We start from the raw sequence: 72,089 nt of genomic DNA on the forward strand, positions 1-72,089 counted from the left end.
TGAATATTTCAACTATTATAATATAGATCTCTCTCCCTCATTGATGGCATGTTAAAATCTTTAAAAGCTGTTTGCTCAACAAGATTGGTCAACAAGATTTGTTAGATCATTTAGAAAGGCCATATCGGGATTCTCTTAACAGTCTTATGACATTTCTAAAGTTTAAAAATCCTGCAGAATAAAAAACATCTAAAATTAGAATAGAGAGTAAGTAACTGTGGATTCGAACTAATGTAAGAATGAATGAAAGTAGAATTGGGCTTTACAGGAGGAAATGTGACCCGTCCAGAAACAGGGCAGCAATGAAGTTATGTAAATTGTGAAGAGTTTGATAGCACCATGACTTTGACCATGAGACTGTTCCATGATGCGTGCCCTAGTGAGAAGCCTGAGGTGACCATTTCCATGACTCTGTACACTATGCTTTGCTTTGCTTCACATTCTCTATATTGAAGAACCTGGAGTAGAGCAGCTTTCTATTTCTCAAAAACATTCCATTTAATTTCAACTAGAGGAAGACCTTTCTAATGTGGGACATGAGTAGTCACATTGGGTTGGCCTTCTGATCCTCAGGTGGGGTGTTTGTTGTCAAATATAGCAGTTGTCCTTGGAGAGGATCAGTATTCAGGGTCAGGACCAAGCAGCAGAGAACTCAGCCCATCACAGGTTGAAAGTAGAGCACTGCAGCACCAAGGGAATAAGGACGCTGCTCTTTTACATCCACTCTCCAACAGTTTTCATTTTCAATCAGAGTACTTAAGTAGGATTGATTGTCCTTCCAATGGTAATGTCCAGTTCTTTGTTCTCTCAAGAGCAATGCATACCAATTGTAGCATAAAATATTTTGATTAGAAATATTTTTCTATTACATTGAGCCTTTATAGTGTCATACACTCTGTGCAAAACATCACATCATTTCATGTCAATTTCACAATTCTCTGAACTAGATATTATGAGTTCCAGTTTACAGGTTCATAAAATGAGCTTTAGGGAGGGAAGCTTCGTTACTTTTCTTCCAAAGACAATCAGTGGTAACAAAGAGCAGAGGTGATTTCAAATCTGATTCCAAATCCACAATGATTAACCTGTATACTCGACAAACTTTACAACATGACTTGCTGAAAAGAGGTTTATAAACTGCTTTATGAAGAGTTTGTAATTAGGCATTCAAAATATGCTACCAACATTGGGTATCCATGGGTGCCAACTATCTTGTAGGACTGTGACAATGAAATATCTTGTTGAAATTAATCATGGAATAAATATAGAGCAAAAAATGCAAAGAAGAGATATTTTCACCGACTATTTAAAATTAGTATAAAAAATACATTTTAACAGGAACTAACAAATTGTAATAATATTCAAAATGCAATAATCGAGTCCTATTTGAGCTTAGCAAAAAACTATATCAACACTTTGTTTCCAAATCCTATGACTTCTCTGAGGATACATTTAAATTTGCTATTGTGAATGTTTTCCAAACCATAGCTCCATTAGGCGTCAGATATTTCACAATATCTGATTTCCTCTTAAACACTAACCCTGTGCCTTCCATTTCTGATTTCATCTTCAGCACTCACCCTGTCCCTTCATTTAAACGAAGTTCAGTGAATTTCAATTCCCCCCAAATTACTGAAAAATATCAAATTCAATTTTTTTAAAGGTCTGAAGGAAACAAGAGTTTAATAAGATGCCGACCTTGGTTTCTGTTCCTCTCATCATTTCCTTGAAGTATCTTAACTCAGCTAACCATTTTTAATTAGGCAAAGGTTTCTAGAATTTTGTTGATACTTGCCGTCAACTAGCTTTGAACTATGAATAAATATACCTGAGCAGCTAGCTATGACAGAGGGCAAGATGGAAGCACCTGACAGAGAATAATATGAACCAATGTTCTTTTTCCTGGAAGTGTCTTACTCTGATTTTTCTACTCCTTCTCATTTGCAGGCCCCTCCTCCTTTGCCATAGGAATGAACTCACCACCTGGACTGGCCCATCAGGGAACTCAAACTTCCCAAAGTAACAAATGATTCAAGGTGGAGACTTGTTCCATATGGAGACCACCCAAGCCCTGCAGTGGCTGACTGCTATGAAAGAGAAATTTCTCTCCATCTGACATCAAGAACTAAACAAGCCAGATATATATATATATGCCAAATGTCTTCTTTGATAAAAGGAGGTCATCAAAGAAAACAACAGGAAGGAAGGGCATAAGAAGAAAATCACCATTAAATAGGGATGAGAGGCGGGAGGGAAAGGGAGAGAGAAGGGAAATTGCATGGAAATGGAAGGAGACCCTCATTCTTATACAAAATTACAAAATAGGAGGAAGTGAGGGGAAAGGGAAAAAAAACAAGAGAAATTAATTACATTAGATGGGTTAGAGAAGATGGGAGGGGAGGGAAGGGGGGATAGTAGAGGATAGGAAAGGCAACCCATATAATCCCTTGGTCCATGGATGGCAAGTGCTCATAAACGGAGTGAACATGGTTCAGGAAGATGATACCTTCAGTACAGGCTGTCATCCTGCTTCATGAGCACCAAGTGAAAATGCAGTTGCCTCGTCTCTGCACATTTGGGGAGGAAAGGGAATTTGTCATTCTTTAAATGAATACATTACCTTGCAAAAATTGTCTGACCACCTTGTTTACTTTTGATCAAGGGTCTCAGGAAACTAATGATATAGAAAAGAATTGTTTGGTAGCTGCTACTCTCCCTATATTCCATGTGATGATACACCTCCTATGTTAGTATGTGGTTCACCTGCAGTGTCTTAGGCATATCTGTTCTTCAACAATATATCTAGTGCTGCAGAAAGGGAAACAAGGAGACTGTTAATGCCCTGGGGTGCAACTCAGTGGTAGCAGGCTGGAGATAGAACCCAACTCCTCGTGCAAGATAGGCAAGCACTCTGTCACTGAGCTACATCCCCTGTCCTGTACATACTTTTATTATCAAGCATTATCCACATGTGTGCTACCTAATTCGAGGAAATATTTTTCATTTCTTTGCTTCACATGATCTCGAGAGTCTATCAAGAGTAACCAAAACTTAAGTTTCAGTAGGTGAGGGCTTGGTAGACTTGGGCATATAATTCTTGAAGTCTCCATGGAAACATCACTTCCCAACTCTTTGCAGACATGGGATCATTCTGCAGTCCCACTTCTTGCCTGGGGAGACCATAAACAAGAACATGGTTCCTAAGCTATAGACCTCAATGTGGTTCTGTTAAAAAACACAGAGACTTGATTGGCCTTTGTCTTGGCACAGTAGCTCCAAGCTTGAAAGAAATACACCACAGGGAGACATTAAATCTTGCAGCATTATTTCATCTCATTTGTATGTTTTCTCTGTGATTTTGCAATCTTAGAGCATGTGAATAAGAGGTGGTAACAGTCAGGGTTATAGATTTCCTGCTGGCATTGTTACAAATTATGAAAATGGAAAAACAATAGAGGCTAATACAATATAGCCTGGAATTGTAACATTTTAAAAAATACCGTACTTTAAACATTTCGGTCAGGCCCCAAAGGAAAATTGTTTAATATGGTTTGGGTTTCAATTTCATGTGTCACATTGATGAACTGATATGGGTGGGAGGTTTGGGACTGAGGGTTATTTTGTTATTCACTAATAAATGAGATTACTTCATCACAAAAAAAAATATCACAGCATTTCTTTTTAATATTTTCTTAGAAAAAAATTGGTGCTCCCCAATAGATGACCAAGTCCAATTTCTCATGCTTTTGTAAAGATTGTTTTTATTTTTTTAATTTGTTTTCAGACAGAAAGGAGACTGTTCTGAGCTGCTCCCCACATAGAATCTGAGTTGCTTTTTGTCCCCATAGGGAGTATTGTTTTCCTCTCAGTGACATATGCAATGATCAAGTGAATTGGCTACTGAGACATGAAGGGATTCATGAGGTCTCCTGAACCATTTGCTCTGAGGACACATCATGTTCTCCTGCAGATCCAGAAAGTGCCCAGAATTCCACAAAAAATGTGTTGAAACCAGGCACCTTCATCAAAACGGCACTACCCAGTCACCAAGCTGTGTCACCTCGTGCCATTTAAAATGAACAGATGTTATTTTTGCTCCAAACTGGATTGCAAAACATCTTTTTTTTTAGCTCTTCTTTGCCAGTTAAAATCACACGAACAACAATACCTGAGCTACTTTCCTGAGTGCCAGAAATATTTGTTTTCCAAATCAAGCATGTAAAGATCTCAGAAGGTGAAGGATTTAGTCTGGCAGCATTGAAAGAATGGACTGAAAGGAGGGCCAGAGTTTCTAGGTGTTGGTCACTAAGAACCACCCTGTTGTGGCCACTCTGCTTTCTCAGGGTGGTCCTGCAGTTAGAGAAGGCAGCTATAAAAGGGTAATGGAGGTATCGTAGTTTCTGAGGGACAGATCAGTATATATATATATATATATATATATATATATATATATATATATATATATATATATATATATGTATTTTTTTTTAACCACGTAACTCCCTGCTCCTGAATTCTGCCATGCAACCAGACCTGACAGTGAGCCGAACATACAGTGGTTCCATCTGACTACAGGACCCGCTGGACAAGAAACTCATGACAGAGTACTCCCTCTTCAATCCTTTGTCAGACATCAAAGTCAAAGTGCAGAGCTCATTCATGGTTTCTCTGGGAGTGTCTGAGAGCCGAGTGCCACGGCAAGAATCACTCTGGGACATTTCCCCATGGAAACAATCACAGCATTAGTACAATGCATCCCCTAAATAACACACCATACATTCAAAATCTGGCATCATTCCCCACAAGGACAAAACTGAGGACAACTGGTGTCTTTGGCCATTTAGGAGAGCACTTAGTAATGCCAAAAAAAGGTGAGTGGTAAGTGTGTGCCTATGTAGTTTCCAGAGTTTGTTTAAATACTTCATATAATTATATCATGTCAAAGTCATTTTGTGATGTTTATCATCCCTTTGTCAGAAAGAAATGCCACCACTCTATGGGTCTATTTGATTTGCACAGCACACCAGGACCAAGGCTAAGATTACGCTTTGTGGTTGTTATCTCGGAAAGTTTTAAATGCCTGTTAGAGTTGGTAGCCATATTACCTGAAAGTGTCTAGGTAGTCCCCTGGGTTTAAGCCCTTTTGAAATATGTTACCTAGGGCATGATCTGGTAGCCCCCAAATCATTCTTTGGCATCACCACAACAAGTACCATGTTTATAGCTTTGAATGGCTTATATGCTAGTAGATAATTTAATGCAATGACAGTTTCATTTCATCAGTAAATGACCTAATAAACACACTCAGTGTTCATAGACCTTGCTAAGCATGTTATTTCATGATGACCAATGATGAATAGTCATTGCAAAGCTGCTCCTTTGAATTACCACTTCAGTTACTGGGCTGTGTTGTATGCACAATTAAGTTCCAAGTATTTTCTTTCTTTCTTTGGGTTGGAACAGAGGAAATTTTCTTGATGTTTCACAGGACACATAAGGTGCCCAGCTTGGCTCACTTCTAAAATAATGTCCTAAATGATTAGAGCACCGACATGACCCAACTTCAAGATTTACCGTGAGACTATATTAAAGAAGATATGGCAATAGGAATGAAAAACAATAATAGAATAGAATAGAAACTCCAGAAACAGTGAGGGGGGAGGGAGAATCAAGACATACACCTTAAACATTTTTGAATAACTCAAAGTGGATCATAAACCTAAATACAAAATAAAAAAAATTTTCTAATCTCCTAGATGATGACATAGGGAAAAAATCTCAGTGATCTTGAATTTGGAGATGATTTTTTTATACATCACAGCACTTTACAGGGAAGACAAAATTAACGTTAAACATTATTAAAATTAAAGTCCAAAAATTTATTATAATTAAATTTTTCTCTGAAAAATACAGCTCTTAAGAGGATGCAAAGACAAGCGATAGACTTAAAGATGATTTTACGAAATACCTATCTAAAAGGTACTCATTTCCAAACATACAAAATTTTAAAACTCAACAATAACAAAAAACTAAAAATAGACAAAATATGGAAACAGACACCTCACCAAAGAAGGTATACAGATGGCACATGAACATATGAAAGTACACTGAACATTGCATATCACTAGGGAATTGCAAATTAAAACAGCAATGATACTATTAGGAAGGCTAAAATCCAGAACTTGGACAACACCAGAGAGGGTGTGGAGCAAAGGGAACTCTCATTCATGACTGGTGAAATACAAAATGGTGCAGCCACATTTAAAGATACTGGCAGCTTCTTGCAAAGTTAAAGTCTTACCATATGTCCCAGCAATCACACCCCTTGGTATTTACACAAATGAGTTGAAAACTCACAGTTACACAAAAAACTTGCTTCTGATGTTTAAAGCAGCTATATTCAAAATTGCCCAAACTTGGAAGCCACCAAACACCCTTCAAAAAGTGAATGGATAAACAAATCGTGGCACACACGGGACATAATATATTCAGGAAAGAAAAGAAATAAACCATGCACACCATGAAATGACATGACATGGAGGAACTTCAAATGCGTACTGCTGTGTTAAAGAGTCCAGTATGAAAAGGCTACGTACCACATGATTTCAACTGTATGACATTCTGCAAAAGGCAAAATTAGACAGTAAAAAGGTCAGTGGTTGCCAGGGGCTTTCACAGAAGGAAGAATAAATAGGTGGAGCACAGAGGATTTTGGGGGGCTGTGAAACTATTCTGTTTATTACGCTAATGATAGACATAGGTTGTATACTTTTTCAAATGTGTATAGCTATATAAAACTAGACACAAACTCTAAAATTAACTATAAATTTTAGTTAATAATAGAGTATTGATATTGATTTGTCAGTTACTAATGAATGCACCACACAATTACATGATGTTAATTATCAGAAAAATTCTGTGTGGGTTAGAGTAAAATGTGTGCAAACTCTTTGTACTTTCTTTTCCATTGCTCAGTAATCCTAAGACTGCTCTAAAAATAAAGTCTCTGAATCTGAAGTAGAAAAAAAATGAAATAAAATAAAATGACGTCCAAATGTGGATTAGTTTTTGGAGTGGCAGCCTGGGACTTAGGTGGGTGGCAGAATTTCACTTTGTCCCCTGAGTCCTAAGCAATGAGAATTGGGTAGTGTGCTGAGTCACAGGGTGTCTGGCTGAGAGGGATGGGGCCATTGGATCTGCAAGCATCGTTAGATTAGCACAGATTCAAGGCTGTGGCACGTTTCTCTCTAAAGTAAAGCCAACCAAAATTTTATCTCATCAAATGAAATCTGTGATAGGACTAGTCCAATATTATTGTTCTAGCTAATTGAACTCTCTAACAGTTTACTCACTTGAAACTCAACTTTTCCTTAATTTGATGAATGTTGACTTGTTCATTCTCTTCCAAATTAATTACTTTCTTTAAACGTCATTTCAAAATCTGTTTTACTTCCTTTAAATAACCCTCTAATGCCACCCTAAGGATTATATTTGAAAAAAAAATTCCAATCCTCCATACCTTTCTTGGTTAGCGTTTTGGGACATGAAAGGACCTTGGTTGAAATATGTGTGAGCATCAGTGTATAAATGTTTGCATATGATGTCACTCTTCTTTTGATGACTCAATGTAGAGTGAATCAGTCAACCATATTTACAGTTTCCTTGGCAAAATGTGTAGGCCTCTGAGTACCACCTCATCTTGCTTTCTGATGCACAATTCATACCAGGTTCAAACAAATCTTAGCTCACCCATCATCCCAGGTACATTTCTAGAAGTGAGTGGATACAAACAAGATAAATACATTTTAAAACTTGGGAGCAGATAAACTTATGTATCATTATTCTCAGATATGTTTTATATTATATATAATTCCCAGATGTCTCTGTGTGTGTGTGTGTGTGTGTGTGTGTGTGTGTGTGTGTGTTTGAATGAATACAAGTTACAATAAATGGTGGCGAGGAAATGGGGGAAAGGGTACACTCATACATTGCTGATGGGACTGCAAATTGATGCAACTACACTGGACCAACTGAAGATTTCTTTAAAAACTAGGAATGGAAACACCATTTGACCCAGTTATCCCATTCCTTGGTATATATCCACAGGATAAAATCAGTCTACTACAGTGACATAGCCACATCAATGTTCACAGAAGCCCAATTCACAATAGCTAAGCTATGGAACCAACCTAGGTACCCGTCAACAGATGAATGGATAAAGAAAATGTGTTATATATACAAAATGGAATATTACTCAGCACAAAGAAGAATGACTTTATAACATTTGCTGGTAAATGAATAAATCTGGATACTGTCATACTAACTGAAATACGTCAATCCCAAAAAACCAGAGGTTGAATATTCTAACATGTGGAAGCTAACACACAATGGGTAGGTGGGGGTGGGCCATGAAAGTTCAGTGGATTAGACAAAGGAAAATAAAAGGCAGGGAGAGGGGATAGGAATAGGAAAGACAGTGAAATGAATCTGACATAACTTTCCTGGTACATGTGTGAATATACCACAGTGAATCTCGGCATCATGTACATCCACAAGACTGGGATTAAAATGCAATATAGTCTGTGTTTGTACAAATACATCAAATAGGTTCTACTACCATGTATAGCTAAAAAAAAAACAAATGATTTTTTTAAGAAGAGAGAAAAAAAAGGAAAAAGAAATTCCATTTCCTAGCATGTTAATGGAGTTGTGGTTGGATGTGAAGATTTTCTCAATCTGCCATATTTCACTTTTGGTTCAGCTCCATTGACTATAACTTTATCAGAGACTTCCCCAACAGACTTTCCCTTTCATCTCAACTGTCAGAACTAAGTCACGCTCCCAATCTCAAACTACTCAAACAAAAAGAACAGCACTTTCATGATGATTTGGGGGTGGTGTGAATGTTTGAGACCCACCACAGAAGTCCCATCTGAGGTTTGGATGTGGTTGTCCTCCTAGGTCCATATGTTGGGATCCTCAGGGGGGCAGTATTGAGAAGAGGTGGATCCTAGAAAAGGTGAGGCCAAGAAGGAGGCCTAAGGTCATTGGGAGAGTGACCTCAGAAGGACACTCTGAGCACAGAAAAACCCTGGTTTTTGTCTGGCTTTCTGTCTGATGATGAGATTTCTTCCTCACTATGTCACATCAAGTCACAGGATGTTTAGGTGATAAGGGGAGAATGAGCTCTTCTCCTGGCAAAGGTCAACTTTCCATGTAAGGCTAGAAAACGTGGTTACAAACACAGCACACTCCAAGTCATGGCATCAGATCTCTTGACACAAGGTCATTAAGATTTGAAAAATATAAAGATCCTTCCACTCAGACTCCATCCCCAGGTTCAAAAGCAGCAGTGTCCCCCAGCTGTTATACAGACCTGCTTCTATAGTGTCCTACCTTCAGTGTGACTGTCTAGTGGGTCATCCAATTCACTGCTGAAAACAAAGACGCTCTTCAGGATCCAACCATACAAAACAGAGACTTAAACACAGGGTGGCTACAGAGTGGCTGTGACATTGCTCCTACCTCTGAGTCCATGCTGTGTGGACAGCATCTTCTTGCTCTGACTTGTGTTGCCAGGCTCTGACTGGGTTCTGTGCAATCGGAGGCCTTCCCACAAGACAGTGCAATCAGAACAAAGCCTCTTCCACCTGGAGTTTCAGGAATGTATGCCTCTAATTTGGAAGCTCTTCAGCGGAATCCACAGGATGTTCTAAAAGAACATAGAGTAAATGTCAGTACATGGGTCTGGTTGAAGATTTTCTCAGGCAGCAGTGTATGGACACAGGGCTGGAGTGGTTGGAGGTGGCTGAAAAACAGCCAGAGATAGAGTTGCTGCTAGGACATGATCTATGGTGGACAAAGAAAGGTAAAGGCATGGATCAGTAGTGCACGAGAAGGAGAGCCTTGGCTTCTCTAACTAAAGCCCTGCCACGTGGGATGGTGAATTTACCAATGGGTTAAAACTTAATAAATGCACTGTACAATTTGATGGCAGCATGTTACCACTCCTCCTGCGGGGGCTGGGGTTTTGGCTCAGTAGTAGAGCACTTCCCTAGCAGTGTGAGGCCCTGAGTTCTATCCTCAGCACCCAAAAATAAATAAAAAGAAAAATATTGTATCCAACTCAAAAGTAAATATTAAAAAAAAGAAAAAGCCAACATATAAATGACTTAACATTACATCTCAAAGCCCTAGAAAAGAAAGAAGAAATCTACACCCAAAGCAGTAGAGGACGAGAAATAATTAAAATCAGAGCTGAAATCAATGAAATTGAAAGAAAAGGAACAATTGAAAAAATTGAAGAACAAAAAGTTAATTCTTTGAAAAAATAAATAAAATTGACAGATCCTTAGCCATGCTAACAAAGAGAAGGAAAGAATAAACTTAAATTACCAACAAACAGCATGAAAAAGAAAAATTACAACAGACAATACAGAAATACAAAAAAAAAATTAGAAATTATTTTGAAATCTTGTACTCCAATGAATTAGAAAATATCAAAGGCATCGACAAATTTTTGAGTCCTATGATTTGCCCAAATTGAATCAGGTTGATATAGACAATTGAAACAGATCAATTTCAAGTGACGAGATAGAAGCAAACATCAGAAGTCTACAATCCAAGGAAAACCCCAGACTGCATGGATACACTGCCGAATTCTACAAGACATTTAAAGAAGAACGATCACCAATATTCTTCAATTTATTTCAGAAAATAGAAGAAGAGGCAGCACTTCCAAACTCATTCTATGAGGCCAATATCACTCTGATTCCAAAACCTGGCAAAGACACATCAAAAAAAAAAAAAAAAAAAGACGAAGAAGAAGAAGAAGGAAAAGAAAAGAAAACTTCAGACCAGTATCTCTAATGAACATAGATGCAAAAATTCTCAATAAAATTCTGGCAAATCGATTACAAAAACATAACAAAAAGTCATGCACCACAATCTCATGGGGATTCATCCTAGGGATGCTAGGTTGGTTCACCATACAGAAATCAATAGATGTAATTCATCACATCAATAGACTTAAAGATAAGAATCATGTGACCACCTTGATAGATGCAGAAAAAGCATTTGACAAAATGCATCACCCTTTCATGTTCAAAACACTAGAAAAATTAGGGATAACAGAAATATCTCAACATCATAAAGGCTATTTATGTTAAGCCCCAGGACAACATCATTCTAAATAGAGAAAAATTGAAGGAATTCTCTCTAAAACCTGGAAAACGACAGGGATGCCCTCTTTCACCACTTCCACTTAACATAGTTCTTGAAACACTGGCCAAAGCAATTAGATGAAAGAAATTAAAGGGATAAACATAGGAAAAGAAGAACTAAAATTAGCATTATTTGCTTATGATATGGTTCTATACCTAGAAGACCCAAAAAATTCCACTAGAAAATTCTAGAATCAGTAAATAAATTCAGCAATATAGCAGGATATAAAATCAACACCCATAAAACATATGATTTTCTGTATATCAGTGACAAATCCTCAGAAATGGAAATGGAGAAAACTAACTCATTTACAATAGCCTTAAAAAATATTTCATCTCTTAACAAAAGAGATGAAAGATCTATACAATGAAAACTACAGAACCCTCAAGAAAGAAATCAAAGAAGACTTTAGAAGATGGAAAGCTCTACCTTGCTTTTGGACAGGCAGATTTAATATTATCAAAATGACCATACTACCAAAAGCACTATACAGATTTAATACAATTCCAATCAAAATCCCAATGACGTTCTGCATAGAAATAGAAAAAGCAGTCATGAAATTCATCTGGAAATATAAAAGACTCAGAATAGCTAAAGCAATCCTTAGCAGGAAGAGTGAAGAAGGTGGCATCACTATACTAGACCTTAAAGTATATCACAGAGCAATAGTAACAAAAACAGCATGGTATTGGCACCACAACAGACTGGTAGAACAATGGTACAGGAATAAAAGAACACAGAGACTATCCCATGAATTTCCAATTATCTTATATTAGAAAAAGTTGCCAAAAACATACATTGGAGAAAAGATAGCCCCTTCAACAAATGGTGCTGGGAAATCAGGGAATCCATATGCAACTAAATGAAATTAAACTTCTATCTCTCACCATGCACAAAAGTCAACTTGAAATGGATTAAGGACCTAGGGAAAAAACCAGAGACACTGCATCTCATAGAAGAAAAAGTAAGCCTTAATCTCCATCATGTGAGATGAGGCCCCAACTTCCTTAATTAGACTCCTATAATGTAAGAATTAAAATCAAGAATCAATAAATGGGATGAATTCAAACTAAAAAGTTTCTTCTCAGCAAAAGAAACAATTTGTGAGTTGAACAGAGAGCCTACATCCTGGGAGAAAATTTTTACCCCTCACACATCAGAGTACTAATCTCTAGGGTATGTGAAGAACTCAAGAATCTACACTCCAGGGCTGAGGATGTACCTCAAGTTGTGGCATGCTCACCTAGCATTCTTGAGGCACTGGGTTCGATTGTCAGCACCACGTAAAATACAAAATAAAGATATTGTTTCCACTTAAAAAAAAGCTGAAAAAATATTTTTAAAAAAGGTAAACTCAAAAAAAACCCAAATAAGCCAATCAAAAAATGGGCCAAAGACCTGAACAGACACTTCTCAGAAGAGGATATATAATCAATCAACAAATATATGAAAAAAATATTCATCATCTCTAGCAACTGGAGAAATGCAAATCAAAACTACTCTAAGATTACATCTCACTCCAGTCAGAATGTCAGCTATTATGAATACAAACAACAACAAGTGTGAGTGAGAATGTGGGGGAAAAGGTACACTCATACAGTACTGGTGAGACTGCAAATTGGTGCAGCCAATATGGAAAGCGGTATGGAGATTCCTTGGAAAATTGGGAATGGAACTATCATTTGACCCAGCTATCTCTCTCCTCGGTCTATACCCAAAGGACTTAAAAACAGCACACTACAGGGACACAAGAGCCCAATTCACAATAGCTAAATGCTGAAAACAACGTAGATGCCCTTCAGTAGATGAATGGATAAAAAACTGTGGCATGTATACACAATGGAATATTACTCAGAAATAAAAGAGAATAAAATCATGGTGTTTGCAGGTAAATGGATGGAGTTGGAGAATATAATGCTAAGTGAAGTCAGCCAATCCCAAAAAACAAATGCTGAATTTTTTCTCTGACATAAGGGGGAAAAGTCATAGGGTAGGGAAGGGGAGCATGGGAGGAATAGATGAACTCTAGATAGGGCAGAGGGATTGGAGGGGAAAGGTGGGGGCTTGGGTTTAGAAATGCTTGTGGCATGTGATGGACATCATTATCCAAAGTACGTGTATCAAGACATGAATTGGTGTGAATAAACTTTGTATACAACCAGAGATATGAAAAATTTGTGCTCTATATGTATAATATGAATTATGATGCATGCTGCTTTCATATATAAATAAAAAGTTAATAAAAAGGGAAGATTTCAGTAAGGAAGTAGCACTATGAAGTATATTACATTAATATTTCAAATCAATCCTACCACTTTCCTCATTGAGTTCACTATTGTTTTAATCTATTCTGGTGTTAGCAGTAAAACTATGACTAAATACTCATCTTTGTACTTTGAGGACTAGATCAAGAAGAATAATGTATTAAGTAGACAGACATGTGTAGTGATTATTCATTTGTTGTCATCTGTCTGTTAACGTGATAATTTTTCAGTGGCACTATTTCACTAGCAAATTATTTCTGGCAAGGGTAATTTATGTGCCTCTCACATAGGATCCTCCACTTATAAACCAATAATTTCACCTCCATTAATTCTATTTCTCACATATGCAAAAGTCAACTGTGGATATGGGAAAATCTACAGAAAACTATCTTTAAATATGGTGACCCATTGGTTTACTTTCAAACCAGCTTCTACATTCTTAATTGCTTGTTAACAAAGTCCAAGAAGCAGCACTAGAGAGTAACAATCCAACAATTAAATTCTATCACAGGGAAATTATTGTCCCAGTCAGTCAAATATCCATCAGTAAACTGAGTCAGTGATCAGCTAACTTGAATAATAGAAATTATGCTCTTCTTATTTCCAGAAATAGGGCGTGAATCATGATATATATGTACCAATGTCTACATAGGAAGTATATGGAATTCTTTCCTTTACAAGAATTTACATACTGTATTAGAATTGAATTAGGAATGGATGCTTAATCTAAAAATATGAAACAGAAAGAAAAAGAAAGAAAAAAATTTCAAGAAGTGATAGACTATTTCCATAAGGAGATAGAGATCCTGAAGAAAAACGAGTCAGAATCTTCATAATGAAGGGATCAATCCAACAACTTAAAAACTCAATGGAAAGCATCACCAACATACTAGACCACTTGACAGATGGAGATTCAGGCAATGAAGACCTTGTCCCTCTCTTGAAATGTATTCACTTCTGAGTCTCAGGACTTGGTTTCATGGTAATTGGGTCTCCCTGTGTCTCCAGAGGCTTGGAGGGTAATGCTTCACCCTGGCTAGGGGCAACACTTTACTCTTCACCCAGCCCACCTGTCTCTCTGTGACCCTCCTCCTGCTCCTCACCCACCATGATTCCTCTGGATGCACCTGGACCATCTCCTCTATTGTCTTTAGTCCAGGGCAAGGGAGGTAACTGGGTATCATACATTTGACAGCTTGGAATACCTGTTCAGGACTGGAGCTCCATAAATGGGATCCTTGTGAATCTGGTATTTTTGAAGAAGCAGACTGGATGAGCCAATTTAGGTGCCAGTGCCAAGAGACAGATGGGTCAAAACTCAAAAGGTAAAAAAGTGGGAGAAGAGGTTGAAAATTTACCCTCTCCCTACCAGCATGTGCATATGTCCATGAGAGATGACACTCTGCTTGGTAAAACTGGAGAGTATGTGTAGGAAGAAAGCTAAGGAAATTACAATAGAATGGCTATTTTGGATTTGGGACACTGGTGCTGAAGATACACTCATATTAAAGTTAAATGAGGAAGAGCACATTAGTCACAACCTACTCTACATTACAACAATGTACATATGTAGCTGTAAATGAGGAAAATGAGGACACTGCCATCTCTTTATTGTCCTGGCTGATAGCTTCCTGAAATTATGATTGGCACAACATGTTGAGGTCACCCACGGTACCCTGTGATGGAAGTCCATGGAAGAACTCCAAGACACTCTGAGGAAGTTAGGGTGTAGCAGGCCCTTGATGCAGCAATCTGCACTGGTCCTGATAATGAAGCATTCACAGAAGAACTGAAGGACCATTCTCCTAGCATCTATGAGGCAGTGTCATGGAAGCGTGGGGTCATTCCTGATCTGTTGATTGGCATTTGATTTTTCTCAAGCCACACAGGTTGTGGCTGCAGGGGATAAACTCAAAAGATGAGGAAGTGAGGTTACAGAGAATATATCTTAGAAGCGAGGAGATCTAAAGGGCGAATGAAAATACCAGAGGTCCATTGAGGAAAAGCAAGAATGATATGCCTTCGTGTTGGAGGGCAATGAAGGTCTTTGTTCTTTCAAAGGATATTTGCGTAGTCTACTCTAGGTTATGGGATGATGTTGCCACCTCTGTGCTGGACATAACCTGAATTAGTACCAACGTTTTATTATTATATTGATGATGTGGCTTTAATATCTGTATCTTTACTCCACCTAGAGACTGCAGCTCACAGAGTTTTGGCACACCTCCAAGACAGATGATGGGGTGTAAATTCCTCCAAGTTGCAAAGACCTGGGGATGCTCTCATGTGTTCAGGGGTTATTTGGTTGTATCCTGCTGTTGCAAATAAAAAGCAAATTTTCCCAATTCCCAGACACAGACCTTTCTGGATGTTGAGATGTTTTCATCTCTGTACTCCATAATTTAGGATTAATGTTAAAGACTTCGTATGTTTCAGTAAAAGCTTGGCCTGGTGGGACTGGGAAATGGAACATCTCAAGTACTTTTCTAAACAAAAAAATCTTTGTAGAGGAATTACAAGCCTTGGGTATATTAGCCCAAGCACACCCCTATCAATATATTTTCCTGCCCTGATTGTTTGAATGGGTCATTAGGAAATATCAAGGCAATAAATGAGTTCAACTTTGGCCTTGGTGACATCCTTGGAAGAGGCAAAGATAATGAAAGACATTTGGGATCAACCACTACACACTGTGCTTTCCTGTGGGAAGAGCAACAATAGACTTTGTATTCCACATGGCATTTACATAGCTTGATAATAGGTTATGGGGTGGTTGTGGCAGCTCTGATCTTGTGGACAAAAACACAGGAGCTGCCAGAGGGGACCAATTGAGTCTATTGGCCATGGGAATGGCAAAAGGGCCTCAATGATGTGGGTTGCTAGTCCATGGGCAAAGGGACTAGACCAAGACATACAAATAGGGAAAAAAAAACTACCAGTAGAGAATTTTTCATCTCTGCGTTAGTTTCTCATTTCATTATGGTCTGTAACAACTTCACTGTTGACATACTTTTCTTTGCACAAGGACAACTTGAACAAGAAATATGGTATTGTAAATGTGGTGATGGGACACAGGCTGGTACTATTCTCACATAGATTCATCAGGTTGCTTATGTGTTGCTGAATAATCCAATTTGTATGTATTCACTCCTGTGGCAGTTTCCCCTTAGAGCTAAGGGATTTATGTAACAGACAAATATCATAATAGATGTGCAGAATAAAATGATTCCTGGCTGTACATTGAGGTGCCATTGTCCTCCTCTTCCCTCTCCCGTGGCATCTTCAGTCAGCCACCTTGGTGTAGAGGGAGCAAATGTGAAAACTAGAGCCACAGCTGCAGCTCATGGACACAGCTGGACAACTGCCCTATGGAACTGAACATCAATGTATCTTTCTTTAAGGAAACCAAATAGCATGACTTCCATTATATGTGGAAATAACTAACTATGACAAAGCTTTTTCTGGGGTCCACTGTGTTTGACAGCTTGTGGTGGCTGGGTACAACACGGGTGGAAATGACAAGGAAATTTCCTCCCTATATAGAAAGACACAATGACAATAATACCTCCCTCACCTGGGAAGTTTGGGCTGGCTCCCTATCCATCAATGTAATTTAACTACTGTCCCCACAGACCCTGACTGGTTGGTGACTGACAGTTGAGCATGTGGACCCCTGTAGCTGACATATGAACAGTTGGGAGTATATTGTGACAGAGATCAACAGACCCCTTTCACTTACTTCTGCATATTTCCAGACATACTAGGGCTTATTCCTGTATTGCCAGCACTGTGTCCTCAACTCTCATCCTTACCCTGCTCCCTCCCTTTTAATATGTCAATGCAGTGCAGGGGCCAACCGAGATCATAGCGGGGTGGTGGTGGCAGTGATGCAACAGGCAACAGTGGCACCAGACCAGCATACACCGTGTGGCCAGTAGGAGGTCATGTTCCACAGTGGAAGTAGCCATTTTGAGAGTCAGGATCCGAATGGCTTCTTTTCCAGTTTGTCTTAGTTGGCAACAAATGGAGACTGGACTCTGGGTTTGGACATGGAGTGACCAGGGAATACAGCAAGAAGCAAACACAAAACCGACAGACACAAAATCAAACAGTTTATGCAAACATTTTCCCTTACTCTGAGCACTTATAGTTCCACTCCAGAGACCATTCTCATTGCTCTCTGCTGGGTTCCATGGAGTCTTTGTGTCACAGGACAAATCATATTTGAACAGGACCTCTATAAGGTGTTACAGTTTTCAATATGAGGTGGCCACAGAATCTCATGCATGAGACAATGCAATAAAGTTTTAAGAAGAAATGATTGGGTCATGACACCCTAAATAAAGCAGTTTTTTAATGCATTAAGATGATTAAATGGGAGATAAGTGTAGGCAGGTGGGTGTTGGCTAGAAGTGAGTCCATGGGTGCATACCTTTGGGGTTTCTATTTTGTTCCTGGTGAGTTGCTGTCTCTGTGCTGTTTAGGGGCCATGCCTGAGCTGCTTTCTTCCAAAACACTACACTGACATGATGTTTTGCCTCATCTTGGGCCCAGAATTATGAACACAGCTGACTATGGATTACCTCTGAAGCCATGGGAAATATTTTTTTCCTCCTCTAATCATTCTTATCATCTCTTTCGTCATTAAGGAGACTGAAAAAAAAATTAAAGAACAGAAATAGGTACCAACAAGTGAGTTGCTTGCAGTGACTTGCTGACTATCGGGCTCAGGAACTTGTGGAGACTGGTATTTGGAATAGAAATTTTGAATAGTTTCGAGATGTAAGCTGAAAAGCTTTGAACATTGTAAGTGTAGTATATCGTGTGATTCTGGTGGAAGTTCTGAAGATCAAAATGCTGATAGGACTGTTGATAGGAAAGAGTGTGTTCCTGAGGTTGCAAAAAAGGAATATTCTATTGGAAGAGGAACTAGAAGACAGTTACGTTACATTTAGACAAAGATATTGCCTACGTTGTGAACATTGTGTCAGTCTTTTAGGGGCTGAATTTACAGATGATGAACTACTTAATTTGGTGGAGGAAAGTGCAAACTTGAATTTTAGTAGAAATGTTGAATTAAAACTGGATTTCCAGAAGTTGTGTTTGTTAATACATTACTGTGATGCTAAACAAATTACACAGTGGCAATAGGGAAAAATGCTTAATGGAATTTCAGGAATTGTCAAGATTATATGTCCAATTCATATTCATATGATATAAAATTAAAATTCCCTTGAGAAGAGGAACCACTAGGAATGGGTTTCACCATGCTCAGTCAATCAGACCCTCAAAGGCTGCCACAGCCATGGTTTCAAAAGACTTAGCTACTCCTTCAGATGGAGATATACCCTGGCTTCAACCACTTGGTGCTGGCTCTGCAGGAATGCAGGATGCTGTCCTGAGGTGGTCATGAAGGCTTCCAACAAGATTTCAAAGGAAGGCCTAGCAGGTCAAAGTATAATGAAGCTAGAATCCCTGTAGGAAGTCCCTGAGAAGGTAATTCGTGCAGCTGTGAGAAGAAAGCTGAAGCTTCAGAAGAGAATCCTTGGATTAAAAGATGCTGGTCATGCGCAATATATGTCAGGTAATGTTACTAGCTGAGCACAGAGCTAGCTTATGTGAGAGGCCAAGGGTCAAGGCTGCCCAAGTCCTTTGGAGCCCACTGTGACAACATGTGCCCCAGATGCTGAGCATGGGGATAGAGGACTTGTTGGCCCAGCTGGGTTTTTGTCTTGACTTCTATCCTTTTCTTCTTTCTATGTGCCCATTTCTCCCTTTTGTAATTGAAACATTCATTCTGTGCTACTATACATGGATATACATAAGTTGATTTTGAATCCTACACAAGACACAACTAAGAGTTTGACTTGAGTCCCAAAGGAGACTTTGGACTTGGGCTTCAAGTTTTGGGCAAGGCCAAAACAGTTGAGAATTGGGAAACTCCTGGAGAGTCACTGAATGTATTTTACATGATAAAATGTTTGTAGTGTTTTGGAGACCAGGGGTCCTGTTAGTTGTTGAGATTAGGTGTATTTCAAAAGCTCAAGTGAGGCCTTCAAAATGCTAAGAGGTAAAATTGTTAGATGATGACATAGCTGCCATAATGTATAAGTAAATCCACTGGGTGAATTAATAATTTAAAACAACAACTCTAGTTGGTCATAAATGGGGAAGATGGGGCATGGCTGGAAGAAGTAGGTCACTTGGGGCATGACCTTGGAGATTATATTTTGTTACTTGGTCCTCTATTCTTTCTACTTCATAGTTGTCATAAATTGAGAAACTTCCTGCAAAATGCCCTTCTTCCTGGATGTTCTGCCTAACCACAGACCAAGAGAAATGGTTGCTCATGGCATGAGACCTCTGAAATGTGAGGAGTTCTGCATCACTTTTGGCCCAGAGCAATACACTCAGGCAAATATGAACAGAGTACTTTGAGAAATGTGGTGCTAGGCAACAGCAAGAATATTGGATCCTGGGCTGGGGATACAGCTTACTTGGTAGAGTGCTTGCGTTACATGCACAAGGCCCTGGGTTCAATACCCAGCACCACAAATAAAAAAAAATATATATTGATATGGTTCAGAAAGAAAACTATGTACATACACTGGTTAGAATAAAAGGGAATTCACCCTAATAAAAAAGTACATATTTTGCCTGAAGTTAGTATCAAAGAGTCAGGCACCATTACTGACTCCATAATTCTGCTGGACAGTTCCAGGAATTAAATTTCTAGTATGCTGGGAAATCATGGAAGAAAAACTACCAGAGCTATTCTTGGGCAATTTATGGCCATTTGGAGTAGGTAATTGATGACTCTACATGACTACTTCAAGCACAATCCATACAGATATAGGGAGTCATGTAGTATGAATGTTTAAATAACCAATAGAAAAACAGCCCCAGAATAACCCGGAAGAGGTAAACATAATTTTGTGGTACATGTGGGGGAAAAAAGCACAGCAGTGTCCCACAGAACTCTAAGCTCAGACCAGCAGTGGACATTTGGCCTTGTTTCTTACCCTGGGGACCTTTTTTATTTTTTTTATTTTTTTTATTTTTTTGACAAAACTGGCGTAGCCCCAAACTCTTTCTTCATCATGCATTCCAGTCACACATCATGAGAGATGAACTCAACAGTGGGCCTTTGTCCTCCTCAGGAGCTGGTGACCCATCTCAACTCCTTTGGTCATTTTAGTGGTATCCTGTCAGACTGAACCAGGTGATCTGAATGGATGATTTTCTCGGCATGGTCACCGGTCATGATGCCTGGCCCTTTTGGCCATCAGGCACCCATCCATCTGACCTGCAGTGCTCCCGCTCCTTGGCAGGATCTCCCTGCTGATCCAGCAATACCATCAGCCCTGCCTGCAGGGACACCCAACAAGATACCTATCCTCGAGTGCCAGGCTCTGCAGACTGCCACAGAGGCCCTCTCCTACAGGTGATGCCTTCCCCTCGGAGGATCCTGCCACCAGGATCTTGGAGGTCCCCCCTCTGAAAAAGCTGGTGCTTTCATCCACCAACTCACATGGGATTGTACCATCCCAATTGTAAGTCCTTTCTCCTCTTTAGAGATTAGTCTTCCCGCCTTTAAACCTTGAAGTCCATTGAGTAATGAAGCCCATGATACCCGATCAACTCCCTGTTCCTCAGAGGAAGAAGAGCTGATAGTCCAAGAGCAGCTTGAAAAATCAGTTGTCCTCCAGGAGGCAGAGGAGGGTCCCCAAAGGAGGATACGGAAATGGCTGCCTTGACAAAAGGGTTAGAAACACCAGCAGAGTCTCCCCCTGGAGACTACTCAGGGAGACCTCAGTGTCCTGGGGCCCAGTCTTGAGCTCTGGGAGGGAAACACCTTTCAAAGAGGACACAAGTGCCTCTCAAGAATTTCTCTGTGGTACCTACCATCCACAGCTCCCACAGACTTGCAGCAGGAGTGCTGACCATGGCTCAGGCTGTGGCAGAAGCTGCACTGCTCCAGGAGAAGACCTGGGCAGCTTCTCACATTGAGAGAATAGGCCAATGAAAGGCTGGACAAACACCATCTGCCTGTTTCTCCAGTCTCCCAGGGCTCAACCAAGGAGTTGCAGGGCCAAAAACATTCCTGTGGTCCACCAGAAAGCTGTCCTCTACCCAGAGCTGATGCCTGGAGACTCATGAAGAGAAAGAAGCCCATGCCAATGGCCCTGCTGTTGTTCCTACCCTGGCATGGAGTTTGGCTGCCCTCAGCTGCCTAGAAGACTCTTCTGGGTCTAGAGTAAGACGTAGGCACACTGCTGAGGGAGGTTCCAGAAAGAATAGTGATCACATACGATCACAGATGAAGAAGAAATATTGTACAAAGGAAAAAGGACATAAAGATGGACTGATGAAAACAAACATTATTTATCTTGATTCCTGAGGGTTTTTTAGTGCTTTCTTAAATTTTGTGCCCAAGGCATGTTCACTTTACCATAACTTGAGGAAGTGTCTCACCATTCAATGTGAATAACTGCACATTAACCTATATTCAATAGGGTCGCCCCACCTCCTATCTCCATCCTTAGCTATCCAGAGTTTGGCTCAATATTTTGAGATAATTAACTTCTAAACTTTTTCTTGGAGGAAGACAGGATATCTGAGACTAGCAATTGTTGTTATGCAGACACCCAGAAAATTTTCTGCTTTTATCCTTACTTGGGATGCTTTTTATAAATACTCAAGTATTTTCAATTCCTGCATTTTTCAATCCCCAGTTCCAAAAAAATAAACAAACAAAATAGGATAAAATGAAGACATTTTAATGACAAAACAACTCAGGAGTTAACTAAGAGACCCTCACTATGATAATTAAAAAACAAAAAAACCTCAGAAGAATAGTGATCACATAAGGAAAATCACAGATAAATAAAGAAATATTGTGCAAAGCAAAAAATATTGTACAATGTCAATTGACTTCATTTCGGGCTTTCTCTACTGCTTTTAGATTTCAGTTTTGTGAGGGTTCATGAAGTCAGTTATCAACTATCTCTCCTGGCATCCAAAATTGTGTTCTTCTCTTCTATCATCAAAGCCCTCATGAATTTCTAATTCTTCAAATTTCTTTTCCTAATGCAAATTAAAACTGCACTGAGATTTCACGTCACTCCAGTCAGAATGGCAATTATCAAGAATATAGGGGCTGGGGTTGGGGCTCAGTGGTAGAGTGTTTGCCTAGCATGTCCGATGCCCTGGCTTCAGTCCTCAGCACCACATAAAACAATAAATAAATAAAATAAAGTTTTTTTTCAAAGTCTATGAAAGGACAAATTGCATTAAAAAAAGAATAAAGTGACAATAATTGTTGTTAAGGAAATGGGAAAAAGGGTACACTCATACATTGCTTATGGGACTGCAAATTGGTGCAACTACACTGGACCAATTGAAGATTTTTTTAAAAACTAGGAATGGAAACACCTTTTGACCCAGTTATCCCACTCCTTACTATATATCCACAAGATAAAATCAGTATACTACAGTGACACAGCCACATCACAATAGAAGCCACAGAAGCTCAATTCACAATAGCTAAGCTGTGGAACCAACCTAGGTACCCATTAACAGATGAATGGATAAAGAAAATGTGGTTTCTATACATAATGGAATATTACTCAGCCACAAAGAAGAATGACTTTATGACATATGCTGCTAAATGAGTGGATCTGGAGACTATCATTCTAAGTGAAATAAGCCAATCCCCAAAAAACAGAGGTTGAAGGTTCTCCCTAATATGTGGATGCTAACACAATGGGTGGGTGGAGCTGGTTGGTAAAAGTCCAATGGATTAGACAAATGAGAATGAAAGGCGGGGAGAGGGGATAGGAATTGGAAAGACAGTGGAATGAATCTGACGTAACTTTCCTTTGTACATGTGTGAATACATCACAGTGAGACTCAACATCATGTACATCCACAAGAATGGGATTAAAATATGATATATTCTGTGTTTATATAAATATATCAAAATAGATTCTAATGCCATGTATGGCTAAAAAGAACAAATTTAAAAAATTTTAAACAGAGAAAGAAAGAAAATTTCTTTTCCTAGCATGTTAAAGGAGTTTTGGTTGCATGTGGAGATATTTCCAGTCTGCCATATTTCACTTTTAGTCCATCTCCTGTGAATGTATCTTTACCAGAGATTTCCCCAGCAGACCTTCCCTTTCATCTCAACCCTCAGAGCTAAGTCACACTCCCAATCTCAAACTGACTCAAACAAAAAGAACAGATGGTCGTGCTGCTTTGGGGTGGTGTGAATGTTTGAGACCCAACACAGCGGTCCCTTCTGAGGTTTGGATGTGGTTGTCCTCCTGGGTCCATGTGTTGGGATCCTCAAGGGGGGAGGATTGAGAAGGGGTGGATCCTGTAAGAGGTGAGGCCAAGTGGGAGGCCTAAGGTCATTGGGAGAGTGACCACAGAAGGACACTCTGAGCACAGAAAAACCCTGGTTTCTGTCTGATGATGTGATTTTTTTCTTCACCATCTCACATCAAATCACAGGATGTGGCAGAGCCAAGAGGGCCCTGACAAAAGCCATGCCTTTGAACTTCCAAAACTATGAACTAAATAAAACTCTTTTTTTAAAAGAAGTTAGACTGCCTCAGGTATTCCATTATAGCCATGCAAAAGTGACTATGTAGTCACCTTCAAAAACCTTAATCAGGGCTTAGAGAGTCAAACTCCAAACCACTACTCAAATGAGGAAGTCACCCCTTAAAGATAATGGTCATGTCTCTTAATGGTTTCTATCTTTAGCAATGGCTGTGGTTGTTTGACTGAGGGATAATCTATTTCATTAATACAAGATATGGAGAACATACTTATGCATAAATGGTGAAGTGATAAAGGCAAAATGAAACTGAGATAAGAACAGGAATAGTGGGGAAACGAAAGTTAAAGTCTGTGTTTATACTGTCTGATTTGCAATGGGCTAACCAGGAAGAGTGACCCTTTCTTTTTGTGTGAAGAGGCATATTAAATGTCAAGAAGCTAAAAGACAGCATGAAGGTAGCTCTCAAGCTAAAGACTAAATCAAATTACTTCAAGGCCTGTTCTCTTAAGGTCATGTTTATATAACAATGGCCAAATTGCTCTAGGATAAAACTTTGGCCTGTTTGGTTTACTGTGGTCTTGTATTTACACCTGAGACATTCATTTGGAAATCCTAGTTCTATTCTGCAAGACGGTAAAACAGCTTCTGAAAACTTTAATCAAGTGATGTTTGAGTCTGAAATTAAAATTGGACACGATCATAATTTGGCTTAATATGTGATATGAAAGAGAATATCAATTGACTAAATAGAATAAAGGTCATGAACTCTGTGTTTGAGGAGGAAAGAATTAGAGACAATGAGCCCCCTGCCATGCCAACCAACCCCCTTGTAGTACTGGGGGTTAAATCCAGGGGCTTTCGCATGCTAGGCAAGCACTCTACTACTGAGCTGCATCCCCAGCTAGAAAACTCATTTTTTCCACTTTGCTTTACAGGGTTTGTTGAGAGTACTGAAAGTACTTTTACAATTTTATCCCTTTATTTTCTTTTTTGGGGGAAACATTTAAAAGTCGACACAGAATAATTCTATATATTATTACATATAGTGAGATGTTTGAATATATGTACTCAGTTTATCAATTTTTGTGTTGTGAACATTCATTAAATGTACTCTTTAAAAAATATTTATCTTTTAGTTGTAGTTGGACACAATACTATTATTTCATTTATTTTTATGTGGTGCTGAGGATCAAACCCAAGACCTTGCACTTGTTAGGTGCGTGCTCTAAGGCTAAGCCACAACCCCAGCCACATTAAATGTACTCTTTTTTTTTTAAAGGGAGAGTGAGAGGGAGAGAGAGAGAGAGAGAAAGAATTTTTTTTTAATATTTATTTTTTTCGTTATTGGCAAACACAACTTGTTTGTTTGTAAGGGGTGCTGAGAATCGAATCCGGGCCACAGGCATGCCAGGCGAGCGCGCTATCACTTGAGCCACATCACAGCCCCTAAATGTACTCTTAAATGTGTATGTTGGCATAGATTTGGAGTGTAAGTATCTGAATTTATCTAAAACTATTATTTGAATTTGGCATTCATGCAGAATGCCAGAAAGTCACTAGCCACTTGGAACATCCAAAGAACTGAGCCACAAATTTTTGAAAAATTAAGATATATAAAGTCATGGACTACTTTTATAGAAAATTGAACAATTGATTGCTTTAAATTTTATGTGTTTATTTTTTAGTTGTAGTTGGCCACAATACCTTTATTTTATTCATTTATTTTTATGTGGTGCTGAGGATCGAACCCAGGGCCTCAAGGTGCTAGGCAAGTGCTCCACCACTGAGCCAAAACTCCTGCCTTACCTTGAAAGTACACAAAAATAAATAGTGCAAGTACTTTTGTGCTTTTTGTCTGTGTTGTCCTGTTGGATACATTGATGAGACAATTGACTTTTCTGTCCATGCCACAATTTTAAATGTATTATGTATGTGGAAAAGATAACAAGTTTCTAAATATGACTTCCTTTTCCAGAAAATGTCTGAGTTTAGACAGAGCTGAAGAAGCTGAGTGTGGTGTGCTCTGATCAGGAGGAGAGGTCCAGTCTTCAGGGAGATGGTCTAATTGGGCTTGTTTGGTGATTAAGGGGCAGACAGCTCTGGCTTTGGAGGACAGAATTTCCCTGTTATAACTGTGGTTAGGTGGGGCATGGCTGGAAGATGGAGGCCACTAGTAGCATGCCCTTAGAGATAACATTTTGCCATTTGCTCCTTCTTACTCTCTGCTTTGTGGTTGCCATGAGGTAAGCAGCTGTCCTTCAAAATGTCCTTGTGCCCCAATGTTCTGCTCCACCTCTGGCCCAAGGCAATGGAGCTGGCTGCCCATGGACTGACACCTCTGAGACATGAAACATTCTGCGTCACCTTAGCCCCAAAGCAATGCAGTCAGCCAAACATGGACTGAGATCTCTGGAAAATGCAATGGTAGGCAACAGGAAGAACACTGCACACCCTCAATGTGGTGGAGAGAAAAGGATGTGTTTATGCTTTGGTCCGGATGAGAGGGAACTGCTCCCAAACAAAATATACATATTTTACCTGAATTAATATAAGAGTCAGGCACCATTACTGGCTCAAGGATCCTGTGGGACAGTTTCAGGGACAACTGTAATGGTTTTCCAAATTGATAGTATGGTGGGAACTATAGCTGTAGTTTTCTGAAGGCAACTGATGGTGGTTTGACTCTGGATGGCTACAGTCATGTCCAGTGGAACCATGGAGATATGTTTGGAGCCCAGTAGAATGACTGCCTAAGTAACCCAAAGGAAAGCAGCCTCCGAATGACCCTCTGGAGGGTGAGAATAACTGTGTGGTGGGTGTGGGAGAAGAAGCAGCGTAGAGTCAGGAGGAGCCTGAGCTCAGACCAAGTGGGGGTGGGGGTCTCTTAGCCCTGGAGCCTTCCTTTGACCAACCGTCTTGGCTCAAGTCCTTTGTGCGTCATGCGTTCCAGCCACACGTCACAAAGGCTAAACTCCAGTTCAGCCTTTGGTCGAAGGAGGAGCTGGCTTCTCAGCCAAGCTGCTCTGTGCTGACTAGCGTTGGACTAGTGTGGGACTTCTGCCTAGTGACGAGCCCCAGGTGCCCTCCATGGGCAGTCTTCTGACCAAATGCGGTCGCAGGCCGCTCCGCAGGGCCCTCTTGGACCCTCAGACTCCTCTCCACCTCGCCCCAGAGACTCCCTCTCCTCAGAGGGACCACCACACTGCACCTGCCTCTCCCCTCAGCAATGCCAGCAGGCGTTTCCTCCAGGATCCCAGACCTCGGGGGCCTCCTGCTGCTGGCAGGGACAGAGGCCCGCTCCTCTGTCGGGGGATCCTGCTGCTGGTGGCCTGGGGGCCGTTCCCCAAAAAGCCAGAAGAACTGGCACATGTTTGGACCCTTGACAGCAGTAAGTGTCCCCCGTCCTGGGCGCAGGCCACTCCTCCTGCCTTCAATTTCTCAGCTCATCCACCAAGCTGAGAGGCCCATGACACCTGCTCGCTGCCCTGTTGGTGCCTCTAAGGGAGCTGAGCTCAGGGCCCAGGAACAGCGAGAAAAAAGAAAGATCCACCAGGAGGAGGAGCAGGAGAAGGAGAAGGAGGAGGAGGAGGAGGAGGAGGAGGAGGAGGAGGAGGAGGAGGAGGAGGGGGAGGAGGAGAAGCTGAAGGAGGAGAAGGACGAGAAGGAGGAAGAGAAGGAGGAGGAGGAGAAGGAGGAGGAGGGGGAGGAGGAGGAGAAGGAGAAGGAGGAGAAGGAGGAGGAGGAGAAGAAGGAGGAGGTGGAGAAGGAGGAGGAGGACACTCGGGGAGAACTCAGTGCCCTGGAGGGAGAGAGTGTTCCAGAGAGGGCCCAGGTGTCTCTCAGGAAGCTGTATATGGGAGCCCCGCCACCTGTAGCTCCCAGGACCCTGCTCAGGGAGTGCTCCTCCTGCTTCAAGCCCAGGGCCACTCAATGCTCCACACGTGGGCCCAGGAGCATGTAGGTGAACTGGATCTGCCTGTCTCTCCAGCCTCCCAAGATGCCATCCAGGGAGAGCAGGGCCTAAAGCCGACCTGTGTTCTATCCCAGAGTTGGCTCTCACTAACTGCTGCCTCCAGGAGGCCAAGTAAAAGAAAACGGCTCATGCCAGTGGCCCTGCAATCACTGATTTCCTGGCATCAGGATGGGCTGCCCCCACCTGCAAAGCGGCCACTTTTATGTACAAAAGGCACCCTGAGGAGGGTTCAGAGTGCCAGAAGTAACAACAACGTGGAGCCTGAGGCAGAGGTCACCCAGGGAGGAAGAGAGGATCTGGAGGACTGCACCACCACTGTCCATTCATCCTCCCCACCTGCAGGCCCTCCCTGGAATGGCGGCCCCCTCCCCCCACCCACTGACCCCTCCCCCATCCCACCAACCTTGCCAGCAGGCAGATGGAATTCCAGCCTGCTGGGCCCCTGAACCTATCCATCCCTCCACCTCCTCCCTCATCTAATATTCCTCTGCCTCTTCCCAGGAAACCTCCTTCTCCCTTCAGCCCCAGTCCCCATGTTGGAGTTACCCCTAATGTGTTTCACCTTCCCACACCTCTTACCCAGGTCCCTTTCCCATCCAATCCTACCTCTTTCAGAACGGAATCCCCAACCCCCATGTGTATTGATCCTCCTCCTCCTTTTGATCCTCCTCTTCCTCCAATTCCTCCTCCTCCACCTCCCCCTCCTCCACCACAACCACCTCCTCCCCTTCCTTCTTCTTTTCCTCCTCCTCCCCCCCCTCCTCCTCCTCATCTACCTCCTGCTTTCCCTCTGCCTCCTTTTTCTCCTAATCCTGCTCCATTTCCTCTTCCTCCTCCATCTCCTCTTCCTCCTCTTCCTCTTCCTCCTCCTCATCTTCCTCCTCCTCCTCGTCTTCCTCCTCCTCCTTGTCTTCCTCCTTCTCCTCCTTTTCTTCCTCCTCCTCCTTTTCCTCTTCCTTCTCCTCCTCTTCCTCCTCCTTTTCCTCCTCCTCCTTCTGCATTTCCTCTTCCTCCTCCTCCCATTTCTCCTCCTCCTACTCCTTTTCCTGCTCCTCCTCCTCTTCCTCCTCCTAATGTTCCCTCTCCTTTGACTGCTCCTCCTGCTGCTCCTCTTCCTCCTCCTCCTCATTCTTTCCCAAGACCCACTCCTGTCCCTTCCACCCGCAACCCCAATACCCAGGGCCAGCACTCCGTCCCTCCAACCCTCACAGCCATGTCATCGGCTCACCTTTCCCAGCATCCTGCTGTGCTGCCTGAGGACATGGCCATGGACACTACCCCCCCTTCCATGGCAGTCATTTTCCCATCTTCTTCGTCCAGTGACAGCTCTGGCCCACATCGCAGTGTCCATGGCCGTAGGCAGCACAGGCAGCCAGCAAAGGGACCAGTCTTCCCCGGCCTCCCAACCCTTCAGTTCTCCCAACCCAACCCCAATCTGTCCCATTCCATTGTCCCACCACCCACCCCTCAGCCTGCATCAGGGAACCCTGCTGGACAGCAAAGAGCCTCTCTTCCCAATGCCCCCATGGTTACCATGCTGCCAGTGAAGGTCCACTCACCGGCCTCCACCCTGGCACAGAAGGCCTCTGCACCACCAACCTCCCAGGCTGCCAGTGAAGAGCCCATGGATACCACCCCTCCTTCGAAGGCTGTCATGTTCTAGTCACCTCCTGCCTGCCAAGTTCTTAGACTGACTCAATTTGGTAAGCATGGCACACACCTCCACAGCTATTTCTATATGGTAGGCCTGGTGCCACATATTTGGGGTTTGATTTCTGCTTGCTATTTCTTCCCAATGTTAATTTGGAGGTAAAATGTGCTTTGCAAAGGTTGGCTTTTGACATAATAGCTGAAGACTCAATCACCAATGAAGCAGCATATGTGTGTATATGCACACACACACACACACACACACACACACACAGACAGACATTCACACCAGAAATGCCACAGTCTTTGTCTCTAAATTTTAGAAGTAGGCAAATTTGAAAATTTTCTAGAAATATAAAGGAGACTAAAGAGATGTGATAAGTGTATGAACTGTGGGAGCCTGGACTTAAATCAAGCATGGAGGATGACAACAGGACAACTAACAAATTGGGCTGTAGACTGGAGGAATGTATTGTGTCAATGTTAGTTTCCTGAATGTAGGAATTTTTCAGGGTTATGGGAGAGAATGTACTATCCTGGACAATTCACAGCAGAATAAAGGCATTAAGTGTCCAGGGGTGTGAGACACAAATACTCCTCTCAACCTGTTCAGAAAGGTTGAATTAGGGAAAGAGGCAAGATAAAGGACATGTGGCAAAATGTGAAAAGTCTGTGACTCCTCCTAGACATTCCAAATAACTCTCACGGAGAGGCAGGAAATAAAGTTTGTCCAGGCAATTTCAGTCGTCTTCCCTCCCCCACTAGGAAGAAAAGTTTTGCATTCATTTGCAAATACACTGACTTCAATATTTCACATGTGTATATGAATATTTCAACTATTATAATATAGATCTCTCTCCCTCATTGATGGCATGTTAAAATCTTTAAAAGCTGTTTGCTCAACAAGATTGGTCAACAAGATTTGTTAGATCATTTAGAAAGGCCATATCGGGATTCTCTTAACAGTCTTATGACATTTCTAAAGTTTAAAAATCCTGCAGAATAAAAAACATCTAAAATTAGAATAGAGAGTAAGTAACTGTGGATTCGAACTAATGTAAGAATGAATGAAAGTAGAATTGGGCTTTACAGGAGGAAATGTGACCCGTCCAGAAACAGGGCAGCAATGAAGTTATGTAAATTGTGAAGAGTTTGATAGCACCATGACTTTGACCATGAGACTGTTCCATGATGCGTGCCCTAGTGAGAAGCCTGAGGTGACCATTTCCATGACTCTGTACACTATGCTTTGCTTTGCTTCACATTCTCTATATTGAAGAACCTGGAGTAGAGCAGCTTTCTATTTCTCAAAAACATTCCATTTAATTTCAACTAGAGGAAGACCTTTCTAACGTGGGACATGAGTAGTCACATTGGGTTGGCCTTCTGATCCTCAGGTGGGGTGTTTGTTGTCAAATATAGCAGTTGTCCTTGGAGAGGATCAGTATTCAGGGTCAGGACCAAGCAGCAGAGAACTCAGCCCATCACAGGTTGAAAGTAGAGCACTGCAGCACCAAGGGAATAAGGACGCTGCTCTTTTACATCCACTCTCCAACAGTTTTCATTTTCAATCAGAGTACTTAAGTAGGATTGATTGTCCTTCCAATGGTAATGTCCAGTTCTTTGTTCTCTCAAGAGCAATGCATACCAATTGTAGCATAAAATATTTTGATTAGAAATATTTTTCTATTACATTGAGCCTTTATAGTGTCATACACTCTGTGCAAAACATCACATCATTTCATGTCAATTTCACAATTCTCTGAACTAGATATTATGAGTTCCAGTTTACAGGTTCATAAAATGAGCTTTAGGGAGGGAAGCTTCGTTACTTTTCTTCCAAAGACAATCAGTGGTAAGAAAGAGCAGAGGTGATTTCAAATCTGATTCCAAATCCATAATGATTAACCTGTATACTCGACAAACTTTACAACATGACTTGCTGAAAAGAGGTTTATAAACTGCTTTATGAAGAGTTTGTAATTAGGCATTCAAAATATGCTACCAACATTGGGTATCCATGGGTGCCAACTATCTTGTAGGACTGTGACAATGAAATAACTTGTTGAAATTAATCATGGAATAAATATAGAGCAAAAAATTCAAAGAAGAGATATTTTCACCGACTATTTAAAATTAGTATAAAAAATACATTTTAACAGGAACTAACAAATTGTAATAATATTCAAAATGCAATAATCGAGTCCTATTTGAGCTTAGCAAAAAACTATATCAACACTTTGTTTCCAAATCCTATGACTTCTCTGAGGATACATTTAAATTTGCTATTATGAATGTTTTCCAAACCATAGCTCCATTAGGCGTCAGATATTTCACAATATCTGATTTCCTCTTAAACACTAACCCTGTGCCTTCCATTTCTGATTTCATCTTCAGCACTCACCCTGTCCTTTCATTTAAACGAAGTTCAGTGAATTTCAATTCCCCCCAAATTACTGAAAAATATCAAATTCAATTTTTTTAAAGGTCTGAAGGAAACAAGAGTTTAATAAGATGCCGACCTTGGTTTCTGTTCTTCTCATCATTTCCTTGAAGTATCTTAACTCAGCTAACCATTTTTAATTAGGCAAAGGTTTCTAGAATTTTGTTGATACTTGCCGTCAACTAGCTTTGAACTATGAATAAATATACCTGAGCAGCTAGCTATGACAGAGGGCAAGATGGAAGCACCCGACAGAGAATAATATGAACCAATGTTCTTTTTCCTGGAAGTGTCTTACTCTGATTTTTCTACTCCTTCTCATTTGCAGGCCCCTCCTCCTTTGCCATAGGAATGAACTCACCACCTGGACTGGCCCATCAGGAAACTCAAACTTCCCCAAAGTAACAAATGATTCAAGGTGGAGACTTGTTCCATATGGAGACCACCCAAGCCCTGCAGTGGCTGACTGCTAAGAAAGAGAAATTTCTCTCCATCTGACATCAAGAACTAAACAAGCCAGATATATATATATGCCAAATGTCTTCTTTGATAAAAGGAGGTCATCAAAGAACACAACAGGAAGGAAGGGCATAAGAAGAAAATCACCATTAAATAGGGATGAGAGGCGGGAGGGAAAGGGAGAGAGAAGGGAAATTGCATGGAAATGGAAGGAGACCCTTATTCTTATACAAAATTACAATATAGGAGGAAGTGAGGGGAAAGGGAAAAAAACAAGAGAAATTAATTACATTAGATGGGTTAGAGAAAATGGGAGGGGAGGGAAGGGGGGATAGTAGAGGATAGGAAAGGCAACCCATATAATCCCTTGGTCCATGGATGGCAAGTGCTCATAAATGGAGTGAACATGGTTCAGGAAGATGATACCTTCAGTACAGGCTGTCATCCTGCTTCATGAGCACCAAGTGAAAATGCAGTTGCCTTGTCTCTGCACATTTGGGGAGGAAAGGGAATTTGTCATTCTTTAAATGAATACATTACCTTGCAAAAATTGTCTGACCACCTTGTTTACTTTTGATCAAGGGTCTCAGGAAACTAATGATATAGAAAAGAATTGTTTGGTAGCTGCTACTCTCCCTATATTCCATGTGATGATACACCTCCTATGTTAGTATGTGGTTCACCTGCAGTGTCTTAGGCATATCTGTTCTTCAACAATATATCTAGTGCTGCAGAAAGGGAAACAAGGAGACTGTTAATGCCCTGGGGTGCAACTCAGTGGTAGCAGGCTGGAGATAGAACCCAACTCCTCGTGCAAGATAGGCAAGCACTCTGTCACTGAGCTACATCCCCTGTCCTGTACATACTTTTATTATCAAGCATTCTCCACATGTGTGCTACCTAATTCGAGGAAATATTTTTCATTTCTTTGCTTCACATGATCTCGAGAGTCTATCAAGAGTAACCAAAACTTAAGTTTCAGTAGGTGAGGGCTTGGTAGACTTGGGCATATAATTCTTGAAGTCTCCATGGAAACATCACTTCCCAACTCTTTGCAGACATGGGATCATTCTGCAGTCCCACTTCTTGCCTGGGGAGACCATAAACAAGAACATGGTTCCTAAGCTATAGACCTCAATGTGGTTCTGTTAAAAAACACAGAGACTTGATTGGCCTTTGTCTTGGCACAGTAGCTCCAAGCTTGAAAGAAATACACCACAGGGAGACATTAAATCTTGCAGCATTATTTCATCTCATTTGTATGTTTTCTCTGTGATTTTGCAATCTTAGAGCATGTGAATAAGAGGTGGTAACAGTCAGGGTTATAGATTTCCTGCTGGAATTGTTACAAATTATGAAAATGAAAAAACAATAGAGGCTAATACAATATAGCCTAGAATTGTAACATTTTAAAAAATACCGTACTTTAAACATTTTGGTCAGGCCCCAAAGGAAAATTGTTTAATATGGTTTGGGTTTCAATGTCATGTGTCACATTGATGAACTGATATGGGTGGGAGGTTTGGGACTGAGGGTTATTTTGTTATTCACTAATAAATGAGATTACTTCATCACAAAAAAAAAAATCACAGCATTTCTTTTTAATATTTTCTTAGAAAAAAATTGGTGCTCCCCAATAGATGACCAAGTCCAATTTCTAATGCTTTTGTAAAGATTGTTTTTATTTTTTTAATTTGTTTTCAGACAGAAAGGAGACTGTTCTGAGCTGCTCCCCACATAGAATCTGAGTTGCTTTTTGTCCCCATAGGGAGTATTGTTTTCCTCTCAGTGACATATGCAATGATCAAGTGAATTGGCTACTGAGACATGAAGGGATTCATGAGGTCTCCTGAACCATTTGCTCTGAGGACACATCATGTTCTCCTGCAGATCCAGAAAGTGCCCAGAATTCCACAAAAAATGTGTTGAAACCAGGCACCTTCATCAAAACGGCACTACCCAGTCACCAAGCTGTGTCACCTCGTGCCATTTAAAATGAACAGATGTTATTTTTGCTCCAAACTGGATTGCAAAACATCTTTTTTTTTAGCTCTTCTTTGCCAGTTAAAATCACACGAACAACAATACCTGAGCTACTTTCCTGAGTGCCAGAAATATTTGTTTTCCAAATCAAGCATGTAAAGATCTCAGAAGGTGAAGGATTTAGTCTGGCAGCATTGAAAGAATGGACTGAAAGGAGGGCCAGAGTTTCTAGGTGTTGGTCACTAAGAACCACCCTGTTGTGGCCACTCTGCTTTCTCAGGGTGGTCCTGCAGTTAGAGAAGGCAGCTATAAAAGGGTAATGGAGGTATCGTAGTTTCTGAGGGACAGATCAGTATATATATATATATATATATATATATATATATATATATATATGTATTTTTTTTTTTAACCACGTAACTCCCTGCTCCTGAATTCTGCCATGCAACCAGACCTGACAGTGAGCCGAACATACAGTGGTTCCATCTGACTACAGGACCCGCTGGACAAGAAACTCATGACAGAGTACTCCCTCTTCAATCCTTTGTCAGACATCAAAGTCAAAGTGCAGAGCTCATTCATGGTTTCTCTGGGAGTGTCTGAGAGCCGAGTGCCACGGCAAGAATCACTCTGGGACATTTCCCCATGGAAACAATCACAGCATTAGTACAATGCATCCCCTAAATAACACACCATACATTCAAAATCTGGCATCATTCCCCACAAGGACAAAACTGAGGACAACTGGTGTCTTTGGCCATTTAGGAGAGCACTTAGTAATGCCAAAAAAAGGTGAGTGGTAAGTGTGTGCCTATGTAGTTTCCAGAGTTTGTTTAAATACTTCATATAATTATATCATGTCAAAGTCATTTTGTGATGTTTATCATCCCTTTGTCAGAAAGAAATGCCACCACTCTATGGGTCTATTTGATTTGCACAGCACACCAGGACCAAGGCTAAGATTAGGCTTTGTGGTTGTTATCTCGGAAAGTTTTAAATGCCTGTTAGAGTTGGTAGCCATATTACCTGAAAGTGTCTAGGTAGTCCCCTGGGTTTAAGCCCTTTTGAAATATGTTACTTAGGGCATGATCTGGTAGCCCCCAAATCATTCTTTGGCATCACCACAACAAGTACCATGTTTATAGCTTTGAATGGCTTATATGCTAGTAGATAATTTAATGCAATGACAGTTTCATTTCATCAGTAAATGACCTAATAAACACACTCAGTGTTCATAGACCTTGCTAAGCATATTATTTCATGATGACCAATGATGAATAGTCATTGCAAAGCTGCTCCTTTGAATTACCACTTCAGTTACTGGGCTGTGTTGTATGCACAATTAAGTTCCAAGTATTTTCTTTCTTTCTTTGGGTTGGAACAGAGGAGATTTTCTTGATGTTTCACAGGACACATAAGGTGCCCAGCTTGGCTCACTTCTAAAATGATGTCCTAAATGATTAGAGCACCGACATGACCCAACTTCAAGATTTACCGTGAGACTATATTAAAGAAGATATGGCAATAGAAATGAAAAACAATAATAGAATAGAATAGAAACTCCAGAAACAGTGAGGGGGGAGGGAGAATCAAGACATACACCTTAAACATTTTTGAATAACTCAAAGTGGATCATAAACCTAAATACAAAATAAAAAAAATTTTCTAATCTCCTAGATGATGACATAGGGAAAAAATCTCAGTGATCTTGAATTTGGAGATGATTTTTTTATACATCACAGCACTTTACAGGGAAGACAAAATTAACGTTAAACATTATTAAAATTAAAGTCCAAAAATTTATTATAATTAAATTTTTCTCTGAAAAATACAGCTCTTAAGAGGATGCAAAGACAAGCGATAGACTCAAAGATGATTTTACGAAATACCTATCTAAAAGGTACTCATTTCCAAACATACAAAATTTTAAAACTCAACAATAACAAAAAACTAAAAATAGACAAAATATGGAAACAGACACCTCACCAAAGAAGGTATACAGATGGCACATGAACATATGAAAGTACACTGAACATTGCATATCACTAGGGAATTGCAAATTAAAACAGCAATGATACTATTAGGAAGGCTAAAATCCAGAACTTGGACAACACCAGACAGGGTGTGGAGCAAAGGGAACTCTCATTCATGACTGGTGAAATACAAAATGGTGCAGCCACATTTAAAGATACTGGCAGCTTCTTGCAAAGTTAAAGTCTTACCATATGTCCCAGCAATCACACCCCTTGGTATTTACACAAATGAGTTGAAAACTCACAGTTACACAAAAAACTTGCTTCTGATGTTTAAAGCAGCTATATTCAAAATTGCCCAAACTTGGAAGCCACCAAACACCCTTCAAAAAGTGAATGGATAAACAAATCGTGGCACACACGGGACATAATATATTCAGGAAAGAAAAGAAATAAACCATGCACACCATGAAATGACATGACATGGAGGAACTTCAAATGCGTACTGCTGTGTTAAAGAGTCCAGTATGAAAAGGCTACATACCACATGATTTCAACTGTATGACATTCTGCAAAAGGCAAAATTAGACAGTAAAAAGGTCAGTGGTTGCCAGGGGCTTTCACAGAAGGAAGAATAAATAGGTGGAGCACAGAGGATTTTGGGGGGCTGTGAAACTATTCTGTTTATTACGCTAATGATAGACATAGGTTGTATACTTTTTCAAATGTGTATAGCCATATAAAACTAGACACAAACTCTAAAATTAACTATAAATTTTAGTTAATAATAGAGTATTGATATTGATTTGTCAGTTACTAATGAATGCACCACACAATTACATGATGTTAATTATCAGAAAAATTCTGTGTGGGTTAGAGTAAAATGTGTGCAAACTCTTTGTACTTTCTTTTCCATTGCTCAGTAATCCTAAGACTGCTCTAAAAATAAAGTCTCTGAATCTGAAGTAGAAAAAAAATGAAATAAAATAAAATGACGTCCAAATGTGGATTAGTTTTTGGAGTGGCAGCCTGGGACTTAGGTGGGTGGCAGAATTTCACTTTGTCCCCTGAGTCCTAAGCAATGAGAATTGGGTAGTGTACTGAGTCACAGGGTGTCTGGCTGAGAGGGATGGGGCCATTGGATCTGCAAGCATCGTTAGATTAGCACAGATTCAAGGCTGTGGCAGGTTTCTCTCTAAAGTAAAGCCAACCAAAATTTTATCTCATCAAATGAAATCTGTGATAGGACTAGTCCAATATTATTGTTCTAGCTAATTGAACTCTCTAACAGTTTACTCACTTGAAACTCAACTTTTCCTTAATTTGATGAATGTTGACTTGTTCATTCTCTTCCAAATTAATTACTTTCTTTAAACGTCATTTCAAAATCTGTTTTACTTCCTTTAAATAACCCTCTAATGCCACCCTAAGGATTATATTTGAAAAAAAATTCCAATCCTCCATACCTTTCTTGGTTAGAGTTTTGGGACATGAAAGGATCTTGGTTGAAATATGTGTGAGCATCAGTGTATAAATGTTTGCATATGATGTCACTCTTCTTTTGATGACTCAATATAGAGTGAATCAGTCAACCATATTTACAGTTTTCTTGGCAAAATGTGTAGGCCTCTGAGTACCACCTCATCTTGCTTTCTGATGCACAATTCATACCAGGTTCACACAAATCTTAGCTCGCCCATCATCCCAGGTACATTTCTAGAAGTGAGTGGATGCAAACAAGATAAATACATTTTAAAACTTGGGAGCAGATAAACTTATGTATCATTATTCTCAGATAGGTTTTATATTATATATAATTCCCAGATGCCTCTCTGTGTGTGTGTGTGTGTGTGTGTGTGTGTGTGTGTGTGTGTGTGTGTTTGAATGAATACAAGTTACAATAAATGGTGGCGAGGAAATGGGGGAAAGGGTACACTCATACATTGCTGATGGGACTGCAAATTGATGCAACTACACTGGACCAATTGAACATTTCTTTAAAAACTAGGAATGGAAACACCATTTGACCCAGTTATCCCATTCCTTGGTATATATCCACAGGATAAAATCAGTCTACTACAGTGACATAGCCACATCAATGTTCACAGAAGCCCAATTCACAATAGCTAAGCTATGGAACCAACCTAGGTACCCGTCAACAGATGAATGGATAAAGAAAATGTGTTATATATATACAAAATGGAATATTACTCAGCACAAAGAAGAATGACTTTATAACATTTGCTGGTAAATGAATAAATCTGGATACTGTCATACTAACTGAAATACGTCAATCCCAAAAAACCAGAGGTTGAATATTCTAACATGTGGAAGCTAACACACAATGGGTAGGTGGGGGTGGGCCATGAAAGTTCAGTGGATTAGACAAAGGAAAATAAAAGGCAGGGAGAGGGGATAGGAATAGGAAAGACAGTGAAATGAATCTGACATAACTTTCCTGGTACATGTGTGAATATACCACAGTGAATCTCGGCATCATGTACATCCACAAGACTGGGATTAAAATGCAATATAGTCTGTGTTTGTACAAATACATCAAAAGGTTCTACTACCATGTATAGCTAAAAAAAACAAATGATTTTTTTAAGAAGAGAGAAAAAAAAGGAAAAAGAAATTCCATTTCCTAGCATGTTAATGGAGTTGTGGTTGGATGTGAAGATTTTCTCAATCTGCCATATTTCACTTTTGGTTCAGCTCCATTGACTATAACATTATCAGAGACTTCCCCAACAGACTTTCCCTTTCATCTCAACTGTCAGAACTAAGTCACGCTCCCAATCTCAAACTGACTCAAACAAAAAGAACAGCACTGTCATGATGATTTGGGGGTGGTGTGAATGTTTGAGACCCACCACAGCAGTCCCATCTGAGGTTTGGATGTGGTTGTCCTCCTAGGTCCATATGTTGGGATCCTCAGGGGGGCAGTATTGAGAAGAGGTGGATCCTAGAAAAGGTGAGGCCAAGAAGGAGGCCTAAGGTCATTGGGAGAGTGACCTCAGAAAAACACTCTGAGCACAGAAAAACCCTGGTTTTTTTCTGGCTTTCAGTCTGATGATGAGATTTCTTCTTCACTATGTCACATCAAGTCACATGATGTTTAGGTGATAAGGGAAGAATGAGCTCTTCTCCTGGCAAAGGTCAACTTTCCATGTAAGGCTAGAAAATGTGGTTACAAACACAGCACACTCCAAGTCATGGCATCAGATCTCTTGACACAAGGTCATTAAGGTATGAAAAAATATAAAGATCCTTCCACTCAGACTCCATCCCCAGGATCAAAAGCAGCAGTGTCCTCCAGCTGTTATACAGACCTGCTTCTATAGTGTCCTACCTTCAGTGTGACTGTCTGGTGGGTCATCCAATTCACTGCTGAAAACAAAGATGCTCTTTGGGATATAACCATACAAAACAGAGACATAAACACAGGGTGGCTACAGAGTGGCTGTGACATTGCTCCTACCTCTGAGTCCATGCTGTGTGGACAGCATCTTCTTGCTCTGACTTGTGTTGCCAGGCTCTGACTGGGTTCTGTGCAATCGGAGGCCTTCCCATGAGACAGTGCAATCAGAACAAAGCCTCTTCCACCTGGAGTTTCAGGAATGTATGCCTCTAATTTGGAAGCTCTTCAGCGGAATCCACAGGATGTTCTAAAAGAACATAGAGTAAATGTCAGTACATGGGTCTGGTTGAAGATTTTCTCAGGCAGCAGTGTATGGACACAGGGCTGGAGTGGTTGGAGGTGGCTGAAAAACAGCCAGAGATAGAGTTGCTGCTAGGACATGATCTATGGTGGACAAAGAAATGTAAAGGCATGGATCAGTAGTGCATGAGAAGGAGAGCCTTGGCTTCTCTAACTAAAGCCCTGCCACGTGGGATGGTGAATTTACCAATGGGTTAAAACTTAATAAATGCACTGTACAATTTGATGGCAGCATGTTACCACTCCTCCTGCGGGGGCTGGGGTTTTGGCTCAGTAGTAGAGCACTTGCCTAGCAGTGTGAGGCCCTGAGTTCTATCCTCAGCACCCAAAAATAAATAAAAAGAAAAATATTGTATCCAACTCAAAAGTAAATATTAAAAAAAAGAAAAAGCCAACATATAAATGACTTAACATTACATCTCAAAGCCCTAGAAAAGAAAGAAGAAATCTACACCCAAAGCAGTAGAGGACGGGAAATAATTAAAATCAGAGCTGAAATCAATGAAATTGAAAGAAAAGGAACAATTGAAAAAATTGAAGAACAAAAAGTTAATTCTTTGAAAAAATAAATAAAATTGACAGATCCTGAGCCATGCTAACAAAGAGAAGGAAAGAATAAACTTAAATTACCAACACACAGCATGAAAAAGAAAAATTACAACAGACAATACAGAAATACAAAAAAAAATTAGAAATTATTTTGAAATCTTGTACTCCAATGAATTAGAAAATATCAAAGGCATCGACAAATTTTTGAGTCCTATGATTTGCCCAAATTGAATCAGGTTGATATAGACAATTGAAACAGATCAATTTCAAGTAACGAGATAGAAGCAAACATCAGAAGTCTACAATCCAAGAAAAACCCCAGACTGCATGGATACACTGCCGAATTCTACAAGACATTTAAAGAAGAACGATCACCAATATTCTTCAATTTATTTCAGAAAATAGAAGAAGAGGCAGCACTTCCAAACTCATTCTATGAGGCCAATATCACTCTGATTCCAAAACCTGGCAAAGACACATCAAAAAAAAAAAAAAAAGACGAAGAAGAAGAAGAAGGAAAAGAAAAGAAAACTTCAGACCAGTATCTCTAATGAACATAGATGCAAAAATTCTCAATAAAATTCTGGCAAATCGATTACAAAAACATAACAAAAAGTCATGCACCACAATCTCATGGGGATTCATCCTAGGGATGCTAGGTTGGTTCACCATACAGAAATCAATAGATGTAATTCATCACATCAATAGACTTAAAGATAAGAATCATGTGACCACCTTGATAGATGCAGAAAAAGCATTTGACAAAATGCATCACCCCTTCATGTTCAAAACACTAGAAAAATTAGGGATAACAGAAATATCTCAACATCATAAAGGCTATTTATGTTAAGCCCCAGGCCAACATCATTCTAAATGGAGAAAAATTGAAGGCATTCTCTCTAAAACCTGGAAAACGACAGGGATGCCCTCTTTCACCACTTCCACTTAACATAGTTCTTGAAACACTGGCCAAAGCAATTAGATGAAAGAAATTAAAGGGATAAACATAGGAAAAGAAGAACTAAAATTAGCATTATTTGCTTATGATATGGTTCTATACCTAGAAGACCCAAAAAATTCCACTAGAAAATTCTAGAATCAGTAAATGAATTCAGCAATATGGCAGGATATAAAATCAACACCCATAAATCAAATGCTTTTCTGTATATCAGTGACAAATCCTCAGAAAGGGAAATGGGGAAAACTATCTCATTTACAATAGCCTTAAAAAATATTTCATCTCTTAACAAAAGAGATGAAAGATCTATACAATGAAAACTACAGAACCATCAAGAAAGAAATCAAAGAAGACCTTAGAAGATGGAAAGCTCTACCTTGCTTTTGGACAGGCAGATTTAATATTATCAAAATGACCATACTACCAAAAGCACTATACAGATTTAATACAATTCCAATCAAAATCCCAATGACGTTCTGCATAGAAATAGAAAAAGCAGTCATGAAATTCATCTGGAAATATAAAAGACTCAGAATAGCTAAAGCAATCCTTAGCAGGAAGAGTGAAGAAGGTGGCATCACTATACTAGACCTTAAAGTATATCACAGAGCAATAGTAACAAAAACAGCATGGTATTGGCACCACAACAGACTGGTAGAACAATGGTACAGGAATAAAAGAACACAGAGACTATCCCATGAAATTCCAATTATCTTATATTAGACAAAGTTGCCAAAAACATACATTGGAGAAAAGATAGCCTCTTCAACAAATGGTGCTGGGAAAACAGGGAATCCATATGCAACTAAATGAAATTAAATTATATCTCTCACCATGCACAAAAGTCAACTTGAATTGGATTAAGGACCTAGGGAAAAAACCAGAGACACTGCATCTCATAGAAGAAAAAGTAAGCCTTAATCTCCATCATGTGAGATGAGGCCCCAACTTCCTTAATTAGACTCCTATAATGTAAGAATTAAAATCAAGAATCAATAAATGGGATGAATTCAAACTAAAAAGTTTCTTCTCATCATAAGAAACAATTTCTGAGTTGAACAAAGAGCCTACATCCTGGGAGCAAATATTTACCCCTCACACATCAGAGCACTAATCTCTAGGGTATGTGCAGAACTCAAAAAGCTACACTCCAGGGCGGAGGATGTACCTCAAGTTGTGGCATGCTCACCTAGCATTCGTGAGGCACTGGGTTCGATTGTCAGCACCACATAAAAAACAAAATAAAGATATTGTTTCCACTTAAAAAAAAGCTGAAAAAATATTTTTAAAAAAGTTAAACTCCAAAAAAAACCCAAATAAGCCAATCAAAAAATGGGCCAAAGACCTGAACAGACACTTCTCAGAAGAGGATATATAATCAATCAACAAATATATGAAAAAAATATTCATCATCTCTAGCAACTGGAGAAATGCAAATCAAAACTACTCTAAGATTACATCTCACTCCAGTCAGAATGTCAGCTATTATGAATACAAACAACAACAAGTGTGAGTGAGGATGTGGGCGAAAAGGTACACTCATACAGTACTGGTGAGACTGCAAATTGGTTCAGCCAATATGGAAAGCGGTATGGAGATTCCTTGGAAAATTGGGAATGGAACTATCATTTGACCCAGCTATCTCTCTCCTCGGTCTATACCCAAAGGACTTAAAAACAGCACACTACAGGGACACAAGAGCCCAATTCACCATAGCTAAATGGTGAAAAGAATGTAGATGCCCTTCAGTAGATGAATAGATAAAAAACTGTGGCATATATACACAATGGAATATTACTCAGCAATAAAAGAGAATAAAATCATGGTGTTTGCAGGTTAATGGATGGAGTTGGAGAATATAATGCTAAGTGAACTCAGCCAATCCCAAAAAACAAATGCTGAATGTTTTCTCCGATATAAAGAGGAAAAATCATAGGGTACGGAAGGGGAGCATGGGAGGAATAGATGAACTCTAGATAGGGCAGAGGGATTGGAGGGGAAAGGTGGGGGCTTGGGTTTAGAAATGCTTGTGGCATGTGATGGATATCATTATCCAAAGTACGTGTATCAAGACATGAATTGGTGTGAATAAACATTGTATACAACCAGAGATATGAAAAATTTGTGCTCTATATGTATAATATGAATTATGATGCATGCTGCTTTCATATATAAATAAAAAGTTAATAAAAAGGGAAGATTTCAGTAAGGAAGTAGCACTATGAAGTATATTACATTAATATTTCAAATCAATCCTACCACTTTCCTCATTGAGTTCACTATTATTTTAATCTATTCTGGTGTTAGCAGTAAAACTATGACTAAATACTCATCTTTGTACTTTGAGGACTAGATCAAGAAGAATAATGTATTAAGTAGACAGACATGTGTAGTGATTATTCATTTGTTGTCATCTGTCTGTTAACGTGATAATTTTTCAGTGGCACTATTTCACTAGCAAATTATTTCTGGCAAGGGTAATTTATGTGCCTCTCACATAGGATCCTCCACTTATAAACCAATAATTTCACCTCCCTTAATTCTATTTCTCACATATGCAAAAGTCAACTGTGGATATGGGAAAATCTACAGAAAACTATCTTTAAATATGGTGACCAATTGGTTTACTTTCAAACCAGCTTCTACGTTCTTAATTGCTTGTTAACAAAGTCCAAGAAGCAGCACTAGAGAGTAACAATCCAACAATTAAATTCTATCACAGGGAAATTATTGTCCCAGTAAGTCAACTATCCATCGGTAAACTGAGTCAGTGATCAGCTAACTTCAATAATAGAAATTATGCTCTTCTTATTTCCAGAAATAGGGCGTGAATCATGATATATATGTACCAATGTCTACATAGGAAGTATATGGAATTCTTTCCTTTACAAGAATTTACATACTGTATTAGAATTGAATTAGGAATGGATGCTTAATCTAAAAATATGAAACAGAAAAAAAAAGAAAGAAAAAAATTTCAAGAAGTGATAGACTATTTCCATAAGGAGATAGAGATCCTGAAGAAAAACAAGTCAGAAATCTTCATAATGAAGGGATCAATCCAACAACTTAAAAACTCAATGGAAAGCATCACCAACATACTAGACCACTTGACAGATGGAGATTCAGGCAATGAAGACCTTGTCCCTCTCTTGAAATGTATTCACTTCTGAGTCTCAGGACTTGGTTTCATGGTAATTGGGTCTCCCTGTGTCTCCAGAGGCTTGGAGGGTAATGCTTCACCCTGGCTAGGGGCAACACTTTACTCTTCACCCAGCCCACCTGTCTCTCTGTGACCCTCCTCCTGCTCCTCACCCACCATGATTCCTCTGGATGCACCTGGACCATCTCCTCTATTGTCTTTAGTCCAGGGCAAGGGAGGTAACTGGGTATCATACATTTGACAGCTTGGAATACCTGTTCGGGACTGGACCTCCATAAATGGGATCCTTGTGAATCTGGTATTTTTGAAGAAGCAGACTGGATGAGCCAATTTAGGTGCCAGTGCCAAGAGACAGATGGGTCAAAACTCAAAAGGTAAAAAAGTGGGAGAAGAGGTTGAAAATTTACCCTCTCCCTACCAGCATGTGCATATGTCCATGAGAGATGACACTCTGCTTGGTAAAACTGGAGAGTATGTGTAGGAAGAAAGCTAAGGAAATTACAATAGAATGGCTATTTTGGATTTGGGACACTGGTGCTGAAGATACACTCATATTAAAGTTAAATGAGGAAGAGCACATTAGTCACAACCTACTCTACATTACAACAATGTACATATGTAGCTGTAAATGAGGAAAATGAGGACACTGCCATCTCTTTATTGTCCTGGCTGATAGCTTCCTGAAATTATGATTGGCACAACATGTTGAGGTCACCCACGGTACCCTGTGATGGAAGTGCATGGAAGAACTCCAAGACACTCTGAGGAAGTTAGGGTGTAGCAGGCCCTTGATGCAGCAATCTGCACTGGTCCTGATAATGAAGCATTCACAGAAGAACTGAAGGACCATTCTCCTAGCATCTATGAGGCAGTGTCATGGAAGCGTGGGGTCATTCCTGATCTGTTGATTGGCATTTGATTTTTCTCAAGCCACACAGGTTGTGGCTGCATGGGATAAACTCAAAAGATGAGGAAGTGAGGTTACACAGAATATATCTTAGAAGCGAGGAGATCTAAAGGGCGAATGAAAATACCCTTTATTTTCTTTTTTTGGGGAAACATTTAAAAGTCGACACAGAATAATTCTACATATTATTACATATAGTGAGATGTTTGAATATATGTACTCAGTTTATCAATTTTTGTGTTGTGAACATTCATTAAATGTACTCTTTAAAAAATATTTATCTTTTAGTTGTAGTTGGACCCAATACTATTATTTCATTTATTTTTATGTGGTGCTGAGGATCAAACCCAAGACCTTGCACTTGTTAGGTGCGTGCTCTAAGGCTAAGCCAAACCCCAGCCACATTAAATGTACTCTTTTTTTTTTAAGGGAGAGGGAGAGAGGAGAGAGAGAGAGAGAGAGAGAGAGAGAGAGAGAGAGAGAGAGAGAATTTTTTTTAATATTTATTTTTTCGTTATTGGCGAACACAACTTGTTTGTTTGTAAAGGGGTGCTGAGAATCGAATCCGGGCCACAGGCATGCCAGGCGAGCGCGCTATCACTTGAGCCACATCACAGCCCCTAAATGTACTATTAAATGCGTATGTTGGCATAGATTTGGAGTGTAAGTATCTGAATTTATCTAAAACTATTATTTGAATTTGGCATTCATGCAGAATGCCAGAAAGTCACTAGCCACATGGAACATCCAAAGAACTGAGCCACAAATTTTTGAAAAATTAAAATATATAAAGTCATGGACTTTTATAGAAAATTGAACAATTGATTGCTTTAAATTTTATGTGTTTATTTTTTAGTTGTAGTTGGCCACAATACCTTTATTTTATTCATTTATTTTTATGTGGTGCTGAGGATCGAACCCAGGGCCTCACAGGTGCTAGGCAAGTGCTCCACCACTGAGCCAAAACTCCTGCCTTACCTTGAAAGTACACAAAAATAAATAGTGCAAGTACTTTTGTGCTTTTTGTCTGTGTTGTCCTGTTGGATACATTGATGAGACAATTGACTTTCCTGTCCATGCCACAATTTTAAATGTATTATGTATGTGGGAAAGATAACAAGTTTCTAAATATGACTTCCTTTTCCAGAATATGTCTGAGTTTAGACAGAGCTGAAGAAGCTGAGTGTGGTGTGCTCTGATCAGGAGGAGAGGTCCAGTCTTCAGGGAGATGGTCTAATTGGGCTTGTTTTGTGATTAAGGGGCAGACAGCTCTGGCTTTGGAGGACAGAATTTCCCTGTTGTAACTGTGGTTAGGTGGGGCATGCCTGGAAGATGGAGGCCACTAGTAGCATGCCCTTAGAGATAACATTTTGCCATTTGCTCCTTCTTACTCTCTGCTTTGTGGTTGCCATGAGGTAAGCAGTGTCCTTCAAAATGTCCTTGTGCCCCAATGTTCTGCTCCACCTCTGGCCCAAGGCAATTGAGCTGGCTGCCCATGGACTGACACCTCTGAGATATGAAACGTTCTGCGTCACCTTAGCCCCAAAGCAATGCAGTCAGCCAAACATGGACTGAGATCTCTGGAAAATGCAATGGTAGGCAACAGGAAGAACACTGCACACCCTCAATGTGGTGGAGAGAAAAGGATGTGTTTATGCTTTGGTCAGGATGAGAGGGAACTGCTCCCAAACAAAATATACATATTTTACCTGAAGTAATATAAGAGTCAGGCACCATTACTGGCTCAAGGATCCTGTGGGACAGTTTCAGGGACAACTGTAATGGTTTTCCAAATTGATAGTATGGTGGGAACTATAGCTGTAGTTTTCTGAAGGCAATTGATGGTGGTTTGACTCTGGATGGCTACAGTCATGTCCAGTAGAACCGTGGAGATATGTTTGGAGCCCAGTAGAATGACTGCCTAAGTAACCCAAAGGAAAGCAGCCTCTGAATGACCCTCTGGAGGGTGAGAATAACTGTGTGGTGGGTGTGGGAGAAGAAGCAGTGCAGAGTCAGGAGGAGCCTGAGCTCAGACCAAGTGGGGGTGGGGGTCTCTTCGCCCTGGAGCCTTCCTTTGACCAACCGTCTTGGCTCAAGTCCTTTGTGCATCATGCGTTCCAGCCACACGTCACAAAGGCTAAACTCCAGTTCAGCCTTTGGTCGAAGGAGGAGCTGGCTTCTCAGCCAAGCTGCTCTGTGCTGACTAGCGTTGGACTAGTGTGGGACTTCTGCCTAGTGACGAGCCCCAGGTGCCCTCCATGGGCAGTCTTCTGACCAAGTGAGGTCGCAGGCCGCTCCGCAGGGCCCTCTTGGACTGTCAGACTCCTCTCCGCCTCCACAGGGAGACTCCCTCTCCTCACAGGGACCACCCCGCTGCACCTGCCTCTCCCCTCAGCCCTGCCAGCAGGCCTTTCCTCCAGGATCCCAGACCTCGGGGGCCTCCTGCTGCTGGCAGGGACAGAGGCCTGCTCCTCTGTCGGGGGATCCTGCTGCCGGTGGCCTGGGGGCCGTTCCCCAAAAAGCCAGTGCTATCGCGGAAGAACTCGCGCATGTTGGGACCCTTGACAGCAGTAAGGGTCCCCCCTCCTGGGCGCAGGCCACTCCTCCTGCCTTCAGTTCCTCAGCTCATCCACCAAGCTGAGAGGCCCATGACAGCTGCTAGCTGCCCTGTTGGTGCTTCTAAGGGTGCTGAGCTCAGGGCCCAGGAACAGCGAGAAAAAAGAAAGATCCACCAGGAGGAGTAGCAGGAGAAGGAGAAGAAGGAGGAGGAGGAGAAGGAGGAGGAGGGGGAGGAGGAGAAGCTGAAGGAGGAGAAGGACGAGAAGGAGGAAGAGAAGGAGGAGGAGGAGATGGAGGAGGAGGAGGAGGAGGAGAAGGAGAAGGAAAAGAAGGAGGAGAAGGAGAAGAAGTAGGAGGAGGAGAAGGAGGAGGAGGACACTCGGGGAGACCTCAGTGCCCTGGAGGGAGAGAGTGTTCCAGAGAGGGCCCAGGTGTCTCTCAGGAAGCTGTCATATGGGAGCCCAGCCACCTGTAGCTCCCAGGACCCTGCTCAGGGTGTGCTCCTCCTGCTTCAAGCCCAGGGCCACTCAATGCTCCACACGTGGGCCCAGGAGCATGTAGGTGAACTGGATCTTCCTGTCTCTCCAGCCTCCCAAGATGCCATCCAGGGAGACAAGGGCCTAAAGCCGACCTGCGTTCTATCCCAGAGTTGGCTCTCACTAACTGCTGCCTCCAGGAGGCCAAGTAAAAGAAAACGGCTCATGCCAGTGGCCCTGCCATCACTGATTTCCTGGCATCAGGATGGGCTGCCCCCACCTGCAAAGCGGCCACTTTTATGTACAAAAGGCACCCTGAGGAGGGTTCAGAGTGCCAGAAGTAACAACGTGGAGCCTGAGGCAGAGGTCACCCAGGGCGGAAGAGAGGCTCTGGAGGACTGCACCACCACTGTCCATTCATCCTCCCCACCTGCAGGCCCTCCCTGGAATGCAGGCCCCCTCCCCCCACACACTGACCCCTCCGCCATCCCAACCAACCTTGCCAGCAGGCAGATGGAATTCCAGCCTGCTGGGCCCCTGAACCTATCCATCCCTCCACCTCCTCCCTCATCTAATATTCCTCTGCCTCTTCCCAGGAAACCTCCTTCTCACTTCAGCCCCAGTCCCCATGTTGGAGTTACCCCTAATGTGTTTCACCTTCCCACACCTCTTACCCAGGTCCCTTTCCCATCCAATCCTACCTCTTCAAGAACGGAATCCCCAACCCCCATGTGTATTGATCCTCCTCCTCCTTTTGATCCTCCTCCTCCTCCAATTCCTCCTCCTCCACCTCCCCCTCCTCCACCACAACCACCTCCTCCCCTTCCTTCTTCTTTTCCTTCTCCTCTCCCTCCTCCTTCTCCTCATCTACCTCCTCCTTTTCCTCTGCCTCCTTTTTCTCCTAATCCTTCTCCATTTCCTCTTCCTCCTCCATCTCCTCTTCCACCTCTTCCTCATCCTCCTCCTCCTCATCTTCCTCCTCCTCCTCGTCTTCCTCCTCCTCCTTCTGTTCCTCCTTCTCCTCCTTTTCTTCCTCCTCCTCCTTTTCCTCTTCCTTTTCCTCCTCTTCCTCCTCCTTTTCCTCCTCCTCCTTCTCCATTTCCTCTTCCTACTCCTCCCATTCCTCCTCCTCCTACTTTTTTTCCTGCTCCTCCTCCTCTTCCTCCTCCTAATGTTCCCTCTCCTTTGACTGCTCCTCCTGCTGCTCCTCTTCCTCCTCCTCCTCATTCTTTCCCAAGACCCACTCCTGTCCCTTCCACCCACAACCCCAATACCCAGGGCCAGCACTCCGTCCCTCCAACCCTCACAGCCATGTCATCGGCTCACCATTCCCAGCATCCTGCTGTGCTGCCTGAGGACATGGCCATGGACACTACCCCCCCCTCCATGGCGGTTATTTTCCCATCTTCTTCGTCCAGTGACAGCTCTGGCCCACACCGCAGTGTCCATGGCCATAGGCAGCACAGGCAGCCAGCAAAGGGACCAGTCTTCCCCAGCCTCCCAACCCTTCAGTTCTCCCAACCCAACCCCAATCTGTCCCATTCCATTGTCCCACCACCCACCCCTCAGCCTGCATCAGGGAACCATGCTGGACAGCAAAGAGCCTCTCTTCCCAATGCCCCCATGGTTACCATGCTGCCAGGGAAGGTCCACTCACCGGCCTCCACCCTGGCACAGAAGGCCTCTGCACCACCAACCTCCCAGGCTGCCAGTGAAGAGCCCATGGATACCACCCCTCCTTCGAAGGCTGTCATGTTCTAGTCACCTCCTGCCTGCCAAGTTCTTAGACTGACTCAATTTGGTAAGCATGGCACACACCTCCACAGCTATTTCTATATTGTAGGCCTGGTGCCACATATTTGGGGTTTGATTTCTGCTTGCTATTTCTTCCCAATGTTAATTTGGAGGTAAAATGTGCTTTGCAAAGGTTGGCTTTTGACATAATAGCTGAAGACTCAATCACCAATGAAGCAGCATATGTGTGTATATGCACACACACACACACACACACACACACACACACACACACAGACATTCACACCAGAAATGCCACAGTCTTTGTCTCTAAATTTTAGAAGTAGGCAAATTTGAAAATTTTCTAGAAATATAAAGGATACTAAATAGATGTGATAAGTGTATGAACTGTGGGAGCCTGGACTTAAATCAAGCATGGAGGATGACAACAGGACAACTAACAAATTGGGCTGTAGACTGGAGGAATGTATTGTGTCAATGTTAGTTTCCTGATGTTAGTTGTCCAGGCAATTTCAGTCGTCTTCCCTCCCCCAATAGGAAGAAAAGTTTTGCATTCATTTGCAAATACACTGACTTCAATATTTCACATGTGTATATGAATATTTCAACTATTATAATATAGATCTCTCTCCCTCATTGATGGCATGTTAAAATCTTTAAAAGCTGTTTGCTCAACAAGATTGGTCAACAAGATTTGTTAGATCATTTAGAAAGGCCATATCGGGATTCTCTTAACAGTCTTATGACATTTCTAAAGTTTAAAAATCCTGCAGAATAAAAAACATCTAAAATTAGAATAGAGAGTAAGTAACTGTGGATTCGAACTAATGTAAGAATGAATGAAAGTAGAATTGGGCTTTACAGGAGGAAATGTGACCCGTCCAGAAACAGGGCAGCAATGAAGTTATGTAAATTGTGAAGAGTTTGATAGCACCATGACTTTGACCATGAGACTGTTCCATGATGCGTGCCCTAGTGAGAAGCCTGAGGTGACCATTTCCATGACTCTGTACACTATGCTTTGCTTTGCTTCACATTCTCTATATTGAAGAACCTGGAGTAGAGCAGCTTTCTATTTCTCAAAAACATTCCATTTAATTTCAACTAGAGAAAGACCTTTCTAACGTGAGACATGAGTAGTCACATTGGGTTGGCCTTCTGATCCTCAGGTGGGGTGTTTGTTGTCAAATATAGCAGTTGTCCTTGGAGAGGATCAGTATTCAGGGTCAGGACCAAGCAGCAGAGAACTCAGCCCATCACAGGTTGAAAGTAGAGCACTGCAGCACCAAGGGAATAAGGACGCTGCTCTTTTACATCCACTCTCCAACAGTTTTCATTTTCAATCAGAGTACTTAAGTAGGATTGATTGTCCTTCCAATGGTAATGTCCAGTTCTTTGTTCTCTCAAGAGCAATGCATACCAATTGTAGCATAAAATATTTTGATTAGAAATATTTTTCTATTACATTGAGCCTTTATAGTGTCATACACTCTGTGCAAAACATCACATCATTTCATGTCAATTTCACAATTCTCTGAACTAGATATTATGAGTTCCAGTTTACAGGTTCATAAAATGAGATTTAGGGAGGGAAGCTTCGTTACTTTTCTTCCAAAGACACTCAGTGGTAAGAAAGAGCAGAGGTGATTTCAAATCTGATTCCAAATCCATAATGATTAACCTGTATACTCGACAAACTTTACAACATGACTTGCAGAAAAGAGGTTTATAAACTGCTTTATGAAGAGTTTGTAATTAGGCATTCAAAATATGCTACCAACATTGGGTATCCATGGGTGCTAACTATCTTGTAGGACTGTGACAATGAAATAACTTGTTGAAATTAATCATGGAATAAATATAGAGCAAAAAATGCAAAGAAGAGATATTTTCACCGACTATTTAAAATTAGTATAAAAAATATATTTTAAAAGGAACTAACAAATTGTAATAATCGAGTCCTATTTGAGCTTAGCAAAAAACTATTTCAACACTTTGTTTCCAAATCCTATGACTTCTCTGAGGATATATTTAAATTTGCTATTGTGAATGTTTTCCAAACCATTGTGAATGTTTTCCAAACCATAGCTCCATTAGGCATCAGATATTTCACAATATCTGATTTCCTCTTAAACACTAACCCTGTGCCTTCCATTTCTGATTTCATCTTCAGCACTCACCCTGTCCCTTCATTTAAACGAAGTTCAGTGAATTTCAATTCCCCCCAAATTACTGAAAAATATCAAATTCAATTTTTTTAAAGGTCTGAAAGAAACAAGAGTTTAATAAGATGCCAACCTTGGTTTCTGTTCCTCTCATCATTTCCTTGAAGTATCTTAACTCAGCTAACCATTTTTAATTAGGCAAAGGTTTCTAGAATTTTGTTGATACTTGCCGTCAACTAGCTTTGAACTATGAATAAATATATCTGAGCAGCTAGCTATGACAGAGGGCAAGATGGAAGCACCCGACAGAGAATAATATGAACCAATGTTCTTTTTCCTGGAAGTGTCTTACTCTGATTTTTCTACTCCTTCTCATTTGCAGGCCCCTCCTCCTTTGCCATAGGAATGAACTCACCACCTGGACTGGCCCATCAGGGAACTCAAACTTCCCCAAAGTAACAAATGATTCAAGGTGGAGACTTGTTCCATATGGAGACCACCCAAGCCCTGCAGTGGCTGACTGCTATGAAAGAGAAATGTCTCTCCATCTGACATCAAGAACTAAACAAGCCAGATATATATGCCAAATGTCTTCTTTGATAAAAGGAGGTCATCAAACAACACAACAGGAAGGAAGGGCATAAGAAGAAAATCACCATTAAATAGGGATGAGAGGTGGGAGGGAAAGGGAGAGAAAAGGGAAATTGCATGGAAATGGAAGGAGACCCTCATTCTTATACAAAATTACAATATAGGAGGAAGTGAGGGGAAAGGGAAAAAAACAAGAGAAATTAATTACATTAGATGGGTTAGAGAAGATGGGAGGGGAGGGAAGGGGGGATAGTAGAGGATAGGAAAGGCAACCCATATAATCCCTTGGTCCATGGATGGCAAGTGCTCATACATGGAGTGAACATGGTTCAGGAAGATGATACCTTCAGTACAGGCTGTCATCCTGCTTCATGAGCACCAAGTGAAAATGCAGTTGCCTCGTCTCTGCACATTTGGGGAGGAAAGGGAATTTGTCATTCTTTAAATGAATACATTACCTTGCAAAAATTGTCTGACCACCTTGTTTACTTTTGATCAAGGGTCTCAGGAAACTAATGATATAGAAAAGAATTGTTTGGTAGCTGCTACTCTCCCTATATTCCATGTGATGATACACCTCCTATGTTAGTATGTGGTTCACCTGCAGTGTCTTAGGCATATCTGTTCTTCAACAATATATCTAGTGCTGCAGAAAGGGAAACAAGGAGACTGTTAATGCCCTGGGGTGCAACTCAGTGGTAGCAGGCTGGAGATAGAACCCAACTCCTCGTGCAAGCTAGGCAAGCACTCTGTCACTGAGCTACATCCCCTGCCCTGTACATACTTTTATTATCAAGCATTCTCCACATGTGTGCTACCTAATTCGAGGAAATATTTTTCATTTCTTTGCTTCACATGATCTCAGAGAGTCTATCAAGAGTAACCAAAACTTAAGTTTCAGTAGGTGAGGGCTTGGTAGACTTGGGCATATAATTCTTGAAGTCTCCATGGAAACATCACTTCCCAACTCTTTGCAGACATGGGATCATTCTGCAGTCCCACTTCTTGCCTGGGGAGACCATAAACAAGAACATGGTTCCTAAGCTATAGACCTCAATGTGGTTCTGTTAAAAAACACAGAGACTTGATTGGCCTTTGTCTTGGCACAGTAGCTCCAAGCTTGAAAGAAATACACCACAGGGAGACATTAAATCTTGCAGCATTATTTCATCTCATTTGTATGTTTTCTCTGTGATTTTGCAATCTTAGAGCATGTGAATAAGAGGTGGTAACAGTCAGGGTTATAGATTTCCTGCTGGCATTGCTACGAATTATGAAAATGGAAAAACAATAGAGGCTAATACAATATAGCTTAGAATTGTAACATTTTAAAAAATACCATACTTTAAACATTTCGGTCAGGCCCCAAAGAAAAATTGTTTAATATGGTTTGGGTTTCAATTTCATGTGTCACATTGATGAACTGATATGGGTGGGAGGTTTGGGACTGAGGGTTATTTTGTTATTCACTAATAAATGAGATTACTTCATCACAAAAAAAAATCACAGCATTTCTTTTTAATATTTGGCTTAGAAAAAAATTGGTGCTCCCCAACAGATGACCAAGTCCAATTTCTCATGCTTTTGTAAAGATTGTTTTTATTTTTTTAATTTGTTTTCAGACAGAAAGGAGACTGTTCTGAGCTGCTCCCCACATAGAATCTGAGTTGCTTTTTGTCCCCATAGAGAGTATTGTTTTCCTCTCAGTGACATATGCAATGATCAAGTGAATTGGCTACTGAGACATGAAGCGATTCATGAGGTCTCCTGAACCATTTGTTCTGAGGACACATCATGTTCTGCTGCAGATCCAGAAAGTGCCCAGAATTCCACAAAAAATGTGTTGAAACCAGGCACCTTCATCAAAACGGCACTACCCAGTCACCAAGCTGTGTCACCTCTTGCCATTTAAATGAACAGATGTTATTTTTGCTCCAAACTGGATTGCAAAACATCTATTTTTTTAGCTCTTCTTTGCCAGTTAAAATCACATGAACAACAATACCTGAGCTACTTTCCTGAGTGCCAGAAATATTTGTTTTCCAAATCAAGCATGTAAAGATCTCAGAAGGTGAAGGATTTAGTCTGGCAGCATTGAAAGAATGGACTGAAAGGAGGGCCAGAGTTTCTAGGTGTTGGTCACTAAGAACCACCCTGTTGTGGCCACTCTGCTTTCTCAGGGTGGTCCTGCAGTTAGAGAAGGCAGCTACAAAAGGGTAATGAAGGTATCGTAGTTTCTGAGGGACAGATCAGTATATATATATATATATATATATATATATATATATATATATATATATATATATATATATATTTTAACCGCGTAACACCCTGCTCCTGAATTCTGCCATGCAACCAGACCTGACAGTGAGCCGAACATACAGTGGTTCCATCTGACTACAGGACCCGCTGGACAAGAAACTCATGACAGAGTACTCCCTCTTCAATCCTTTGTCAGACATCAAAGTCAAAGTGCAGAGCTCATTCATGGTTTCTCTGGGAGTGTCTGAGAGCCGAGTGCCACGGCAAGAATCACTCTGGGACATTTCCCCATGGAAACAATCGCAGCATTTTACAATGCATCCCCTAAATAACACACCATACATTCAAAATCTGGCATCATTCCCCACAATGACAAAACTGAGGACAACTGGTGTCTTTGGCCATTTAGGAGAGCACTTAGTAATGCCAAAAAAAGGTGAGTGGTAAGTGTGTGCCTATGTAGTTTCCAGAGTTTGTTTAAATACTTCATATAATTATATCATGTCAAAGTCATTTTATGAGGTTTATCATCCCTTTGTCAGAAAGAAATGCCACCACTCTATGGGTCTATTTGATTTGCACAGCACACCAGGACCAAGGCTAAGATTAGGCTTTGTGGTTGTTATCTCAGAAAGTTTTAAATGCCTGTTAGAGTTGGTAGCCATATTACCTGAAAGTGTCTAGGTAGTCCCCTGGGTTTAAGCCCTTTTGAAATATGTTACCTAGGGCATGATCTGGTAGCCCCCAAATCATTCTTTGGCATCACCACAACAAGTACCATGTTTATAGCTTTGAATGGCTTATATGCTAGTAGATAATTTAATGCAATGACAGTTTCATTTCATCAGTAAATGACCTATTAAACACACTCAGTGTTCATAGACCTTGCTAAGCATGTTACTTCATGATGACCAATGATGAATAGTCATTGCAAAGCTTCTCCTTTGAATTACCACTTCAGTTACTGGGCTGTATTGTATGCAGAATTAAGTTCCAAGTATTTTCTTTCTTTCTTTGGGTTGGAAGAGAGGAGATTTTCTTGATGTTTCACAGGACACATAAGGTGCCCAGCTTGGCTCACTTCTAAAATGACGTCCTAAATGATTAGAGCACCGACATGACCCAACTTCAAGATTTACCGTGAGGCTATATTAAAGAAGATATGGCAATAGGAATGAAAAACAATCATAGAATAGAATAGAAACTCCAGAAACAGTGAGAGGGGAGGGAGAATCTAGACATAGACCTTAAACATTTTTAAATAACTCAAAGTGGATCATAAACCTAAATACAAAATAAAAAAAAAATTCTAATCTCCTAGATGATGACATAGGGAAAAAATCTCAGTGATCTTGAATTTGGAGATGATTTTTTTATACATCACAGCACTTTACAGGGAAGACAAAATTAACGTTAAACATTATTCAAATTAAAGTCCAAAAATTTAATATAATTAAATTTTTCTCTGAAAAATACAGCTCTTAAGAGGATGCAAAGACAAGCGATAGACTCAAAGATGATTTTACGAAATACCTATCTAAAAGGTACTCATTTCAAAATATACAAAATTTTAAACCTCAACAATCACAAAAAACTAAAAATAGACAAAATATGGAAACAGACACCTCACCAAAGAAGGTATACAGATGGCACATGAACATATGAAAGTACACTGAACATTGCATATCACTAGGGAATTGCAAATTAAAACAGCAATGATACTATATAGGAAGGCTAAAATCCAGAACTTGGACAACACCAGACAGGGTGTGGAGCAAAGGGAACTCTCATTCATGACTGGTGAAATACAAAATGGTGCAGCCACACTTAAAGATACTGGCAGCTTCTTGCAAAGTTAAAATCTTACCATATGTCCCAGCAATCACACCCCTTGGTATTTACACAAATGAGTTGAAAACTCACAGTTACACAAAAAAACTTGCTTCTAATGTTTAAAGCAGCTATATTCAAAATTACCTAAACTTGGAAGCCACCAAACACCCTTCAAAAAGTGAATGGATAAACAAATCGTGGCACACATGGGACATAATATATTCAGGAAAGAAAAGAAATAAACCATGCACACCATGAAATGACATGACATGGAGGAACTTCAAATGCGTACTGCTGTGTTAAAGAGTCCAGTATGAAAAGGCTACATACCACATGATTTCAACTGTATGACATTCTGCAAAAGGCAAAATTAGACAGTAAAAATGTCAGTGGTTGCCAGGGGCTTTCACAGAAGGAAGAATAAATAGGTGGAGCACAGAGGATTTTGGGGGGCTGTGAAACTATTCTGTTTATTACTCTAATGATAGACATAGGTTGTATACTTTTTCAAATGTGTATAGCCATATAAAACTAGACACAAACTCTAAAATTAACTATACATTTTAGTTAATAATAGAGTACTGATATTGATTTGTCAGTTACTAATGAATGCACCACACAATTACATGATGTTAATTATCAGAAAAATTCTGTGTGGGTTAGAGTAAAATGTGTGCAAACTCTTTGTACTTTCTCTTCCATTGCTCAGTAATCCTAAGACTGCTCTAAAAATAAAGTCTCTGAATCTGAAGTAGAAAAAAAATGAAATAAAATAAAATGACGTCCAAATGTGGATTAGTTTTTGGAGTGGCAGCCTGGGACTTAGGTGGGTGGCAGAATTTCACTTTGTCCCCTGAGTCCTAAGCAATGAGAATTGGGTAGTGTGCTGAGTCACAGGGTGTCTGGCTGAGAGGGTTGGGGCAATTGGATCTGCAAGCATCGTTAGATTAGCACAGATTCAAGGCTGTGGCAGGTTTCTCTCTAAAGTAAAGCCAACCAAAATTTTATCTCATCAAATAAAATCTGTGATAGGACTAGTCCAATATTATTGTTCTAGCTAATTGAACTCTCTAACAGTTTACTCACTTGAAACTCAACTTTTCCTTAATTTCATGAATGTTGACTTGTTCATTCTCTCCCAAATTAATTACTTTCTTTAAACGTCATTTCAAAATCTGTTTTACTTCCTTTAAATAACCCTCTAATGTCAACCTAATGATTGTATTTGAAAAAATTTCCAATCCTGCGTACCTTTCTTGGTTAGAGTTTTGGGACATGAAAGGATCTTGGTTGAAATATGTGTGAGCATCAGTGTATAAATGTTTGCATATGATGTCACTCTTCTTTTGATGACTCAATGTAGAGTGAATCAGTCAACCATATTTACAGTTTTCTTGGCAAAATGTGTAGGCCTCTGAGTACCACCTCATCTTGCTTTCTGATGCACAATTCATACCAGGTTCACACAAATCTTAGCTCACCCATCATCCCAGGTATATTTCTAGAAGTGAGTGGATGCAAACAAGATAAATACATTTTAAAACTTGGGAGCAGATAAATTATGTATCAATATTCTCAGATATGTTTTATATTATATATAATTCCCAGATGTGTGTGTGTGTGTGTGTGTGTGTGTGTGTGTGTTTGTATGAATACAAGTTACAATAAATGGTGGCGAGGAAATGGGGGAAAGGGTACACTCATACATTGCTGATGGGACTGCAAATTGATGCAACTACACTGGACCAATTGAAGATTTCTTTAAAAACTAGGAATGGAAAAACCATTTGACCCAGTTATCCCATTCCTTGGTATATATCCACAGGATAAAATCAGTCTACTACAGTGACATAGCCACATCAATGTTCACAGAAGCCCAATTCACAATAGCTAAGCTATGGAACCAACCTAGGTACCCGTCAACAGATGAATGGATAAAGAAAATGTGTTACATATACAAAATGGAATATTACTCAGCACAAAGAAGAATGACTTTATAACATTTGCTGGTAAATGAATAAATCTGGATACTGTCATACTAACTGAAATACGTCAATCCCAAAAAACCAGAGGTTGAATATTCTAACATGTGGAAGCTAACACACAATGGGTAGGTGGGGGTGGGCCATGACATGAAAGTTCAGTGGATTAGACAAAGGAAAATAAAAGGCAGGGAGAGGGGATAGGAATAGGAAAGACAGTGAAATGAATCTGACATAACTTTCCTTGTACATGTGTGAATATACCACAGTGAATCTCGGCATCATGTACATCCACAAGACTGGGATTAAAATGCAATATAGTCTGTGTTTGTACAAATACATCAAATAGGTTCTACTGCCATGTATATCTAAAAAAAAACAAATGATTTTTTTAAGAAGAGAGAAAAAAAAGGAAAAAGAAATTCCATTTCCTAGCATGTTAATGGAGTTGTGGTTGGATGTGAAGATTTTCTCAATCTGCCATATTTCACTTTTGGTTCAGCTCCAGTGACTATAACTTTATCAGAGATTTACCAAACAGACTTTCCCTTTCATCTCAACTGTCAGAACTAAGTCACGCTCCCAATCTCAAACTGACTCAAATAAGGAGAACAGCACTGTCCTGATGATTTGGGGGTGGTGTGAAGGTTTGAGACCCACCACAGCAGTCCCTTCTGAGGTTTGGATGTGGTTGTCCTCCTAGGTCCATATGTTGGGATCCTCAGGGGGGCAGTATTGAGAAGAGGTTGATCCTAGAAAAGGTGAGGCCAAGAAGGAGGCCTAAGGTCATTGGGAGAGTGACCTCAGAAAAACACTCTGAGCACAGAAAAACCCTGGTTTTTTTCTGGCTTACTGTCTGATGATGAGATTTCTTCTTCACTATGTCACATCAAGTCAGATGATGTTTAGGTGATAAGGGAAGAATGAGCTCTTCTCCTGGCAAAGGTCAACTTTCCATGTAAGGCTAGAAAATGTGGTTACAAACACAGCACACTCCAAGACATGGCATCAGATCTCTTGACACAAGGTCATTAAGGTATGAAAAATAAAAAGATTCTTCCACTCAGACTCCATCCCCAGGTTCAAAAGCAGCAGTGTCCTCCAGCTGTTATACAGACCTGCTTCTATAGTGTCCTACCTTCAGTGTGACTGTCTAGTGGGTCATCCAATTCACTGCTGAAAACAAAGATGCTCTTTGGGATATAACCATACAAAACAGAGACATAAACACAGGGTGGCTACAGAGTGGCTGTGACATTGCTCCTACCTCTGAGTCCATGCTGTCTGGACAGCATCTTCTTGCTCTGACTTGTGTTGCCAGGCTCTGACTGGGTTCTGTGCAATCGGAGGCCTTCCCACAAGACAGTGCTATCAGAACAAAGCCTCTTCCACATGGAGTTTCAGGAATGTATGCCTCTAATTTGGAAGCTCTTCAGCGGAATCCACAGGATGTTCTAAAAGAACATAGAGTAAATGTCTGTACATGAGTCTGGTTGAAGATTTTCTCAGGCAGCAGTGTATGGACACAGGGCTGGAGTATTTGGAGGTGGCTGAAAAACAGCCAGAGATAGAGTTGCTGCTAGGACATGATCTATGGTGGTCAAAGAAAGGTAAAGGCATGGATCAGTAGTGCATGAGAAGGAGAGCCTTGGCTTCTCTAACTAAAGCCCTGCCACGTGGGATGGTGAATTTACCAATGGGTTAAAACTTAATAAATGCACTGTACAATTTGATGGCAGCATGTTACCACTCCTCCTGCGGGGGCTGGGGTTTTGGCTCAGTAGTAGAGCACTTGCCTAGCAGTGTGAGGCCCTGAGTTCTATCCTCAGCACCCAAAAATAAATAAAAAGAAAAATATTGTATCCAACTCAAAAGTAAATATTAAAAAATGAAAAAGCCAACATATAAATGACTTAACATTACATCTCAAAGCCCTAGAAAAGAAAGAAGAAATCTACACCCAAAGCAGTAGAAGACGGGAAATAATTAAAATCAGACCTGAAATCAATGAAATTGAAAGAAAAGGAACAATTGAAAAAATTGAAGAACAAAAAGTTTATTCTTTGAAAAAATAAATAAAATTGACAGATCCTTAGCCATGTTAACAAAGAGAAGGAGAGAATAAACTTAAATTACCAACAAACAGCATGAAAAAGAAAAATTACAACAGACACTACAGAAATACAAAAGAAAATTAGAAATTATTTTGAAAACTTGTACTCCAATGAATTAGAAAATATCAAAGGCATCGACAAATTTTTGAGTCCTATGATTTGCCCAAATTGAATCAGGTTGATATAGACAATTGAAACAGATCAATTTCAAGTGACGAGATAGAAGCAAACATCAGAAGTCTACAATCCAAGAAAAACCCCAGACTGCATGGATACACTGCCGAATTCTACAAGACATTTAAAGAAGAACGATCACCAATATTCTTCAATTTATTTCAGAAAATAGAAGAAGAGGCAGCACTTTCAAACTCATTCTATGAGGCCGATATCACTCTGATTCCAAAACCTGGCAAAGACACATCAAAAAAAAAGACGAAGAAGAAGAAGAAGAAAAAGAAAAGAAAACTTCAGACCAGTATCTCTAATGAACATAGATGCAAAAATTCTCAATAAAATTCTGGCAAATCGATTACAAAAACATAAAAAACGTCATGCACCACAATCTCATGGGGATTCATCCTAGGGATGCTAGGTTGGTTCACCATACAGAAATCAATAGATGTAATTCATCACATCAATAGACTTAAAGATAAGAATCATGTGATCACCTTGATAGATGCAGAAAAAGCATTTGACAAAATGCATCACCCCTTCATGTTCAAAACACTAGAAAAATTAGGGATAACAGAAATATCTCAACATCATAAAGGCTATTTATGTTAAGCCCCAGGCCAACATCATTCTAAATGGAGAAAAATTGAAGGCATTCTCTCTAAAACCTGGAAAACGACAGGGATGCCCTCTTTCACCACTTCCACTTAACATAGTTCTTGAAACACTGGCCAAAGCAATTAGATAAAAGAAATTAAAGGGATAAACATAGGAAAAGAAGAGCTAAAATTAGCATTATTTGCTTATGATATGGTTCTATACCTAGAAGACCCAAAAAATTCCACTAGAAAATTCTAGAATCAGTAAATGAATTCAGCAATATAGCAGGATATAAAATCAACACCCATAAATCAAATGCTTTTCTGTATATCAGTGACAAATTCTCAGAAAGGGAAATGGGGAAAACTATCTCATTTACAATAGCCTTAAAAAATATTTCATCTCTTAACAAAAGAGATGAAAGATCTATACAATGAAAACTACAGAACCATCAAGAAAGAAATCAAAGAAGACCTTAGAAGATGGAAAGCTCTACCTTGCTTTTGGACAGGCAGATTTAATATTATCAAAATGACCATACTACCAAAAGCACTATACAGATTTAATACAATTCCAATCAAAATCCCAATGACGTTCTGCATAGAAATAGAAAAAGCAGTCATGAAATTCATCTGGAAATATAAAAGACTCAGAATAGCTAAAGCAATCCTTAGCAGGAAGAGTGAAGAAGGTGGCATCACTATACTAGACCTTAAAGTATATCACAGAGCAATAGTAACAAAAACACCATGGTATTGGCACCACAACAGACTGGTAGAACAATGGTACAGGAATAAAAGAACACAGAGACTATCCCATGAAATTCCAATTATCTTATATTAGACAAAGTTGCCAAAAACATACATTGGAGAAAAGATAGCCTCTTCAACAAATGGTGCTGGGAAAACAGGGAATCCATATGCAACTAAATGAAATTAAACTTCTATCTCTCACCATGCACAAAAGTCAACTTGAAATGGATTAAGGACCTAGGAAAAAAACCAGAGACACTGCATCTCATAGAAGAAAAAGTAAGCCTTAATCTCCATCATGTGAGATGAGGCCCCAACTTCCTTAATTAGACTCCTATAATGTAAGAATTAAAATCAAGAATCAATAAATGGGATGAATTCAAACTAAAAAGTTTCTTCTCATCATAAGAAACAATTTCTGAGTTGGACAGAGAGCCTACATCCTGGGAGCAAATATTTACCCCTCACACATCAGAGCACTAATCTCTAGGGTATGTGAAGAACTCAAAAAGCTACACTCCAGGGCTGAGGATGTACCTCAAGTTGTGGCATGCTCACCTAGCATTCCTGAGGCACTGGGTTCGATTCTCAGCACCACATAAAAAACAAAATAAAGATATTGTTTCCACTTAAAAAAAAGCTGAAAAAATATTTTTAAAAAAGCTAAACTCCAAAAAAAACCCAAATAAGCCAATCAAAAAATGGGCCAAAGACCTGAACAGACACTTCTCAGAAGAGGGTATATAATCAATCAACAAATATATGAAAAAAAATATTCATCATCTCTAGCAACTGGAGAAATGCAAATCAAAACTACTCTAAGATTATATCTCACTCCAGTCAGAATGTCAGCTATTATGAATACAAACAACAACAAGTGTGAGTGAGGATGTGGGGGAAAAGGTACACTCATACAGTACTGGTGAGACTGCAAATTGGTGCAGCCAATATGGAAAGCGGTATGGAGATTCCTTGGAAAATTGGGAATGGAACTATCATTTGACCCAGCTATCTCTCTCCTCGGTCTATACCCAAAGGACTTAAAAACAGCACACTACAGGGACACAAGAGCCCAATTCACAATAGCTAAATGGTGAAAACAACGTAGATGCCCTTCAGTAGATGAATGGATAAAAAACTGTGGCATATATACACAATGGAATATTACTCAGCAATAAAAGAGAATAAAATCATGGTATTTGCAGGAAAATGGATGGAGTTGGAGAATATAATGCTAAGTGAAGTCAGCCAATCCCAAAAAACAAATGCTGAATGTTTTCTCCGATATAAGGAGGAAAAATCATAGGGTAGGGAAGGGGAGCATGGGAGGAATAGATGAACTCTAGATAGGGCAGAGGGATTGGAGGGGAAAGGTGGGGGATTGGGTTTAGAAATGCTTGTGGCATGTGATGGATATCATTATCCAAAGTACGTGTATCAAGACATGAATTGGTGTGAATAAACTTTGTATACAACCAGAGATATGAAAAATTTGTGCTCTATATGTATAATATGAATTATGATGCATGCTGCTTTCATATATAAATAAAAAGTTAATAAAAAGGGAAGATTTCAGTAAGGAAGTAGCACGATGAAGTATATTACATTAATATTTCAAAAAATCCTACCACTTTCCTCATTGAGTTCACTATTATTTTATTCTATTCTGGTGTTAGCAGTAAAACTATGACTAAATACTCATCTTTGTACTTTGAGGACTAGATCAAGAAGAATAATGTATTAAGTAGACAGACATGTGTAGTGATTATTCATTTGTTGTCATCTGTCTGTTAACGTGATAATTTTTCAGTGGCACTATTTCACTAGCAACCTATTTCTGGCAAGGGTAATTTATGTGCCTTTCACAAAGGATCCTCCACTAAAAAAACAATAATTTCACCTCCCTTTACTTTATTTCTCACATATGCAAAGTCAACTGTGGATATGGGAAAATCTACAGAAAACTACCTTTAAATATGGTGACCCATTGGTTTACTTTCAATCCAGCTTCTACATTCCTAATTGCTTGTTAACAAAGTCCCAGAAGCAGCACTAGAGAGTAACAATCCAACAATTAAATTCCATCACAGGGAAATTATTGTCCCAGTCAGTCAAATATCCATCAGTAAACTGAGTCAGTGATCAGCTAACTTCAATAATAGAAATTATGCTCTTCTTATTTCCAGAAATAGGGCGTGAATCATGATATATATGCAGCAATGTTGACCTAGGAAGTATATGGATTTCTTTCCTTTACAAGAATTTACATACTGTATTAGAATTGAATTATTAATGGATGCTTAATCTAAAAAGATGAAACAGAAAAAAAAGAAAGAAAAAAATTTCAAGAAGTGATAGACTATTTCCATAAGGAGATAGAGATTCTGAAGAAAGACGAGTCAGAAATCTTCATAATGAAGGGATCAATCCAACAACTTAAAAACGCAATGGAAAGCATCACCAACACACTAGACCACTTGACAGATGGAGATTCAGGCAATGAAGACCTTCTCCCTCTCTTGAAATGTATTCACTTCTGAGTCTCAGGACTTGGTTTCATGGTAATTGGGTCTCCCTGTGTCTCCAGAGGCTTGGAGGGTAATGCTTCACCCTGGCTAGGGGCAACACTTTACTCTTCACCCAGCCCACCTGTCTCTCTGTGACCCTCCTCCTGCTCCTCACCCACCATGATTCCTCTGGATGCACCTGGACCCTCTCCTCTATTGTCTTTAGTCCAGGGAAAGGGAGGTAACTGGGTATCATACATTCAACAGCTTGGAATACCTGTTCGGGACTGGACCTCCATAAATGGGATCCTTGTGAATCTGGTATTTTTGAAGAAGCAGACTGGATGAGCCAATTTAGGTGCCAGTGCCAAGAGACAGATGGGTCATAACTCAAAAGGTAAAAAAGTGGGAGAAGAGGTTGAGAATTTACCCTCTCCCTACCAGCATGTGCATATGTCCATGAGAGATGACACTCTGCTTGGTAAAACTGGAGAGTATGTATAGGAAGAGAGCTAAGGAAATTACAATAGAATGGCTATTTTGGATTTGGGACACTGGTGCTGAAGATACACTCATATTAGAGTTAAATGAGGAAGAGCACATTAGTCACAACCTACTCTACATTACAACTATGTACATATGTAGCTGTAAATGAGGAAAATGAGGACACTGCCATCTCTTTATTGTCCTGGCTGATAGCTTCCTGAAATTATGATTGGCACAATATGTTGAAGTCACCCACGGCACCCTGTGATGGAAGTCCATGGAAGAACTCCAAGACACTCTGAGGAAGTTAGGGTGTAGCAGGCCCTTGATGCAGCAATCTGCACTGGTCCTGATAATAAAGCATTCACAGAAGAACTGAAGGACCATTCTCCTAGCATCTATGAGGCAGTGTCATGGACGCGTGGGGTCATTCCTGATCTTTTGATTGGCATTTGATTTTTCTCAAGCCACACAGGTTGTGGCTGTATGGGATAAACTCAAAAGATGAGGAAGTGAGGTTACAGAGAATATATCTTAGAAGTGAGGAGAACTAAAGGGCGAATGAAAATACCAGAGGTCCAATGAGGAAAAGCAAGAGTGATATGCCTTCATGTTGGAGGGCAATGAAGGTCTTTGTTCTTTCAAAGGATATTTGCCTAGTCTACTCTAGGTTATGGGATGATGTTGCCACCTCTGTGCTGGACATAACCTGAATAAGTACCAACGTTTTATTATTATATTGATGATGTGGCTTTAATATCTGTATCTTTACTCCACCTAGAGACTGCAGCTCACAGAGTTTTGACACACCTCCAAGACAGATGATGGGGTGTAAATTCCTCCAAGTTGCAAAGACATTGGGATTCTCTCATGTGTTCAGGGATTATTTGGTTGTATCCTGCTGTTGCAAATAAAAAGCAAATTTTCCCAATTCCCAGACACAGACCTTTCTGGATGTTGAGATGTTTTCATCTCTGTACTCTATAATTTAGGATTAATGTTAAAGACTTCGTATGTTTCAGAAAAAGCTTGGCCTGGTGGGACTGGGAAATTGAACATCTCAAGTACTTTTCTAAACAAAAAATCATTGTAGAGGAATTACAAGCCTTGGGTATATTAGCCCAAGCACACCCCTATCAATATATTTTCCTGCCCTGATTGTTTGAATGGGTCATTAGGAAATATCAAGGCAATAAATGAGTTCAACTCAACTTTGGCCTTGGTGACATCCTTGGAAGAGGCAAAGATAATGAAAGACATTTGGGATCAACCACTACACACTGTGCTTTCCTGTGGGAAGAGCAACAATAGACTTTGTATTCCACATGGCATTTACATAGCTTGATAATAGGTTACGGGATGGTTGTGGCAGCTCTGATCTTGTGGACAAAAACACAGGAGCTGCCAGAGGGGACCAATTGAGTCTATTGGCCATGGGAATGGCAAAAGGGCCTCAAAGATGTGCGTTGGTAGTCCATGGGCAAAGGGACTAGACCAAGACATACAAATAGGGAAAAAAAAAAAACTACCAGTAGAGAATTTTTCATCTCTGCGTTAGTTTCTCATTTCATTATGGTCTGTAACAACTTCACTGTTGACATACTTTTCTTTGCACAAGGACAACTTGAACAAGAAATATGGTATTGTAAATGTGGTGATGGGACACAGGCTGGTACTATTCTCACATAGATTCATCAGGTTGCTTATGTGTTGCTGAATAATCCAATTTGTATGTATTCACTACTGTGGCAGTTTCCCCTTAGAGCTAAGGGATTTATGTAACAGACAAATATCATAATAGATGTGCAGAATAAAATGATTCCTGGCTGTACATTGAGGTGCCACTGTCCTCCTCTTCTCCTCTCCCGTGGCATCTTCAGTCAGCCACCTTGGTGTAGAGGGAGCAAATGTGAAAACTAGAGCCACAGCTGCAGCTCATGGACACAGCTGGACAACTGCCCTATGGAACTGAACATCAATGTATCTTTCTTTAAGGAAACCAAATAGCATGACTTCCATTATATGTGGAAATAACTAACTATGACAAAGCTTTTTCTGGGGTCCACTGTGTTTGACAGCTTGTGGTGGCTGGGTACAACATGGGTGGAAATGACAAGTAAATTTCCTCCCTGTATAGAAAGACACAATGACAATAATACCTCCCTCACCTGGGAAATTTGGGCTGGCTCCCTATCCATCAATGTAATTTAACTACTGTCCCCACAGACCCTGACTGGTTTATGACTGACAGTTGAGCATGTGGACCCCTGTAGCTGACATATGAACAGATGGGAGTATATTGTGACAGAGATCAACAGACACCTTTCACTTACTTCTGCATATTTCCAGACATACTAGGGCTTATTCCTGTATTGCCAGCACTGTGTCCTCAACTCTCATCCTTAGCCTGCTCCCTCCCTTTTAATATGTCAATGCAGTGCAGGGGCCAGCAGAGATCATAGCGGGGTGGTGGTGGCAGTGATGCAACAGGCAACAGTGGCACCAGACCAGCATACACCGTGTGGCCAGTAGGAGGTCATGTTCCACAGTGGAAGTAGCCATTTTGAGAGTCAGGATCCGAATGGCTTCTTTTCCAGTTTGTCTTAGTTGGCAACAAATGGAGACTGGACTCTGGGTTTGGACATGGAGTGACCAGGGAATACAGCAAGAAGCAAACACAAAACCGACAGTCACAAAATCAAACACAGTTTATGCAAACATTTTCCCTTACTCTGAGCACTTATAGTTCCACTCCAGAGACCATTCCCATTGCTCTCTGCTGGGTTCCATGGAGTCTTTGTGTCACAGGACAAATCATATTTGAACAGGACCTCTATAAGGTGTTACAGTTTTCAATATGAGGTGGCCACAGAATCTCATGCATGAGACAATGCAAGAAAGTTTTAAGAAGAAATGATTGGGTCATGACACCCTAAATAAAGCAGTTTTTTAATGCATTAGGATGATTAAATGTGACATAAGTGTAGGCAGGTGGGTGTTGGCTAGAAGTGAGTCCATGGGTGCATACCTTTGGGGTTTCTATTTTGTTCCTGGTGAGTTACTGTCTCTGTGCTTTTTAGGGGCCATGACTGAGTTGTTTTCTTCCAAAACACTACACTGACATGATGTTTTGCCTCATCTTGGGCCCAGAATTATGAACACAGCTGACTAGGGATTACTTCTGAAGCCATGGGAAATATTTTTTTCCTCCTCTAATCATTCTTATCATCTCTTTAGTCATTAAGGAGACTGAAAAAATAATTAAAGAACAGAAATAGGTACCAACAAGTGAGTTGCTTGCAGTGACTTGCTGACTATCGGGCTCAGGAACTTGTGAAGACTGGTATTTGGAATAGAAATTTTGAATAGTTTCGAGATGTAAGCTGAAAAGCTTTGAACATTGTAAGTGTAGTATATCGTGTGATTCTGGTGGAAGTTCTGAAGATCAAAATGCTGATAGGACTGTTGATAGGAAAGAGTGTGTTCCTGAGGTTGCAAAAAAGGAATATTCTATTGGAAGAGGAACAAGAAGACAGTTGTGTTACATTTAGACAAAGATATTGCCTAACGTTGTGAACATTGTGTCAGTCTTTTAGGGGCTGAATTTACAGATGATGAACTACTTAATCTGGTGGAGGAAAGTGCAAACTTGAATTTTAGTAGAAATGTTGAATTAAAACTGGATTTCCAGAAGTTGTGTTTGTTAATACATTACTGTGATGCTAAACAAATTACACAGTGGCAATAGGGGAAAATGCTTAAGGGAATTTCAGGAATTGGCAAGATTCTATGTCCAATTCATATTCATATGATATAAAATTAAAATTCCCTTGAGAAGAGGAACCACTAGGAATGGGTTTCACCATGCTCAGTCAATCAGACCCTCAAAGGCTGCCACAGCCATGGTTTCAAAAGACTTAGCTACTCCTTCAGATGGAGATATATCCTGGCTTCAACCACTTGGTGCTGGCTCTGCAGGAGTGCAGGATGCTGTCCTGAGGTGGTCATGAAGGCTTCCAACAAGATTTCAAAGGAAGGCCTAGCAGGTCAAAATATAGTGAAGCTAGAATCCCTGTAGGAAGTCCCTGAGAAGGTAATTCGTGCAGCTGTGAGAAGAAAGCTGAAGCTTCAGAAGAGAATCCTTGGATTAAAAGATGCTGGTCATCTGCAATATATGTCAGGCAATGTTACTAGCTGAGCACAGAGCTAGCCTAAGTGAGAGGCCAAGGGTCAAGGCTGCCCAAGTCCTTTGGAGCTCACTGTGACAACATGTGCCCCAGATGCTGAGCATGGGGATAGAGGTCTTGTTGGCTCAGCTGGGTTTTTGTCTTGACTTCTATCCTTTTCTTCTTTCTATGTGCCCATTTCTCCCTTTTGTTATTGAAACATTTATTCTGTGCTACTATCCATGGATATACATAAGTTGATTTTGAATCCTACACAAGACACAACAAAGAGTTTGACTTGAGTCCCAAAGGAGACTTTGGACTTGGGCTTCAACTTTTGGGCAAGGCCAAAACAGTTGAGAATTGGAAATCTCCTGGAGAGTCACTGAATTTATTTTACATGATAAAATGTTTGTAGTGTTTTGGAGACCAGGGGTCCTGTTAGTTATTGAGATTAGGTGTATTTCAAAAGCTCCAGTAAGGCCTTCAAAATGCTAAGAGGTAAAATTGTTAGATGATGACATTGCTGCCATAATGTATAAGTAAATCCACTGGGTGAATTAATAATTTAAAACAACAACTCTAGTTGGTCGTAAATGGGGAAGATGGGGCATGGCTGGAAGAAGTAGGTCACTTCGGGGATGTCCTTGGAGATTATATTTTGTTACTTGGTCCTCTATTCTTTCTACTTCATAGTTGTCATAAATTGAGAAACTTCCTGCAAAATGCCCTTCTTCCAGGATGTTCTGCCTTACCAGAGACCCAAAGAAATGGTTGCTCATGGCATGAGACCTCTGAAATGTGAGGAGTTCTGCATCACTTTGGGCCCAGAGCAATGCACTCAGCCAAATACTTTGAGAAATGTAGTGCTAGGCAACAGCAAGAATATTGGATCCTGAGCTGGGGATACAGCTTAGTTGGTAGAGTGCTTGCGTTACATGCACAAGGCCTTGGGTTCAATACCCAGCACCACAAAAAAAAAAAAAAATATTGATATGGTTCAGAAAGAAAACTATGTACATACACTGGTTAGAATAAAAGGGAATTCACCCTAATAAAAAAGTACATATTTTGCCTGAAGTTAGTATCAAAGAGTCAGGCACCATTACTGACTCCATAATCCTGCTGGACAGTTCCAGGAACTAAATTTCTAGTATGCTGGGAAATCATGGAAGAAAAACTACCAGAGCTATTCTGGGGCAATTAATGGCCATTTGGAGTAGGTAATTGATGACTCTACATGACGACTTCAAGCACAATCCATACAGATATATGGAGTCATGTAGTATGAATGTTTAAATAACCAATAGGAAAACAGCCTCAAAATAACCCGGAAGAGGTAAACATAATTTTGTGGCACATGTGGGGGAAAAAAGCACAGCAGTGTCCCACAGAACTCTAAGCTCAGACAAGCAGTGGACATTTGGCCTTGTTCCTTACCCTGGCGACATTTTTTTTTTTTTTTTTGACAAAACTGGCGTAGCCCCAAACTCTTTCTTCATCATGCATTCCAGCCACACATCATGAGAGATGAACTCAACAGTGGGCCTTTGTCCTCCTCAGGAGCTGGTGAACCATCTCAACTCCTTTGGTCAGTTTGGTGGTATCCTGTCAGACTGCACCAGGTGATCTGAATGGGCGGTTTTCTCGGCATGGTCACCGGTCATGATGCCTGGCCCTTTTGGCCATCAGGCACCCATCCATCTGACCTGCAGTGCTCCCGCTCCTTGGCAGGATCACCCTGCTGCTCCAGCAATACCATCAGCCCTGCCTGCAGGGACGCCCAACAAGATACCTATCCTCGAATGCAAGGCTCTGCAGACTGCCACAGAGG

This window comes from Callospermophilus lateralis (assembly GCF_048772815.1).
Source record: "Callospermophilus lateralis isolate mCalLat2 chromosome 17 unlocalized genomic scaffold, mCalLat2.hap1 SUPER_17_unloc_3, whole genome shotgun sequence".
In the NCBI taxonomy this organism is placed as follows: domain Eukaryota; kingdom Metazoa; phylum Chordata; class Mammalia; order Rodentia; family Sciuridae; genus Callospermophilus; species Callospermophilus lateralis.